Genomic DNA, 72,089 nt, shown 5'->3' on the forward strand with positions numbered 1-72,089 from the left:
GAAGATAGGTTGATTTCAATTCTAAGTACAGAAAACCTGAATTTGACAGGTATATGTACAGAAGAATTGTCATTGACTTTTATCTTTCTTTGTGGCTGAGTGGTATGGTCACTGGCATACAGATATCCTGGACGAGGGTTCAAATCCCCGCCAGTTCGATGTTATAGTCTTTGGGCGATTCCGCCTGGGGCTCTGATCCCGAGGTCGTTAAGAGAATCCAGACTTTAATGTATTAATATATATGGCTTATTGGAAATATGAGAGAAATACGTTTAAATGTGCAAAAATTTATCATTAATCGAATGTCAAGTCCCAAACCTACCAATTAGCTACGATGGTGAAGATGGGTTGATTTCAATTCTAAGTACAGAAAAACTGAATTTGACAGGTATATGTACAGAAGAATTGTCCTTGACTTTTATCTTTCTTCGTGGCTGAGTGGTATGGTCACTGCATACAGATATCCTGGACGAGGGTTCAAATCCCCGCCAGTTCGATATCATAGTCTTTGGGCGATTCCGCCTGGGACTCTGATCCCGATGTCGTTAGGAGAATCCAGACTTCAATGTATTAATATATATGGCTTATTTTAATTATGAAAAAAACATGTTTAAATGTGCAAAAATTTATCATTAATCGAATGTCAAGTCCCAAACCTACCAAGTAGCTACGATGGTGAAGATAGGTTGATTTCAATTCTAAGTATAGAAAATCAGAATTTGACAGGTATATGTACAGAAGAATTGTCGTTGACCTTTATCTTTCTTCGTGGCTGAGTGGTATGGTCACTGGCATACAGATATCCTGGACGAGGTTTCAAATCCCCGCCGGTTCGATATTTTAGTCTTTGGGCGATTCCGCCTGGCGATCTGATCCGAGGTTGTTAAGAGAATCCACACTTTAATGTAATAATATATATAGCTTATTTGAAATATGGAAGAAACACGTTCAAATGTGCAAATATTTATCATTAATCGAATGTCAAGTCCCAAACCTACCAATTAGCTACGATGGTGAAGATAGGTTGATTTCAATTCTAAGTACAGAAAACCTGAATTTGACAGGTATATGTACAGAAGAATTGTCATTGACTTTTATCTTTCTTCGTGGCTGAGTGGTATGGTCATTGGCATACAGATATCCTGGACGAGGGTTCAAATCCCTGCCAGTTCGATATTATAGTCTTTGGGCGATTCCGCCTGGGGCTCTGATCCCGAGGTCGTTAAGAGAATCCAGACTTTAATGTATTAATATATATGGCTTATTGGAAATATGAGAGAAATACGTTTAAATGTGCAAAAATTTATCATTAATCGAATGTCAAGTCCCAAACCTACCAATTAGCTACGATGGTGAAGATGGGTTGATTTCAATTATAAGTACAGAAAACCTGAATTTGACAGGTATATGTACAGAAGAATTGTCCTTGACTTTTATCTTTCTTCGTGGCTGAGTGGTATGGTCACTGGCATACAGATATCCTGGACGAGGGTTCAAATCCCCGCCAGTTCGATATCATAGTCTTTGGGCGATTCCGCCTGGGGCTCTGATCCCGAGGTCGTTAAGAGAATCCAGACTTCAATGTATTAATATATATGGCTTATTTTAATTATGAAAAAAACATGTTTAAATGTGCAAAAATTTATCATTAATCGAATGTCAAGTCCCAAACCTACCAAGTAGCTACGATGGTGAAGATGGGTTGATTTCAATTCTAAGTACAGAAAATCAGAATTTGACAGGTATATGTACAGAAGAATTGTCGTTGACCTTTTTCTTTCTTCGTGGCTGAGTGGTATGGTCACTGGCATACAGATATCCTGGACGAGGTTTCAAATCCCTGCCGGTTCGATATTTTAGTCTTTGGGCGATTCCGCCTGGCGATCTGATCCGAGGTTGTTAAGAGAATCCAGACTTTATTGTATTAATATATATAGCTTATTTGAAATATGGAAGAAACACGTTCAAATGTGCAAAAATTTATCATTAATCGAATGTCAAGTCCCAAACCTACCAATTAGCTACGATGGTGAAGATAGGTTGATTTCAATTCTAAGTACAGAAAACCTGAATTTGACAGGTATATGTACAGAAGAATTGTCATTGACTTTTATCTTTCTTCTAGGCTGAGTGGTATGGTCATTGGCATACAGATATCCTGGACGAGGGTTCAAATCCCTGCCAGTTCGATATTATAGTCTTTGGGCGATTCCGCCTGGGGCTCTGATCCCGAGGTCGTTAAGAGAATCCAGACTTTAATGTATTAATATATATGGCTTATTTGAAATATGAAAGAAACACGTTTCAATGAGCAAAAATTTATCATTAATCGAATGTCAAGTCCCGAAACCACCAATTAGCTGCGATGGTGAAGATGGGTTGATTTCAATTCAAAGTACAGGAAACCTGAATTAGACAGGTATATGTACAGAAGAATTGTCATTGACTTTTATCTTTCTTCGTGGCTGAGTGGTATGGTCACTGGCATACAGATATCCTGGATGAGGGTTCAAATCCCCGCCAGTTCTATATTATAGTCTTTGAGCGATTCCGCCTGGGGCTCTGATCCCGAGGTCGTTAGGAGAATCCAGACTTTAATGTATTAATATATATGGCTCATTTGAAATATGAAAGAAACACGTTTAAATGTGCAAAAATTTATCATTAATCGAATGTCAACTCCCAAACCTACCAATTAGCTACGATGGTGAAGATGGGTTGATTTCAATTCTAAGTACAGAAAACCTGAATTTGACAGGTATATGTGCAGAAGAATTTTCATTGACTTTTATCTTTCTTCTAGGCTGAGTGGTATGGTCACTGGCATACAGATATCCTGGACGAGGGTTCAAATCCCCGCCAGTTCGATATTATAATCTTTGGGCGATTCCGCCAGGGGATCTGATCCCAATGTTGTTAAGAGAATCCAGACTTTAATGTATTAATATATATGGCTTATTCGAAATATGAAAGAAACACTTATAAATGTGCAAAAATTTATCATAAATCGAATGTCAAGTCCTAAACCTACCAATTAGCTACGATGGTGAAGATGGGTTGATTTCAATTCTGAGTACATAAAACCTGAATTTGACAGGTATATGTACAGAAGAATTGTCATTGACTTTTATCTTTCTTTGTGACTGAGTGGTATGGTCACTGGCATACTGATATCCTGGACGAGTGTTCGAATCCCCGCCGGTTCGATATTATAGTCTTTGGGCGATTCCGACTTTGGCTCTGATCCCTAGGTCGTTAAGATAATCCAGACTTTAATGTATTAATATATATGGCTTATTTGAAATATGAAAGAAACACGTTTAAATGTGCAAAAATTTATCATTAATCGAATGTCAAGTCCCAAAAAAACAATTAGCTACAATGGTGAAGATAGGTTGATTTCAATTCTAAGTACAGAAAACCTGAATTTGACAGGTATAGGCTATGTACAGAAGAATTGTCATTGACTTTTATCTTTCTTCGTGGCTGAGTGGTATGGTCACTGGCATACAGATATGCTGGACGAGGGTTAAAATCCCTGCCAGTTCGATATTATAGTCTTTGGGCGATTCCGCCTGGGGCTCTGATCCCGAGGTCGTTAAGAGAATCCAGACTTTAATGTATTAATATATATGGCTTATTCGAAATATGAAAGAAACACGTTTGAATGTGGAAAAATTTATCATTAATCGAATGTCAAGAACCAAACCTACCAATTAGCTACGATGGTGAAGATGGGTTGATTTCAATTCCAAGTACAGAAAACCTGAATTTGACAGGTATATGTACAGAAGAATTGTCATTGACTTTTATCTTTCTTCGTGGCTGAGTGGTATGGTCACTGACATACAGATATCCTGAACGAGGGTTCAAATCCCCGCCGGTTCGATATTATAGTGTTTGGGCGATTCCGCCTGGGGCTCTGATCCCGAGGTCGTTAAGAGAATCCAGACTTTAATGTAATAATATATATAGCTGATTTGAAATATGAAAGAAACACGTTTAAATATGCAAAAATTTATCATTAATCGAATGTCAAGTCCCAAACCTAACAATTAGCTACGATGGTGAAGATGGGTTGATTTCAATTCTAAGTACAGAAAACCTGAATTTGACAGGTATATGTACAGAAGAATTGTCATTGACTTTTATCTTTCTTCTAGGCTGAGTGGTATGGTCACTGGCGTACAGATATTCTAGACGAGGGTTCAAATCCCCGCTGGTTCGATATTATAGTCTTTGGGTGATTCCGCCTGGGGCTCTGATCCCGAGGTCGTTAAGATACTCCAGATTTTAATGTATTAATATATATGGCTTATTTGAAATATGAAAGAAACACGTTTAGATGTGCAAAAATTTATCATTAATCGAATGTCAAGCCCCAAACCTACCAATTAGCTACGATGGTGAAGATGGGTTGATTTCAATTCCAAGTACAGAAAACCTGAATTTGACAGGTATATGTACAGAAGAATTGTCATTGACTTTTATCTTTCTTCGTGGCTTAGTGGTATGGTCACTGGCATACAGATATCCTGGACGAGGGTTCAAATCCCCGCCAGTTCGATATTATAGTCTTTGGGCGATTCCGCCTGGGGATCTGATCCCGATGTTGTTGAGAGAATCCAGACTTTAATGTATTAATATATATGGCTTATTTGAAATATGAAAGAAACACTTATAAATGTGCAAAAATTTATCAATAATCGAATGTCAAGTCCTAAACCTACCAATTAGCTACGATGGTGAAGATGGGTTGATTTCAATTCTAAGTACAGAAAACCTGAATTTGAGAGGTATATGTACAGAATTTTCATTGACTTTTATCTTTCTTCGTGACTGAGTGGTATGGTCACTGGCATACAGATATCCTGGACGAGGTTTCAAATACCCGCCAGTTCGATATTATAGTCTTTGGGCGATTCCGACTTTGGCTCTGATCCATAGGTCGTTAAGATAATCCAGACTTTAATGTTTTGATATATATGGCTTATTTGAAATATGAAAGAAACACGTTTAAATGTGCAAAAATTTATCATTAATCGAATGTCAAGTCCCAAACCTACCAATTAGCAACGATGGTGAAGATGGGTTGATTTCAATTCTAAGTACAGAAAACCTGAATTTAACAGGTATATGTACAAAAGAATTGTCATTGACTTTTATCTTTCTTCGTGGCTGAGTGGTATGGTCACTGGCATACAGATATGCTGGACGAGGGTTCAAATCCCTGCCAGTTCGATATTATAGTCTTTGGGCGATTCCGCCTGGGGCTCTGATCCCGAGGTCGTTAAGAGAATCCAGACTTTAATGTATTAATATATATGGCTTATTCGAAATATGAAAGAAACACGTTTGAATGTGGAAAAATTTATCATTAATCGAATGTCAAGAACCAAACCTACCAATTAGCTACGATGGTGAAGATGGGTTGATTTCAATTCTAAGTACAGAAAACCTGAATTTAACAGGTATATGTACAAAAGAATTGTCATTGACTTTTATCTTTCTTCGTGGCTGAGTGGTATGGTCACTGGCATACAGATATCCTGGACGAGGGTTCGAATCACCGCCGGTTCGATATTATAGTCTTTGGGCGATTCCACCTGGGGCTCTGATCCCGAGGTCGTTAAGAGAATCCTGATTTTAATGTATTAATATATATGGCTTATTTGAAATATGAAAGAAACACGTTTAAATGTGCAAAAATTTATCATTAATCGAATGTCAAGTCCCAAACCTACCAATTAGCAACGATGGTGAAGATGGGTTGATTTCAATTCCAAGTACAGAAAACCTGAATTTGACAGGTATATGTACAGAAGAATTGTCATTGACTTTTATCTTTCTTCGTGGCTGAGTGGTATGGTCACTAGCATACAGATATCCTGGACAATGGTTCAAATCCACGCCGGTTCGATATTATAGTCTTTGGGCGATTCCGCCTGGGGCTCTGATCCCGAGGTCGTTAAGAGAATCCAGACTTTAATGTATTAATTTATATGGCTTATTCGAAATATGAAAGAAACACGTTTAAATGTTCAAAAATTTATCATTAATCGAAAATCAAGTCCCAAACCTACCAATTAGCTACGATGGTGAAGATAGGTTGATTTCAATTCTAAGTACAGAAAACCTGAATTTGACAGGTATATGTACAGAAGAATTGTCATTGACTTTTATCTTTCTTCGTGGCTGAGTGGTATGGTCACTGGCATACAGATATCCTGGACGAGGGTTCAAATCCCCGCCAGCTCGATATTATAGTCTTTGGGCGCTCCGCCTGGGGCTCTGATCCCGAGGTCATTAAGAGAATCCTGACTTTAATGTAATAATATATATAGCTTATTTGAAATATGAAAGAAACACGTTTAAATGTGCAAAAATTTATCATTAATCGAATGTCAAGTCCCAAACCTAACAATTAGCTACGATGGTGAAGATAGGTTGATTTCAATTCTAAGTACAGAAAACCTGAATTTGACAGGTATATGTACAGAAGAATTGTCATTGACTTTTATCTTTCTTTGTGGCTGAGTGGTATGGTCACTGGCATACAGATATCCTGGACGAGGGTTCAAATCCCCGCCAGTTCGATGTTATAGTCTTTGGGCGATTCCGCCTGGGGCTCTGATCCCGAGGTCGTTAAGAGAATCCAGACTTTAATGTATTAATATATATGGCTTATTGGAAATATGAGAGAAATACGTTTAAATGTGCAAAAATATATCATTAATCGAATGTCAAGTCCCAAACCTACCAATTAGCTTTGATGGTGAAGATGGGTTGATTTCAATTCTAAGTACAGAAAAACTGAATTTGACAGGTATATGTACAGAAGAATTGTCCTTGACTTTTATCTTTCTTCGTGGCTGAGTGGTATGGTCACTGCATACAGATATCCTGGACGAGGGTTCAAATCCCCGCCAGTTCGATATCATAGTCTTTGGGCGATTCCGCCTGGGACTCTGATCCCGAGGTCGTTAGGAGAATCCAGACTTCAATGTATTAATATATATGGCTTATTTTAATTATGAAAAAAACATGTTTAAATGTGCAAAAATTTATCATTAATCGAATGTCAAGTCCCAAACCTACCAAGTAGCTACGATGGTGAAGATGGGTTGATTTCAATTCTAAGTACAGATAATCAGAATTTGACAGGTATATGTACAGAAGAATTGTCGTTGACCTTTATCTTTCTTCGTGGCTGAGTGGTATGGTCACTGGCATACAGATATCCTGGACGAGGTTTCAAATCCCCGCCGGTTCGATATTATAGTCTTTGGGCGATTCCGCCTGGCGATCTGATCCGAGGTTGTTAAGAGAATCCAGACTTTAATGTAATAATATATATAGCTTATTTGAAATATGGAAGAAACACGTTCAAATGTGCAAATATTTATCATTAATCGAATGTCAAGTCCCAAACCTACCAATTAGCTACGATGGTGAAGATAGGTTGATTTCAATTCTAAGTACAGAAAACCTGCATTTGACAGGTATATGTACAGAAGAATTGTCATTGACTTTTATCTTTCTTCGTGGCTGAGTGGTATGGTCATTGGCATACAGATATCCTGGACGAGGGTTCAAATCCCTGCCAGTTCGATATTATAGTCTTTGGGCGATTCCGCCTGGGGCTCTGATCCCGAGGTCGTTAAGAGAATCCAGACTTTAATGTATTAATATATATGGCTTATTGGAAATATGAGAGAAATACGTTTAAATGTGCAAAAATTTATCATTAATCGAATGTCAAGTCCCAAACCTACCAATTAGCTACGATGGTGAAGATGGGTTGATTTCAATTCTAAGTACAGAAAACCTGAATTTAACAGGTATATGTACAGAAGAATTGTCATTGACTTTTATCTTTCTTCGTGGCTGAGTGGTATGGTCACTGGCATACAGATATCCTGGACGAGGGTTCGAATCCCCGCCGGTTCGATATTATAGTCTTTGTGCGATTCCACCTGGGGCTCTGATCCCGAGGTCGTTAAGGGAATCCAGATTTTAATGTATTAATATATATGGCTTATTTAAAATATGAAAGAAACACGTTTAAATGTGCAAAAATTTATCATTAATCGAATGTCAACTCCCAAACCTACCAATTAGCTACGATGGTGAAGATGGGTTGATTTCAATTCCAAGTACAGAAAACCTGAATTTGACAGGTATATGTACAGAAGAATTGTCATTGACTTTTATCTTTCTTCGTGGCTGAGTGGTATGGTCACTAGCACACAGATATCCTGGACTATGGTTCAAATCCACGCCGGTTCGATATTATAGTCTTTGGGCGATTCCGCCTGGGGCTCTGATCCCGAGGTCGTTAAGAGAATCCAGACTTTAATGTAATAATATATATAGCTTATTTGAAATATGAAAGAAACACGTTCAAATGTGCAAAAATTTATCATTAATCGAATGTCAAGTCCCAAACATACCAATTAGCTACGATGGTGAAGATAGGTTGATTTCAATTCTAAGTACAGAAAACCTGAATTTGACAGGTATATGTACAGAAGATTTGTCATTGACTTTTATCTTTCTTCGTGGCTGAGTGGTATGGTCACTGGCATACAGATATCCTGGACGAGGGTTCAAATCCCTGCCAGTTCGATATTATAGTCTTTGGGCGATTCCGCCTAGGGCTCTGATCCCGAGGTCGTTAAGAGAATCCAGACTTTTATGTATTAATTTATATGGCTTATTCGAAATATGAAAGAAACACGTTTAAATTGGCAAAAATTTATCATTAATCGAAAGTCAAGTCCCAAACCTACCAATTAGCTACGATGGTGAAGATAGGTTGATTTCAATTCTAAGTACAGAAAACCTGAATTTGACAGGTATATGTACAGAAGAATTGTCATTGACTTTTATCTTTCTTCGTGGCTGAGTGGTATGGTCACTGGCATACAGATATCCTGGACGAGGGTTCAAATCCCCGCCGGTTCGATATTATAGTCTTTGGGCGATTCCGCCTGGGGCTCTGATCCCGAGGTCGTTAAGAGAATCCTGACTTTAATGTAATAATATATATTGCTTATTTGAAATATGAAAGAAACACGTTTAAATGTGCAAAAATTTATCATTAATCGAATGTCAAGTTCCAAACCTAACAATTAGCTACGATGGTGAAGATAGGTTGATTTCAATTCTAAGTACAGAAAACCTGAATTTGACAGGTATATGTACAGAAGAATTGTCATTGACTTTTATCTTTCTTTGTGGCTGAGTGGTATGGTCACTGGCATACAGATATCCTGGACGAGGGTTCAAATCCCCGCCAGTTCGATGTTATAGTCTTTGGGCGATTCCGCCTGGGGCTCTGATCCCGAGGTCGTTAAGAGAATCCAGACTTTAATGTATTAATATATATGGCTTATTGGAAATATGAGAGAAATACGTTTAAATGTGCAAAAATTTATCATTAATCGAATGTCAAGTCCCAAACCTACCAATTAGCTACGATGGTGAAGATGGGTTGATTTCAATTCTAAGTACAGAAAAACTGAATTTGACAGGTATATGTACAGAAGAATTGTCCTTGACTTTTATCTTTCTTCGTGGCTGAGTGGTATGGTCACTGCATACAGATATCCTGGACGAGGGTTCAAATCCCCGCCAGTTCGATATCATAGTCTTTGGGCGATTCCGCCTGGGACTCTGATCCCGAGGTCGTTAGGAGAATCCAGACTTCAATGTATTAATATATATGGCTTATTTTAATTATGAAAAAAACATGTTTAAATGTGCAAAAATTTATCATTAATCGAATGTCAAGTCCCAAACCTACCAAGTAGCTACGATGGTGAAGATAGGTTGATTTCAATTCTAAGTATAGAAAATCAGAATTTGACAGGTATATGTACAGAAGAATTGTCGTTGACCTTTATCTTTCTTCGTGGCTGAGTGGTATGGTCACTGGCATACAGATATCCTGGACGAGGTTTCAAATCCCCGCCGGTTCGATATTTTAGTCTTTGGGCGATTCCGCCTGGCGATCTGATCCGAGGTTGTTAAGAGAATCCACACTTTAATGTAATAATATATATAGCTTATTTGAAATATGGAAGAAACACGTTCAAATGTGCAAATATTTATCATTAATCGAATGTCAAGTCCCAAACCTACCAATTAGCTACGATGGTGAAGATAGGTTGATTTCAATTCTAAGTACAGAAAACCTGAATTTGACAGGTATATGTACAGAAGAATTGTCATTGACTTTTATCTTTCTTCGTGGCTGAGTGGTATGGTCATTGGCATACAGATATCCTGGACGAGGGTTCAAATCCCTGCCAGTTCGATATTATAGTCTTTGGGCGATTCCGCCTGGGGCTCTGATCCCGAGGTCGTTAAGAGAATCCAGACTTTAATGTATTAATATATATGGCTTATTGGAAATATGAGAGAAATACGTTTAAATGTGCAAAAATTTATCATTAATCGAATGTCAAGTCCCAAACCTACCAATTAGCTACGATGGTGAAGATGGGTTGATTTCAATTATAAGTACAGAAAACCTGAATTTGACAGGTATATGTACAGAAGAATTGTCCTTGACTTTTATCTTTCTTCGTGGCTGAGTGGTATGGTCACTGGCATACAGATATCCTGGACGAGGGTTCAAATCCCCGCCAGTTCGATATCATAGTCTTTGGGCGATTCCGCCTGGGGCTCTGATCCCGAGGTCGTTAAGAGAATCCAGACTTCAATGTATTAATATATATGGCTTATTTTAATTATGAAAAAAACATGTTTAAATGTGCAAAAATTTATCATTAATCGAATGTCAAGTCCCAAACCTACCAAGTAGCTACGATGGTGAAGATGGGTTGATTTCAATTCTAAGTACAGAAAATCAGAATTTGACAGGTATATGTACAGAAGAATTGTCGTTGACCTTTTTCTTTCTTCGTGGCTGAGTGGTATGGTCACTGGCATACAGATATCCTGGACGAGGTTTCAAATCCCTGCCGGTTCGATATTTTAGTCTTTGGGCGATTCCGCCTGGCGATCTGATCCGAGGTTGTTAAGAGAATCCAGACTTTATTGTATTAATATATATAGCTTATTTGAAATATGGAAGAAACACGTTCAAATGTGCAAAAATTTATCATTAATCGAATGTCAAGTCCCAAACCTACCAATTAGCTACGATGGTGAAGATAGGTTGATTTCAATTCTAAGTACAGAAAACCTGAATTTGACAGGTATATGTACAGAAGAATTGTCATTGACTTTTATCTTTCTTCTAGGCTGAGTGGTATGGTCATTGGCATACAGATATCCTGGACGAGGGTTCAAATCCCTGCCAGTTCGATATTATAGTCTTTGGGCGATTCCGCCTGGGGCTCTGATCCCGAGGTCGTTAAGAGAATCCAGACTTTAATGTATTAATATATATGGCTTATTTGAAATATGAAAGAAACACGTTTCAATGAGCAAAAATTTATCATTAATCGAATGTCAAGTCCCGAAACCACCAATTAGCTGCGATGGTGAAGATGGGTTGATTTCAATTCAAAGTACAGGAAACCTGAATTAGACAGGTATATGTACAGAAGAATTGTCATTGACTTTTATCTTTCTTCGTGGCTGAGTGGTATGGTCACTGGCATACAGATATCCTGGATGAGGGTTCAAATCCCCGCCAGTTCTATATTATAGTCTTTGAGCGATTCCGCCTGGGGCTCTGATCCCGAGGTCGTTAGGAGAATCCAGACTTTAATGTATTAATATATATGGCTCATTTGAAATATGAAAGAAACACGTTTAAATGTGCAAAAATTTATCATTAATCGAATGTCAACTCCCAAACCTACCAATTAGCTACGATGGTGAAGATGGGTTGATTTCAATTCTAAGTACAGAAAACCTGAATTTGACAGGTATATGTGCAGAAGAATTTTCATTGACTTTTATCTTTCTTCTAGGCTGAGTGGTATGGTCACTGGCATACAGATATCCTGGACGAGGGTTCAAATCCCCGCCAGTTCGATATTATAATCTTTGGGCGATTCCGCCAGGGGATCTGATCCCAATGTTGTTAAGAGAATCCAGACTTTAATGTATTAATATATATGGCTTATTCGAAATATGAAAGAAACACTTATAAATGTGCAAAAATTTATCATAAATCGAATGTCAAGTCCTAAACCTACCAATTAGCTACGATGGTGAAGATGGGTTGATTTCAATTCTGAGTACATAAAACCTGAATTTGACAGGTATATGTACAGAAGAATTGTCATTGACTTTTATCTTTCTTTGTGACTGAGTGGTATGGTCACTGGCATACTGATATCCTGGACGAGTGTTCGAATCCCCGCCGGTTCGATATTATAGTCTTTGGGCGATTCCGACTTTGGCTCTGATCCCTAGGTCGTTAAGATAATCCAGACTTTAATGTATTAATATATATGGCTTATTTGAAATATGAAAGAAACACGTTTAAATGTGCAAAAATTTATCATTAATCGAATGTCAAGTCCCAAAAAAACAATTAGCTACAATGGTGAAGATAGGTTGATTTCAATTCTAAGTACAGAAAACCTGAATTTGACAGGTATAGGCTATGTACAGAAGAATTGTCATTGACTTTTATCTTTCTTCGTGGCTGAGTGGTATGGTCACTGGCATACAGATATGCTGGACGAGGGTTAAAATCCCTGCCAGTTCGATATTATAGTCTTTGGGCGATTCCGCCTGGGGCTCTGATCCCGAGGTCGTTAAGAGAATCCAGACTTTAATGTATTAATATATATGGCTTATTCGAAATATGAAAGAAACACGTTTGAATGTGGAAAAATTTATCATTAATCGAATGTCAAGAACCAAACCTACCAATTAGCTACGATGGTGAAGATGGGTTGATTTCAATTCCAAGTACAGAAAACCTGAATTTGACAGGTATATGTACAGAAGAATTGTCATTGACTTTTATCTTTCTTCGTGGCTGAGTGGTATGGTCACTGACATACAGATATCCTGAACGAGGGTTCAAATCCCCGCCGGTTCGATATTATAGTGTTTGGGCGATTCCGCCTGGGGCTCTGATCCCGAGGTCGTTAAGAGAATCCAGACTTTAATGTAATAATATATATAGCTGATTTGAAATATGAAAGAAACACGTTTAAATATGCAAAAATTTATCATTAATCGAATGTCAAGTCCCAAACCTAACAATTAGCTACGATGGTGAAGATGGGTTGATTTCAATTCTAAGTACAGAAAACCTGAATTTGACAGGTATATGTACAGAAGAATTGTCATTGACTTTTATCTTTCTTCTAGGCTGAGTGGTATGGTCACTGGCGTACAGATATTCTAGACGAGGGTTCAAATCCCCGCTGGTTCGATATTATAGTCTTTGGGTGATTCCGCCTGGGGCTCTGATCCCGAGGTCGTTAAGATACTCCAGATTTTAATGTATTAATATATATGGCTTATTTGAAATATGAAAGAAACACGTTTAGATGTGCAAAAATTTATCATTAATCGAATGTCAAGCCCCAAACCTACCAATTAGCTACGATGGTGAAGATGGGTTGATTTCAATTCCAAGTACAGAAAACCTGAATTTGACAGGTATATGTACAGAAGAATTGTCATTGACTTTTATCTTTCTTCGTGGCTTAGTGGTATGGTCACTGGCATACAGATATCCTGGACGAGGGTTCAAATCCCCGCCAGTTCGATATTATAGTCTTTGGGCGATTCCGCCTGGGGATCTGATCCCGATGTTGTTGAGAGAATCCAGACTTTAATGTATTAATATATATGGCTTATTTGAAATATGAAAGAAACACTTATAAATGTGCAAAAATTTATCAATAATCGAATGTCAAGTCCTAAACCTACCAATTAGCTACGATGGTGAAGATGGGTTGATTTCAATTCTAAGTACAGAAAACCTGAATTTGAGAGGTATATGTACAGAATTTTCATTGACTTTTATCTTTCTTCGTGACTGAGTGGTATGGTCACTGGCATACAGATATCCTGGACGAGGTTTCAAATACCCGCCAGTTCGATATTATAGTCTTTGGGCGATTCCGACTTTGGCTCTGATCCATAGGTCGTTAAGATAATCCAGACTTTAATGTTTTGATATATATGGCTTATTTGAAATATGAAAGAAACACGTTTAAATGTGCAAAAATTTATCATTAATCGAATGTCAAGTCCCAAACCTACCAATTAGCAACGATGGTGAAGATGGGTTGATTTCAATTCTAAGTACAGAAAACCTGAATTTAACAGGTATATGTACAAAAGAATTGTCATTGACTTTTATCTTTCTTCGTGGCTGAGTGGTATGGTCATTGGCATACAGATATGCTGGACGAGGGTTCAAATCCCTGCCAGTTCGATATTATAGTCTTTGGGCGATTCCGCCTGGGGCTCTGATCCCGAGGTCGTTAAGAGAATCCAGACTTTAATGTATTAATATATATGGCTTATTCGAAATATGAAAGAAACACGTTTGAATGTGGAAAAATTTATCATTAATCGAATGTCAAGAACCAAACCTACCAATTAGCTACGATGGTGAAGATGGGTTGATTTCAATTCCAAGTACAGAAAACCTGAATTTGACAGGTATATGTACAGAAGAATTGTCATTGACTTTTATCTTTCTTCGTGGCTGAGTGGTATGGTCACTGACATACAGATATCCTGAACGAGGGTTCAAATCCCCGCCGGTTCGATATTATAGTGTTTGGGCGATTCCGCCTGGGGCTCTGATCCCGAGGTCGTTAAGAGAATCCAGACTTTAATGTAATAATATATATAGCTGATTTGAAATATGAAAGAAACACGTTTAAATATGCAAAAATTTATCATTAATCGAATGTCAAGTCCCAAACCTAACAATTAGCTACGATGGTGAAGATGGGTTGATTTCAATTCTAAGTACAGAAAACCTGAATTTGACAGGTATATGTACAGAAGAATTGTCATTGACTTTTATCTTTCTTCTAGGCTGAGTGGTATGGTCACTGGCGTACAGATATTCTAGACGAGGGTTCAAATCCCCGCTGGTTCGATATTATAGTCTTTGGGTGATTCCGCCTGGGGCTCTGATCCCGAGGTCGTTAAGATACTCCAGATTTTAATGTATTAATATATATGGCTTATTTGAAATATGAAAGAAACACGTTTAAATGTGCAAAAATTTATCATTAATCGAATGTCAAGCCCCAAACCTACCAATTAGCTACGATGGTGAAGATGGGTTGATTTCAATTCCAAGTACAGAAAACCTGAATTTGACAGGTATATGTACAGAAGAATTGTCATTGACTTTTATCTTTCTTCTAGGCTGAGTGGTATGGTCACTGGCATACAGATATCCTGGACGAGGCTTCAAATCCCCGCCAGTTCGATATTATAGTCTTTGGGCGATTCCGCCTGGGGATCTGATCCCGATGTTGTTGAGAGAATCCAGACTTTAATGTATTAATATATATGGCTTATTTGAAATATGAAAGAAACACTTATAAATGTGCAAAAATTTATCAATAATCGAATGTCAAGTCCTAAACCTACCAATTAGCTACGATGGTGAAGATGGGTTGATTTCAATTCTAAGTACAGAAAACCTGAATTTGAGAGGTATATGTACAGAATTTTCATTGACTTTTATCTTTCTTCGTGACTGAGTGGTATGGTCACTGGCATACAGATATCCTGGACGAGGTTTCAAATACCCGCCAGTTCGATATTATAGTCTTTGGGCGATTCCGACTTTGGCTCTGATCCATAGGTCGTTAAGATAATCCAGACTTTAATGTATTGATATATATGGCTTATTTGAAATATGAAAGAAACACGTTTAAATGTGCAAAAATTTATCATTAATCGAATGTCAAGTCCCAAACCTACCAATTAGCTACGATGGTGAAGATGGGTTGATTTCAATTCTAAGTACAGAAAACCTGAATTTAACAGGTATATGTACAAAAGAATTGTCATTGACTTTTATCTTTCTTCGTGGCTGAGTGGTATGGTCACTGGCATACAGATATCCTGGACGAGGGTTCGAATCACCGCCGGTTCGATATTATAGTCTTTGGGCGATTCCACCTGGGGCTCTGATCCCGAGGTCGTTAAGAGAATCCTGATTTTAATGTATTAATATATATGGCTTATTTGAAATATGAAAGAAACACGTTTAAATGTGCAAAAATTTATCATTAATCGAATGTCAAGTCCCAAACCTACCAATTAGCAACGATGGTGAAGATGGGTTGATTTCAATTCCAAGTACAGAAAACCTGAATTTGACAGGTATATGTACAGAAGAATTGTCATTGACTTTTATCTTTCTTCGTGGCTGAGTGGTATGGTCACTAGCATACAGATATCCTGGACAATGGTTCAAATCCACGCCGGTTCGATATTATAGTCTTTGGGCGATTCCGCCTGGGGCTCTGATCCCGAGGTCGTTAAGAGAATCCAGACTTTAATGTATTAATTTATATGGCTTATTCGAAATATGAAAGAAACACGTTTAAATGTGCAAAAATTTATCATTAATCGAATGTCAAGTCCCAAACCTAACAATTAGCTACGATGGTGAAGATAGGTTGATTTCAATTCTAAGTACAGAAAACCTGAATTTGACAGGTATATGTACAGAAGAATTGTCATTGACTTTTATCTTTCTTTGTGGCTGAGTGGTATGGTCACTGGCATACAGATATCCTGGACGAGGGTTCAAATCCCCGCCAGTTCGATGTTATAGTCTTTGGGCGATTCCGCCTGGGCTCTGATCCCGAGGTCGTTAAGAGAATCCAGACTTTAATGTATTAATATATATGGCTTATTGGAAATATGAGAGAAATACGTTTAAATGTGCAAAAATTTATCATTAATCGAATGTCAAGTCCCAAACCTACCAATTAGCTTTGATGGTGAAGATGGGTTGATTTCAATTCTAAGTACAGAAAAACTGAATTTGACAGGTATATGTACAGAAGAATTGTCCTTGACTTTTATCTTTCTTCGTGGCTGAGTGGTATGGTCACTGCATACAGATATCCTGGACGAGGGTTCAAATCCCCGCCAGTTCGATATCATAGTCTTTGGGCGATTCCGCCTGGGACTCTGATCCCGAGGTCGTTAGGAGAATCCAGACTTCAATGTATTAATATATATGGCTTATTTTAATTATGAAAAAAACATGTTTAAATGTGCAAAAATTTATCATTAATCGAATGTCAAGTCCCAAACCTACCAAGTAGCTACGATGGTGAAGATGGGTTGATTTCAATTCTAAGTACAGAAAATCAGAATTTGACAGGTATATGTACAGAAGAATTGTCGTTGACCTTTATCTTTCTTCGTGGCTGAGTGGTATGGTCACTGGCATACAGATATCCTGGACGAGGTTTCAAATCCCCGCCGGTTCGATATTATAGTCTTTGGGCGATTCCGCCTGGCGATCTGATCCGAGGTTGTTAAGAGAATCCAGACTTTAATGTAATAATATATATAGCTTATTTGAAATATGGAAGAAACACGTTCAAATGTGCAAATATTTATCATTAATCGAATGTCAAGTCCCAAACCTACCAATTAGCTACGATGGTGAAGATAGGTTGATTTCAATTCTAAGTACAGAAAACCTGAATTTGACAGGTATATGTACAGAAGAATTGTCATTGACTTTTATCTTTCTTCGTGGCTGAGTGGTATGGTCATTGGCATACAGATATCCTGGACGAGGGTTCAAATCCCTGCCAGTTCGATATTATAGTCTTTGGGCGATTCCGCCTGGGGCTCTGATCCCGAGGTCGTTAAGAGAATCCAGACTTTAATGTATTAATATATATGGCTTATTGGAAATATGAGAGAAATACGTTTAAATGTGCAAAAATTTATCATTAATCGAATGTCAAGTCCCAAACCTACCAATTAGCTACGATGGTGAAGATGGGTTGATTTCAATTATAAGTACAGTAAACCTGAATTTGACAGGTATATGTACAGAAGAATTGTCCTTGACTTTTATCTTTCTTCGTGGCTGAGTGGTATGGTCACTGGCATACAGATATCCTGGACGAGGGTTCAAATCCCCGCCAGTTCGATATCATAGTCTTTGGGCGATTCCGCCTGGGGCTCTGATCCCGAGGTCGTTAAGAGAATCCAGACTTCAATGTATTAATATATATGGCTTATTTTAATTATGAAAAAAACATGTTTAAATGTGCAAAAATTTATCATTAATCGAATGTCAAGTCCCAAACCTACCAAGTAGCTACGATGGTGAAGATGGGTTGATTTCATTTCTAAGTACAGAAAATCAGAATTTGACAGGTATATGTGCAGAAGAATTTTCATTGACTTTTATCTTTCTTCGTGGCTGAGTGGTATGGTCACTGGCATACAGATATCCTGGACGAGGGTTCAAATCCCCGCCAGTTCGATATTATAATCTTTGGGCGATTCCGCCAGGGGATCTGATCCCAATGTTGTTAAGAGAATCCAGACTTTAATGTATTAATATATATGGCTTATTCGAAATATGAAAGAAACACTTATAAATGTGCAAAAATTTATCATAAATCGAATGTCAAGTCCTAAACCTACCAATTAGCTACGATGGTGAAGATGGGTTGATTTCAATTCTAAGTACATAAAACCTGAATTTGACAGGTATATGTACAGAAGAATTGTCATTGACTTTTATCTTTCTTTGTGACTGAGTGGTATGGTCACTGGCATACTGATATCACGGACGAGTGTTCGAATCCCCGCTGGTTCGATATTATAGTCTTTGGGCGATTCCGACTTTGGCTCTGATCCCTAGGTCGTTAAGATAATCCAGACTTTAATGTATTAATATATATGGCTTATTTGAAATATGTAAGAAACACGTTTAAATGTGCAAAAATTTATCATTAATCGAATGTCAAGTCCCAAACCTAACAATTAGCTACAATGGTGAAGATAGGTTGATTTCAATTCTAATTACAGAAAACCTGAATTTGACAGGTATAGGCTATGTACAGAAGAATTGTCATTGACTTTTATCTTTCTTCGTGGCTGAGTGGTATGGTCACTGGCATACAGATATGCTGGACGAGGGTTCAAATCCCTGCCAGTTCGATATTATAGTCTTTGGGCGATTCCGCCTGGGGCTCTGATCCCGAGGTCGTTAAGAGAATCCAGACTTTAATGTATTAATATATATGGCTTATTCGAAATATGAAAGAAACACGTTTGAATGTGGAAAAATTTATCATTAATCGAATGTCAAGAACCAAACCTACCAATTAGCTACGATGGTGAAGATGGGTTGATTTCAATTCCAAGTACAGAAAACCTGAATTTGACAGGTATATGTACAGAAGAATTGTCATTGACTTTTATCTTTCTTCGTGGCTGAGTGGTATGGTCACTGACATACAGATATCCTGAACGAGGGTTCAAATCCCTGCCGGTTTGATATTATAGTGTTTGGGCGATTCCGCCTGGGGCTCTGATCCCGAGGTCGTTAAGAGAATCCAGACTTTAATGTAATAATATATATAGCTGATTTGAAATATGAAAGAAACACGTTAAAATATGCAAAAATTTATCATTAATCGAATGTCAAGTCCCAAACCTAACAATTAGCTACGATGGTGAAGATGGGTTGATTTCAATTCTAAGTACAGAAAACCTGAATTTGACAGGTATATGTACAGAAGAATTGTCATTGACTTTTATCTTTCTTCTAGGCTGAGTGGTATGGTCACTGGCGTACAGATATTCTAGACGAGGGTTCAAATCCCCGCTGGTTCGATATTATAGTCTTTGGGTGATTCCGCCTGGGGCTCTGATCCCGAGGTCGTTAAGATAATCCAGATTTTAATGTATTAATATATATGGCTTATTTGAAATATGAAAGAAACACGTTTAAATGTGCAAAAATTTATCATTAATCGAATGTCAAGCCCCAAACCTACCAATTAGCTACGATGGTGAAGATGGGTTGATTTCAATTCCAAGTACAGAAAACCTGAATTTGACAGGTATATGTACAGAAGAATTGTCATTGACTTTTATCTTTCTTCTAGGCTGAGTGGTATGGTCACTGGCATACAGATATCCTGGACGAGGGTTCAAATCCCCGCCAGTTCGATATTATAGTCTTTGGGCGATTCCGCCTGGGGATCTGATCCCGATGTTGTTGAGAGAATCCAGACTTTAATGTATTAATATATATGGCTTATTTGAAATATGAAAGAAACACTTATAAATGTGCAAAAATTTATCATAAATCGAATGTAAAGTCCTAAACCTACCAATTAGCTACGATGGTGAAGATGGGTTGATTTCAATTCTAAGTACAGAAAACCTGAATTTGAGAGGTATATGTACAGAATTTTCATTGACTTTTATCTTTCTTCGTGACTGAGTGGTATGGTCACTGGCATACAGATATCCTGGACGAGGTTTCAAATACCCGCCGGTTCGATATTATAGTCTTTGGGCGATTCCGACTTTGGCTCTGATCCATAGGTCGATAAGATAATCCAGACTTTAATGTATTGATATATATGGCTTATTTGAAATATGAAAGAAACACGTTTAAATGTGCAAAAATTTATCATTAATCGAATGTCAAGTCCCAAACCTACCAATTAGCTACGATGGTGAAGATGGGTTGATTTCAATTCTAAGTACAGAAAACCTGAATTTAACAGGTATATGTACAAAAGAATTGTCATTGACTTTTATCTTTCTTCGTGGCTGAGTGGTATGGTCACTGGCATACAGATATCCTGGACGAGGGTTCGAATCACCGCCGGTTCGATATTATAGTCTTTGGGCGATTCCACCTGGGGCTCTGATCCCGAGGTCGTTAAGAGAATCCTGATTTTAATGTATTAATATATATGGCTTATTTGAAATATGAAAGAAACACGTTTAAATGTGCAAAAATTTATCATTAATCGAATGTCAAGTCCCAAACCTACCAATTAGCAATGATGGTGAAGATGGGTTGATTTCAATTCCAAGTACAGAAAACCTGAATTTGACAGGTATATGTACAGAAGAATTGTCATTGACTTTTATCTTTCTTCGTGGCTGAGTGGTATGGTCACTAGCATACAGATATCCTGGACAATGGTTCAAATCCACGCCGGTTCGATATTATAGTCTTTGGGCGATTCCGCCTGGGGCTCTGATCCCGAGGTCGTTAAGAGAATCCAGACTTTAATGTATTAATTTATATGGCTTATTCGAAATATGAAAGAAACACGTTTAAATGTTCAAAAATTTATCATTAATCGAAAATCAAGTCCCAAACCTACCAATTAGCTACGATGGTGAAGATAGGTTGATTTCAATTCTAAGTACAGAAAACCTGAATTTGACAGGTATATGTACAGAAGAATTGTCATTGACTTTTATCTTTCTTCTAGGCTGAGTGGTATGGTCACTGGCATACAGATATCCTGGACGAGGGTTCAAATCCCCGCCGGCTCGATATTATAGTCTTTGGGCGCTCCGCCTGGGGCTCTGATCCCGAGGTCATTAAGAGAATCCTGACTTTAATGTAATAATATATATAGCTTATTTGAAATATGAAAGAAACACGTTTAAATGTGCAAAAATTTATCATTAATCGAATGTCAAGTCCCAAACCTAACAATTAGCTACGATGGTGAAGATAGGTTGATTTCAATTCTAAGTACAGAAAACCTGAATTTGACAGGTATATGTACAGAAGAATTGTCATTGACTTTTATCTTTCTTTGTGGCTGAGTGGTATGGTCACTGGCATACAGATATCCTGGACGAGGGTTCAAATCCCTGCCAGTTCGATGTTATAGTCTTTGGGCGATTCCGCCTGGGGCTCTGATCCCGAGGTCGTTAGGAGAATCCAGACTTTAATGTATTAATATATATGGCTCATTTGAAATATGAAAGAAACACGTTTAAATGTGCAAAAATTTATCATTAATCGAATGTCAAGTCCTAAACCTACCAATTAGCTACGATGGTGAAGATGGGTTGATTTCAATTCTAAGTACAGAAAACCTGAATTTGACAGGTATATGTACAGAAGAATTGTCATTGACTTTTATCTTTCTTCTAGGCTGAGTGGTATGGTCACTGGCATACAGATATCCTGGACGAGGGTTCAAATCCCCTCTAGTTCGATATTATAGTCTTTGGGCGATTCCGCCTGGGGATCTGATCCCGATGTTGTTAAGAGAATCCAGACTTTAATGTATTAATATATATGGCTTATTTGAAATATGAAAGAAACACTTATAAATGTGCAAAAATTTATCATAAATCGAATGTCAAGTCCTAAACCTACCAATTAGCTACGATGGTGAAGATGGGTTGATTTCAATTCTAAGTACAGAAAACCTGAATTTGAGAGGTATATGTACAGAATTGTCATTGACTTTTATCTTTCTTCGTGACTGAGTGGTATGGTCACTGGCATACAGATATCCTGGACGAGGGTTCAAATCCCCGCCGGTTTGATATTATAGTCTTTGGGCGATTCCGACTTTGGCTCTGATCCCGAGGTCGTTAAGGTAATCCAGACATTAATGTATTAATATATATGGCTTATTTGAAATATGAAAGAAACACGTTTAAATGTGCAAAAATTTATCATTAATCGAATGTCAAGTCCCAAACCTACCAATTAGCTACGATGGTGAAGATGGGTTGATTTCAATTCTAAGTACAGAAAACCTGAATTTAACAGGTATATGTACAGAAGAATTGTCATTGACTTTTATCTTTCTTCGTGGCTGAGTGGTATGGTCACTGGCATACAGATATCCTGGACGAGGGTTCGAATCCCCGCCGGTTCGATATTATAGTCTTTGGGCGATTCCACCTGGGGCTCTGATCCCGAGGTCGTTAAGAGAATCCAGATTTTAATGTATTAATATATATGGCTTATTTAAAATATGAAAGAAACACGTTTAAATATGCAAAAATTTATCATTAATCGAATGTCAACTCCCAAACCTACCAATTAGCTACGATGGTGAAGATGGGTTGATTTCAATTCCAAGTACAGAAAACCTGAATTTGACAGGTATATGTACAGAAGAATTGTCATTGACTTTTATCTTTCTTCGTGGCTGAGTGGTATGGTCACTAGCACACAGATATCCTGGACGATGGTTCAAATCCACGCCGGTTCGATATTATAGTCTTTGGGCGATTCCGCTTGGGGCTCTGATCCCGATGTCGTTAAGAGAATCCAGACTTTAACCCTCGATAGGTACGATGGGTCGTTCGCGACCCCGAGCGTCAAAAAAAAACAGGTTTTTCTCACGTGACTCACCCCCGTGACTGAATTTGTGGGTGATCGACCTGCAGGAGGTGTCTCCCCTACACGCTCTAGTAGTGTCCAGATGTGCATTGCTGTAGCTGTACTCCTTCCCCGATTTCTGAGACGCGTCGGAGTCGAGCGCGACCGAGTTTACCCTTCTAAGGTAGTTTGCATAATTATCAAAGTTATTACGTATTATGAAATTGTCGTAGAATGGTGCAACTTGTATAGGTTATCAGTTGTGGAAAGTCTTGGTGGATTGTTTGGCTACAATGTGCATGATTTTTTTTTTAGTTAAAATGTCGTTCATCACCACGAGGACCATTTTACCGCGAGTGCCCCTTTTTCATTTTTTTTCATTTTTTTGCCAAGTCATTTTTCCGTAAGATATTGCCAAATAGTGTCGTAAAACTTTTGCTTGTTTAGTGTTGGAAAGTGTGTCTAGATGATCTGGCTACCCATGCATGACTTTGTTTTTGTCAGATACGTCGTAGTTATTGGTATATTGGGTATTTAACTGCGGTTACCAATTTCTGTTTTTTTCAATATTTGTAAAAATTACTACGTAGTAAGGAATTGCCGTATATTATTCATTTTTTTTTTCATGTTTATGTGTTAGAAAGTGTGCCTTGATGGTTGGGCTAACACGTGCATGTCTTTTTTTTTATCTGAGATGCCGTATATTAGAATGTCGGGCATTTTACCGCGAGTACCCCTTTTTCATTTTTTTTCATTTTTTTGCCAAGTCATTTTTCCGTAAGATATTGCGAAATAGTGTCGTAAAACTTTTGCTTTTTTAGTGTTGGAAAGTGTTTCTAGATGATCTGGCTACCCATGCGGGATTTTGTTTTTGTCAGATACGACGTAGTTATTGGTATATTGGGTATTTAACTGCGGTTGCCAATTTCTGTTTTTTTTTCAATATTTGTAAAAATTTACTACGTAGTAAGGAATTGCCGTATATTATTGATTTTTTTTTCATGTTTATGTGTTAGAAAGTGTGCCTTGATGGTTTGGCTAACACGTGCATGTCTTTTTTTTTTATCTGAGATGCCGTATTTTAGAATGTTGGGCATTTTTCCGCGAGTGCCCCTTTTTATTTGTTTTTCATTTTTTTGCTTAGTCATGTTACCGTAGGGAATTGGCAAGTAGTGTCGCAAAACTTATATTTTTATAGTGTTGGAAAGTGTTTCTAGATGATCTGGCAACCCATGCCTATTTTATTTTTAGCCAGATATGGCGTATATATAAGTATGTGTTCGATTTTCCTGTGATTGCCATTTTTTCGTTTTTTCCCATTTCTTTCAAAATTACTACGTACTAAGGAACTATCACAGAGTAATGATTCATTTATATGTTTATTTGTCGGAAAATGTGCCTTGATGGTTTGCCTAGCACGTGGCTGAAATTTTTTTTTTCTGAAATGCCGTATATTAGAATGGCCATTTTTCCACGAGTGCCCCTTTTTATTTGTTTTGCATTTTTTCGCTTAGTCATGTTACCGTAAGGAATTGGCAAGTAGTGTCGCAAAACTTATATTTTTATAGTGTTGGAAAGTGTTTCTAGATGATCTGGCTACCCATGCCTATCTTTTTTTTAGCCAGATATGGCGTATATATAGGTATGTGTTCGATTTTCCGGTGATTGCCATTTTTTCGTTTTTTCCCAATTCTTTCAAAATTGCTACGTACTAAGGAACTATCACAGAGTAATGATTCCTCTAGATGTTTATTTGTCGAAAAATTTTGTTTACTTTTTTTTGATTGAATATCATCAAATTTTTTTAGCTAAAATATTATATTGTTTTACATTTTTTTTTCGATTTTATTTCCCTTCAAAAAATTTTTTTTGGGTCAGAATTTCAATTTTATAGTCGTAAAATAATCGAAAATTATCCAGCAACCCACCATACAATTTTTATGCATATCCAATAATAATTAGATTAGTAAATAACACCTTGAAATTGACATACCCTTCCTACATTTCAAGTGGCAGATTAGGGAGTCTGAGTCAGTGTGGTTGGCGGCCATTTTGTGGACATATCCGAAGCGTAAGCTGCCCTATCTATATATATTCTTGTTCCCTATAGAATTTGTGATATTTTGGTATATTTTTACCTGCATAAATATCATATTATATATTAAATATATGTATTTTTTTACGAAATTTCTAAGTACTCAAAAAATTACCTTTAGATATGGCCCCTGATATAAATGTAATTTACAAAATAATGAAGATTTTTTTACATATTTCTATTTTAGGATAACATATGTTTATTCCCTAAAAAAATTAGCCACTTCCTATTTCATTTGGGTACCCAAAAAAATTCATGAAATTTGGACAAATTTTTTTGGCCAAAAAAAGTTACTCTTTTTTTCTCATTTCAGATCTTCACCTCCATGGGTCTGACTTCATCCAAAATACATCAAGATGTGTCCTAAACATTCAAGAATCAATTCCTAAAAGGATTTGTGTATATATGTATAAACTTTTTTTTATGAATTTTTATGTCAGGTCTTTTTTTTTAACTTAATTTTTTAAAATATTTATAATAAATAGTTTTTCTGCAGATGAGTAGTATTTATCTTTACAGTTGTTTTAAGCATTCATTGAAGTTTTTTTTGGCAAAAGAAAAAAGGAGGTTACTGCAAAAACTTATTTTTCAAGAATTTTTTTTGGCGTCGGGGTCGTTCGCGTCCGAGTATACCCTTAAAGGGGTGTCCGAGGAGCGTACCTATCCAGGGTTAATGTAATAATATATATGGCTTATTTGAAATATGAAAAAAACACTTATAAATGTGCAAAAATTTATCATAAATCGAATGTCAAGTCCTAAACCTACCAATTAGCTACGATGGTGAAGATGGGTTGATTTCAATTCTAAGTACAGACAACCTGAATTTGAGAGGTATATGTACAGAATTTTCATTGACTTTTATCTTTCTTCGTGACTGAGTGGTATGGTCACTGGCATACAGATATCCTGGACGAGGGTTCAAATCCCCGCCGGTTCGATATTATAGTCTTTGGGCGATTCCGACTTTGGCTCTGATCCCGAGGTCGTTAAGATAATCCAGACTTTAATGTATTGATATATATGGCTTATTTGAAATATGAAAGAAACACGTTTAAATGTGCAAAAATTTATCATTAATCGAATGTCAAGTCCCAAACCTACCAATTAGCTACGAGGGTGAAGATGGGTTGATTTCAATTCTAAGTACAGAAAACCTGAATTTAACAGGTATATGTACAAAAGAATTGTCATTGACTTTTATCTTTCTTCGTGGCTGAGTGGTATGGTCACTGGCATACAGATATCCTGGACAAGGGCTCGAATCACCGCCGGTTCGATATTATAGTCTTTGGGCGATTCCACCTGGGGCTCTGATCCCGAGGTCGTTAAGAGAATCCTGATTTTAATGTATTAATATATATGGCTTATTTGAAATATGAAAGAAACACGTTTAAATGTGCAAAAATTTATCATTAATCGAATGTCAAGTCCCAAACCTACCAATTAGCAACGATGGTGAAGATGGGTTGATTTCAATTCCAAGTACAGAAAACCTGAATTTGAAAGGTATATGTACAGAAGAATTGTCATTGACTTTTATCTTTCTTCGTTGCTGAGTGGTATGGTCACTAGCATACAGATATCCTGGCCAATGGTTCAAATCCACGCCGGTTCGTTATTATAGTCTTTGGGCGATTCCGCCTGGGGCTCTGATCCCGAGGTCGTTAAGAGAATCCAGACTTTAATGTATTAATTTATATGGCTTATTCGAAATATGAAAGAAACACGTTTGAATGTTCAAAAATTTATCATAAATCGAATGTCAAGTCCTAAACCTACCAATTAGCTACGATGGTGAAGATGGGTTGATTTCAATTCTAAGTACAGAAAACCTGAATTTGAGAGGTATATGTACAGAATTTTCATTGACTTTTATCTTTCTTCGTGACTGAGTGGTATGGTCACTGGCATACAGATATCCTGGACGAGGTTTCAAATACCCGCCGGTTCCATATTATAGTCTTTGGGCGATTCCGACTATGGCTCTGATCCATAGGTCGTTAAGATAATCCAGACTTTAATGTATTGATATATATGGCTTATTTGAAATATGAAAGAAACACGTTTAAATGTGCAAAAATTTATCATTAATCGAATGTCAAGTCCCAAACCTACCAATTAGCTACGATGGTGAAGATGGGTTGATTTCAATTCTAAGTACAGAAAACCTGAATTTAACAGGTATATGTACAAAAGAATTGTCATTGACTTTTATCTTTCTTCGTGGCTGAGTGGTATGGTCACTGGCATACAGATATCCTGGACGAGGGTTCGAATCACCGCCGGTTCGATATTATAGTCTTTGGGCGATTCCACCTGGGGCTCTGATCCCGAGGTCGTTAAGAGAATCCTGATTTTAATTTATTAATATATATGGCTTATTTGAAATATGAAAGAAACACGTTTAACCCTGGATAGGTACGGTCCTCGGACACCCCTTTAAGGGTATACTCGGACGCGAACGACCCCGACGCCAAAAAAAATTCTTGAAAAATCAGTTTTTGCAGTAACCTCCTTTTTTCTTTTGCCAAAAAAAACTTCAATGAATGCTTAAAACAACTGTAAAGATAAATACTACTCATCTGCAGAAAAACTATTTATTATAAATATTTTAAAAAATTAAGTAGAAAAAAAAAAGACTTGACATAAAAATTCATAAAAAAAAAGTTTATACATATATACACAAATCCTTTTAGGAACTGATTCTTGAATGTTTAGGACACATCTTGATGTATTTTGGATGAAGTCAGACCCATGGAGGTGAAGATCTGAAATGAGAGAAAAAGGGTAACTTTTTTTGGCCAAAAAAAATTGTCCAAATTTCATGAATTTTTTTGGGTACCCAAATGAAATAGGAAGTGGCTAATTTTTTTAGGGAATAAACATATGTTATCCTAAAATAGAAATATGTAAAAAAATCTTCATTATTTTGTAAATTACATTTATATCAGGGGCCATATCTAAAGGTAATTTTTTGAGTACTTGTAAATTTCGTAAAAAAATACATATATTTAATATATAATATGATATTTATGCAGGTAAAAATACACCAAAATATCACAAATTCTATAGGGAACAAGAATATATATAGATAGGGCAGCTTACGCTTCGGATATGTCCACAAAATGGCCGCCAACCACACTGACTCAGACTCCCTAATCTGCCACTTGAAATGTAGGAAGGGTATGTCAATTTCAAGGTGTTATTTACTAATCTAATTATTATTGGATATGCATAAAAATTGTATGGTGGGTTGCTGGATAATTGTCGATTATTTTACGACTATAAAATTAAAATTCTGACCCAAAAAATTTTTTTTGAAGGGAAATAAAATCGAAAAAAAAAATGTAAAACAATATTTTAGCTAAAAAAAATTGATGATATTCAATCAAAAAAAAAGTAAACAAAATTTTCCGACAAATAAACATCTAGAGGAATCATTACTCTGTGATAGTTCCTTAGTACGTAGTAATTTTGAAAGAATTGGGAAAAAACGAAAAAATGGCAATCACCGGAAAATCGAACACATACCTATATATACGCCATATCTGGCTAAAAAAAAGATAGGCATGGGTAGCCAGATCATCTAGAAACACTTTCCAACACTATAAAAATATAAGTTTTGCGACACTACTTGCCAATTCCTTACGGTAACATGACTAAGCAAAAAAATGCAAAACAAATAAAAAGGGGCACTCGTGGAAAAATGGCCATTCTAATATACGGCATTTCAGAAAAAAAAAATTTCAGCCACGTGCTAGGCAAACCATCAAGGCATATTTTCCGACAAATAAACATATAAATGAAATATTACTCTGTGATAGTTCCTTAGTACGTAGTAATTTTGAAAGAAATGGGAAAAAACGAAAAAATGGCAATCACAGGAAAATCGAACACATACTTATATATACGCCATATCTGGCTAAAAAAAAAATAGGCATGGGTAGCCAGATCATCTAGAAACACTTTCCAACACTATAAAAATATAAGTTTTGCGACACTAATTGCCAATTCCTTACGGTAACATGACTAAGCAAAAAAATGCAAAAAAAATAAAAAGGGGCTCTCATGGAAAAATGCCCAACATTCTAATATACGGCATCTCAGATAAAAAAAAAAGACATGCACGTGTTAGCCCAACCATCAAGGCACACTTTCTAACACATAAACATGAAAAAAAAATCAATAATATACGGCAATTCCTTACTACGTAGTAAATTTTTACAAATATTGAAAAAAAAACAGAAATTGGCAACCGCAGTTAAATACCCAATATACCAATAACTACGTCGTATCTGACAAAAACAAAATCACGCATGGGTAGCCAGATCATCTAGACACACTTTCCAACATTAAAAAAGCAAAAGTTTTACGACACTATTTCGCAATATCTTACGGAAAAATGACTTGGCAAAAAAATTAAAAAAAATTAAAAAGGGACACTCGCGGTAAAATGCCCGACATTCTAATATACGACATCTCAGATAAAAAAAAAGACATGCACGTGTTAGCCCAACCATCAAGGCACACTTTCTAACACATAAACATGAAAAAAAAATGAATAATATACGGCAATTCCTTACTACGTAGTAATTTTTACAAATATTGAAAAAAAAACAGAAATTGGTAACCGCAGTTAAATACCCAATATACCAATAACTACGTCGTATCTGACAAAAACAAAGTCATGCATGGGTAGCCAGATCATCTAGACACACTTTCCAACACTAAACAAGCAAAAGTTTTACGACACTATTTGGCAATATCTTACGGAAAAATGACTTGGCAAAAAAATGAAAAAAAATGAAAAAGGGGCACTCGCGGTAAAATGGTCCTCGTGGTGATGAATGACATTTTAACTAAAAAAAAAAACATGCACATGGTAGCCAAACAATCCACCAAGACTTTCCACAACTGATAACCTATACAAGTTGCACCATTCTACGACAATTTCATAATACGTAATAACTTTGATAATTATGCAAACTACCTCAGAAGGGTAAACTCGGACGCGAACGACCCCGACGCGTCTCAGAAATCGGGGAAGGAGTACAGCTACAGCAATGCACATCTGGACACTACTAGAGCGTGTAGGGGAGACACCTCCTGCAGGTCGATCACCCACAAATTCAGTCACAGGGGTGAGTCACGTGAGAAAAACCTGTTTTTTTTTGACGCTCGGGGTCGCAAACGACCCACCGTACCTATCCAGGGTTAAATGTGCAAAAATTTATCATTAATCGAATGTCAAGTCCCAAACCTACCAATTAGCAACGATGGTGAAGATGGGTTGATTTCAATTCCAAGTACAGAAAACCTGAATTTGACAGGTATATGTACAGAAGAATTGTCATTGACTTTTATCTTTCTTCGTGGCTGAGTGGTATGGTCACTAGCATACAGATATCCTGGACAATGGTTCAAATCCACGCCGGTTTGATATTATAGTCTTTGGGCGATTCCGCCTGGGGCTCTGATCCCGAGGTCGTTAAGAGAATCCAGACTTTAATGTATTAATTTATATGGCTTATTCGAAATATGAAAGAAACACGTTTAAATGTTCAAAAATTTATCATTACTCGAAAATCAAGTCCCAAACCTACCAATTAGCTACGATGGTGAAGATAGGTTGATTTCAATTCTAAGTACAGAAAACCTGAATTTGACAGGTATATGTACAGAAGAATTGTCATTGACTTTTATCTTTCTTCGTGGCTGAGTGGTATGGTCACTGGCATACAGATATCCTGGACGAGGGTTCAAATCCCCGCCGGCTCGATATTATAGTCTTTGGGCGCTCCGCCTGGGGCTCTGATCCCGAGGTCATTAAGAGAATCCTGACTTTAATGTAATAATATATATAGCTTATTTGAAATATGAAAGAAACACGTTTAAATGTGCAAAAATTTATCATTAATCGAATGTCAAGTCCCAAACCTAACAATTAGCTACGATGGTGAAGATAGGTTGATTTCAATTCTAAGTACAGAAAACCTGAATTTGACAGGTATATGTACAGAAGAATTGTCATTGACTTTTATCTTTCTTTGTGGCTGAGTGGTATGGTCACTGGCATACAGATATCCTGGACGAGGGTTCAAATCCCTGCCAGTTCGATGTTATAGTCTTTGGGCGATTCCGCCTGGGGCTCTGATCCCGAGGTCGTTAGGAGAATCCAGACTTTAATGTATTAATATATATGGCTCATTTGAAATATGAAAGAAACACGTTTAAATGTGCAAAAATTTATCATTAATCGAATGTCAAGTCCTAAACCTACCAATTAGCTACGATGGTGAAGATGGGTTGATTTCAATTCTAAGTACAGAAAACCTGAATTTGACAGGTATATGTACAGAAGAATTGTCATTGACTTTTATCTTTCTTCTAGGCTGAGTGGTATGGTCACTGGCGTACAGATATCCTGGACGAGGGTTCAAATCCCCTCTAGTTCGATATTATAGTCTTTGGGCGATTCCGCCTGGGGATCTGATCCCGATGTTGTTAAGAGAATCCAGACTTTAATGTATTAATATATATGGCTTATTTGAAATATGAAAGAAACACTTATAAATGTGCAAAAATTTATCATAAATCGAATGTCAAGTCCTAAACCTACCAATTAGCTACGATGGTGAAGATGGGTTGATTTCAATTCTAAGTACAGAAAACCTGAATTTGAGAGGTATATGTACAGAATTGTCATTGACTTTTATCTTTCTTCGTGACTGAGTGGTATGGTCACTGGCATACAGATATCCTGGACGAGGGTTCAAATCCCCGCCGGTTTGATATTATAGTCTTTGGGCGATTCCGACTTTGGCTCTGATCCCGAGGTCGTTAAGGTAATCCAGACATTAATGTATTAATATATATGGCTTATTTGAAATATGAAAGAAACACGTTCAAATGTGCAAAAATTTATCATTAATCGAATGTCAAGTCCCAAACCTACCAATTAGCTACGATGGTGAAGATGGGTTGATTTCAATTCTAAGTACAGAAAACCTGAATTTAACAGGTATATGTACAGAAGAATTGTCATTGACTTTTATCTTTCTTCGTGGCTGAGTGGTATGGTCACTGGCATACAGATATCCTGGACGAGGGTTCGAATCACCGCCGGTTCGATATTATAGTCTTTGGGCGATTCCACCTGGGGCTCTGATCCCGAGGTCGTTAAGAGAATCCAGATTTTAATGTATTAATATATATGGCTTATTTAAAATATGAAAGAAACACGTTTAAATATGCAAAAATTTATCATTAATCGAATGTCAACTCCCAAACCTACCAATTAGCTACGATGGTGAAGATGGGTTGATTTCAATTCCAAGTACAGAAAACCTGAATTTGACAGGTATATGTACAGAAGAATTGTCATTGACTTTTATCTTTCTTCGTGGCTGAGTGGTATGGTCACTAGCACACAGATATCCTGGACGATGGTTCAAATCCACGCCGGTTCGATATTATAGTCTTTGGGCGATTCCGCTTGGGGCTCTGATCCCGATGTCGTTAAGAGAATCCAGACTTTAACCCTGGATAGGTACGATGGGTCGTTCGCGACCCCGAGCGTCAAAAAAAAACAGGTTTTTCTCACGTGACTCACCCCCGTGACTGAATTTGTGGGTGATCGACCTGCAGGAGGTGTCTCCCCTACACGCTCTAGTAGTGTCCAGATGTGCATTGCTGTAGCTGTACTCCTTCCCCGATTTCTGAGACGCGTCGGAGTCGAGCGCGACCGAGTTTACCCTTCTAAGGTAGTTTGCATAATTATCAAAGTTATTACGTATTATGAAATTGTCGTAGAATGGTGCAACTTGTATAGGTTATCAGTTGTGGAAAGTCTTGGTGGATTGTTTGGCTACCATGTGCATGTTTTTTTTTTTAGTTAAAATGTCGTTCATCACCACGAGGACCATTTTACCGCGAGTGCCCCTTTTTCATTTTTTTTCATTTTTTTGCCAAGTCATTTTTCCGTAAGATATTGCCAAATAGTGTCGTAAAACTTTTGCTTGTTTAGTGTTGGAAAGTGTGTCTAGATGATCTGGCTACCCATGCATGACTTTGTTTTTGTCAGATACGTCGTAGTTATTGGTATATTGGGTATTTAACTGCGGTTACCAATTTCTGTTTTTTTTCAATATTTGTAAAAATTACTACGTAGTAAGGAATTGCCGTATATTATTCATTTTTTTTTTCATGTTTATGTGTTAGAAAGTGTGCCTTGATGGTTGGGCTAACACGTGCATGTCTTTTTTTTTATCTGAGATGCCGTATATTAGAATGTCGGGCATTTTACCGCGAGTACCCCTTTTTCATTTTTTTTCATTTTTTTGCCAAGTCATTTTTCCGTAAGATATTGCGAAATAGTGTCGTAAAACTTTTGCTTTTTTAGTGTTGGAAACTGTTTCTAGATGATCTGGCTACCCATGCGTGATTTTGTTTTTGTCAGATACGACGTAGTTATTGGTATATTGGGTATTTAACTGCGGTTGCCAATTTCTGTTTTTTTTTCAATATTTGTAAAAATTTACTACGTAGTAAGGAATTGCCGTATATTATTGATTTTTTTTTTCATGTTTATGTGTTAGAAAGTGTGCCTTGATGGTTTGGCTAACACGTGCATGTCTTTTTTTTTATCTGAGATGCCGTATTTTAGAATGTTGGGCATTTTTCCGCGAGTGCCCCTTTTTATTTGTTTTGCATTTTTTTGCTTAGTCATGTTACCGTAGGGAATTGGCAAGTAGTGTCGCAAAACTTATATTTTTATAGTGTTGGAAAGTGTTTCTAGATGATCTGGCAACCCATGCCTATTTTTTTTAGCCAGATATGGCGTATATATAAGTATGTGTTCGATTTTCCTGTGATTGCCATTTTTTCGTTTTTTCCCATTTCTTTCAAAATTACTACGTACTAAGGAACTATCACAGAGTAATGATTCATTTATATGTTTATTTGTCGGAAAATATGCCTTGATGGTTTGCCTAGCACGTGGCTGAAATTTTTTTTTTCTGAAATGCCGTATATTAGAATGGCCATTTTTCCACGAGTGCCCCTTTTTATTTGTTTTGCATTTTTTCGCTTAGTCATGTTACCGTAAGGAATTGGCAAGTAGTGTCGCAAAACTTATATTTTTATAGTGTTGGAAAGTGTTTCTAGATGATCTGGCTACCCATGCCTATCTTTTTTTTAGCCAGATATGGCGTATATATAGGTATGTGTTCGATTTTCCGGTGATTGCCATTTTTTCGTTTTTTCCCAATTCTTTCAAAATTGCTACGTACTAAGGAACTATCACAGAGTAATGATTCCTCTAGATGTTTATTTGTCGAAAAATTTTGTTTACTTTTTTTTGATTGAATATCATCAAATTTTTTTAGCTAAAATATTATATTGTTTTACATTTTTTTTTTCGATTTTATTTCCCTTCAAAAAATTTTTTTTGGGTCAAAATTTCAATTTTATAGTCGTAAAATAATCGAAAATTATCCAGCAACCCACCATACAATTTTTATGCATATCCAATAATAATTAGATTAGTAAATAACACCTTGAAATTGACATACCCTTCCTACATTTCAAGTGGCAGATTAGGGAGTCTGAGTCAGTGTGGTTGGCGGCCATTTTGTGGACATATCCGAAGCGTAAGCTGCCCTATCTATATATATTCTTGTTCCCTATAGAATTTGTGATATTTTGGTATATTTTTACCTGCATAAATATAATATTATATATTAAATATATGTATTTTTTCACGAAATTTCTAAGTACTCAAAAAATTACCTTTAGATATGGCCCCTGATATAAATGTAATTTACAAAATAATGAAGATTTTTTTACATATTTCTATTTTAGGATAACATATGTTTATTCCCTAAAAAAATTAGCCACTTCCTATTTCATTTGGGTACCCAAAAAAATTCATGAAATTTGGACAAATTTTTTTGGCCAAAAAAAGTTACTCTTTTTTTCTCATTTCAGATCTTCACCTCCATGGGTCTGACTTCATCCAAAATACATCAAGATGTGTCCTAAACATTCAAGAATCAATTCCTAAAAGGATTTGTGTATATATGTATAAACTTTTTTTTATGAATTTTTATGTCAGGTCTTTTATTTTCTACTTAATTTTTTAAAATATTTATAATAAATAGTTTTTCTGCAGATGAGTAGTATTTATCTTTACAGTTGTTTTAAGCATTCATTGAAGTTTTTTTTTGGCAAAAGAAAAAAGGAGGTTACTGCAAAAACTTATTTTTCAAGAATTTTTTTTGGCGTCGGGGTCGTTCGCGTCCGAGTATACCCTTAAAGGGGTGTCCGAGGAGCGTACCTATCCAGGGTTAATGTAATAATATATATGGCTTATTTGAAATATGAAAAAAACACTTATAAATGTGCAAAAATTTATCATAAATCGAATGTCAAGTCCTAAACCTACCAATTAGCTACGATGGTGAAGATGGGTTGATTTCAATTCTAAGTACAGACAACCTGAATTTGAGAGGTATATGTACAGAATTTTCATTGACTTTTATCTTTCTTCGTGACTGAGTGGTATGGTCACTGGCATACAGATATCCTGGACGAGGGTTTAAATCCCCGCCGGTTCGATATTATAGTCTTTGGGCGATTCCGACTTTGGCTCTGATCCCGAGGTCGTTAAGATAATCCAGACTTTAATGTATTGATATATATGGCTTATTTGAAATATGAAAGAAACACGTTTAAATGTGCAAAAATTTATCATTAATCGAATGTCAAGTCCCAAACCTACCAATTAGCTACGATGGTGAAGATGGGTTGATTTCAATTCTAAGTACAGAAAACCTGAATTTAACAGGTATATGTACAAAAGAATTGTCATTGACTTATATCTTTCTTCGTGGCTGAGTGGTATGGTCACTGGCATACAGATATCCTGGACAAGGGTTCGAATCACCGCCGGTTCGATATTATAGTCTTTGGGCGATTCCACCTGGGGCTCTGATCCCGAGGTCGTTAAGAGAATCCAGATTTTAATGTATTAATATATATGGCTTATTTGAAATATGAAAGAAACACGTTTAAATGTGCAAAAATTTATCATTAATCGAATGTCAAGTCCCAAACCTACCAATTAGCAACGATGGTGAAGATGGGTTGATTTCAATTCCAAGTACAGAAAACCTGAATTTGACAGGTATATGTACAGAAGAATTGTCATTGACTTTTATCTTTCTTCGTTGCTGAGTGGTATGGTCACTAGCATACAGATATCCTGGCCAATGGTTCAAATCCACGCCGGTTCGTTATTATAGTCTTTGGGCGATTCCGCCTGGGGCTCTGATCCCGAGGTCGTTAAGAGAATCCAGACTTTAATGTATTAATTTATATGGCTTATTCGAAATATGAAAGAAACACGTTTGAATGTTCAAAAATTTATCATTAATCGAAAGTCAAGTCCCAAACCTACCAATTAGCTACGATGGTGAAGATAGGTTGATTTCAATTCTAAGTACAGAAAACCTGAATTTGACAGGTATATGTACAGAAGAATTGTCATTGACTTTTATCTTTCTTCGTGGCTGAGTGGTATGGTCACTGGCATACAGATATCCTGAACGAGGGTTCAAATCCCCGCCGGCTCGATATTATAGTCTTTGGGCGCTCCGCCTGGGGCTCTGATCCCGAGGTCATTAAGAGAATCCTGACTTTAATGTAATAATATATATAGCTTATTTGAAATATGAAAGAAACACGTTTAAATGTGCAAAAATTTATCATTAATCGAATGTCAACTCCCAAACCTAACAATTAGCTACGATGGTGAAGATAGGTTGATTCCAATTCTAAGTACAGAAAACCTGAATTTCACAGGTATATGTACAGAAGAATTGTCATTGACTTTTATCTTTCTTTGTGGCTGAGTGGTATGGTCACTGGCATACAGATATCCTGGACGAGGGTTCAAATCCCTGCCAGTTCGATGTTATAGTCTTTGGGCGATTCCGCCTGGGGCTCTGATCCCGAGGTCGTTAGGAGAATCCAGACTTTAATGTATTAATATATATGGCTCATTTGAAATATGAAAGAAACACGTTTAAATGTGCAAAAATTTATCATTAATCGAATGTCAAGTCCTAAACCTACCAATTAGCTACGATGGTGAAGATGGGTTGATTTCAATTCTAAGTACAGAAAACCTGAATTTGACAGTTATATGTACAGAAGAATTGTCATTGACTTTTATCTTTCTTCTAGGCTGAGTGGTATGGTCACTTGCATACAGATATCCTGGACGAGGGTTCAAATCCCCTCCAGTTCGATATTATAGTCTTTGGGCGATTCCGCCTGGGGATCTGATCCCGATATTGTTAAGAGAATCCAGACTTTAATGTATTAATATATATGGCTTATTTGAAATATGAAAGAAACACTTATAAATGTGCAAAAATTTATCATAAATCGAATGTCAAGTCCTAAACCTACCAATTAGCTACGATGGTGAAGATGGGTTGATTTCAATTCTAAGTACAGAAAACCTGAATTTGAGAGGTATATGTACAGAATTGTCATTGACTTTTATCATTCTTCGTGACTGAGTGGTATGGTCACTGGCATACAGATATCCTGGACGAGGGTTCAAATCCCCGCCGGTTTGATATTATAGTCTTTGGGCGATTCCGACTTTGGCTCTGATCCCGAGGTCGTTAAGATAATCCAGACATTAATGTATTAATATATATGGCTTATTTGAAATATGAAAGAAACACGTTTAAATGTGCAAAAATTTATCATTAATCGAATGTCAACTCCCAAACCTAACAATTAGCTACGATGGTGAAGATAGGTTGATTCCAATTCTAAGTACAGAAAACCTGAATTTCACAGGTATATGTACAGAAGAATTGTTATTGACTTTTATCTTTCTTCGTGGCTGAGTGGTATGGTCACTGGCATACAGATATCCTGGACGAGGGTTCGAATCCCCGCCGGTTCGATATTATAGTCTTTGGGCGATTCCACCTGGGGCTCTGATCCCGAGGTCGTTAAGAGAATCCAGATTTTAATGTATTAATATATATGGCTTATTTAAAATATGAAAGAAACACGTTTAAATATGCAAAAATTTATCATTAATCGAATGTCAACTCCCAAACCTACCAATTAGCTACGATGGTGAAGATGGGTTGATTTCAATTCCAAGTACAGAAAACCTGAATTTGACAGGTATATGTACAGAAGAATTGTCATTGACTTTTATCTTTCTTCGTGGCTGAGTGGTATGGTCACTAGCACACAGATATCCTGGACGATGGTTCAAATCCACGCCGGTTCGATATTATAGTCTTTGGGCGATTCCGCTTTGGGCTCTGATCCCGAGGTCGTTAAGAGAATCCAGACTTTAATGTAATAATATATATAGCTTATTTGAAATATGAAAGAAACACGTTCAAATGTGCAAAAATTTATCATTAATCGAACGTCAAGTCCCAAACCTACCAATTAGCTACGATGGTGAAGATGGGTTGATTTCAATTCTAAGTACAGAAAACCTGAATTTGACAGGTATATGTACAGAAGATTTGTCATTGACTTTTATCTTTCTTCGTGGCTGAGTGGTATGGTCACTGGCATACAGATATGCTGGACGAAGGTTCAAATACCTGCCAGTTCGATATTATAGTCTTTGGGCGATTCCGCCTAGGGCTCTGATCCCGAGGTCGTTAAGAGAATCCAGACTTTTATGTATTAATTTATATGGCTTATTCGAAATATGAAAGAAACACGTTTAAATGTGCAAAAATTTATCATTAATCGAAAGTCAAGTCCCAAACCTACCAATTAGCTACGATGGTGAATATAGGTTGATTTCAATTCTAAGTACAGAAAACCTGAATTTGATAGGTATATGTACAGAAGAATTGTCATTGACTTTTATCTTTCTTCGTGGCTGAGTGGTATGGTCACTAGCACACAGATATCCTGGACGATGGTTCAAATCCCACGCCGGTTCGATATTATAGTCTTTGGGCGATTCCCCCTGGGGCTCTGATCCCGAGGTCGTTAAGAGAATCCAGACTTTAATGTAATAATATATATAGCTTATTTGAAATATGAAAGAAACACGTTCAAATGTGCAAAAATTTATCAGTAATCGAATGTCAAGTCCCAAACCTACCAATTAGCTACGATGGTGAAGATAGGTTGATTTCAATTTTAAGTACAGAAAACCTGAATTAGACAAGTATATGTACAGAAGAATTGTCATTGACTTTTATCTTTCTTCGTGGCTGAGTGGTATGGTCACTGGCATACAGATATGCTGGACGAGGGTTCAAATCCCTGCCAGTTCGATATTATAGTCTTTGGGCGATTCCGCCTGGGGCTCTGATCCCGAGGTCGTTAAGAGAATCCAGACTTTAATGTATTAATATATATGGCTTATTCGAAATATGAAAGAAACACGTTTAAATGTGAAAAAATTTATCATTAATCGAATGTCAAGTCCCAAACCTACCAATTAGCTACGATGGTGAAGATGGGTTGATTTCAATTCCAAGTACAGAAAACCTGAATTTGACAGGTATATGTACAGAAGAATTGTCATTGACTTTTATCTTTCTTCGTGGATGAGTGGTATGGTCACTGCCATACAGATATCCTGAACGAGGGTTCAAATCCCCGCCGGTTCGATATTATAGTCTTTGGGCGATTCCGCCTGGGGCTCTGATCCCGAGGTCGTTAAGAGAATCCAGACTTTAATGTAATAATATATATAGCTGATTTGAAATATGAAAGTAACACGTTTAAATGTGCAAAAATTTATCATTAATCGAATGTCAAGTCCCAAACCTAACAATTAGCTACGATCGTGGAGATAGGTTGATTTCAATTCTAAGTACAGAAAAGCTGAATTTGACAGGTATATGTACAGAAGAATTGTCATTGACTTTTATCTTTCTTCTAGGCTGAGTGGTATGGTCACTGGCATACAGATATGCTGGACGAGGGTTCAATTCCCTGCCAGTTCGATATTATAGTCTTTGGGCGATTCCGCCTGGGGCTCTGATCCCGAGGTCGTTAAGAGAATCCAGACTTTAATGTATTAATATATATGGCTTATTCGAAATATGAAAGAAACACGTTTAAATGTGAAAAAATTTATCATTAATCGAATGTCAAGCCCCAAACATACCAATTAGCTACGATGGTGAAGATGGGTTGATTTCAATTCTAAGTACAGAAAACCTGAATTTTACAGGTATATGTACAGAAGAATTGTCATTGACTTTTATCTTTCTTCGTGGCTGAGTGGTATGGTCACTGGCATACAGATATTCTGGACGAGAGTTCAAATAACGCTGGTTCGATATTATAGTCTTTGGGTGATTCCGCCTGGGGCTCTGATCCCGAGGTCGTTAAGAGAATCCAGATTTAAATGTATTAATATATATGGCTTATTTGAAATATGAAAGAAACACGTTTAAATGTGCAAAAATTTATCATTATTCGAATGTCAAGCCCCAAACCTACCAATTAGCTACGATGGTGAAGATGGGTTGATTTCAATTCCAAGTACAGAAAACCTGAATTTGACAGGTATATGTACAGAAGAATTGTCATTGACTTTTATCTTTCTTCTAGGCTGAGTGGTATGGTCACTGGCATACAGATATCCTGGACGAGGGTTCAAATCCCCGCCAGTTCGATATTATAGTCTTTGGGCGATTCCGCCTGGGGATCTGATCCCGATGTTGTTAAGAGAATCCAGACTTTAATGTATTAATATATATGGCTTATTTGAAATATGAAAGAAACACTTATAAATGTGCAAAAATTTATCATAAATCGAATGTCAAGTCCTAAACCTACCAATTAGCTACGATGGTGAAGATGGGTTGATTTCCATTCTAAGTACAGAAAACCTGAATTTGAGAGGTATATGTACAGAATTGTCATTGACTTTTATCTTTCTTCGTGACTGAGTGGTATGGTCACTTGCATACAGATATCCTGGACAAGGGTTCAAATCCCCGCCGGTTCGATATTATAGTCTTTGGGCGATTCCGGCTTTGGCTCTGATCCCGAGGTCGTTAAGATAATCCAGACATTAATGTATTAATATATATGGCTTATTTGAAATATGAAAGAAACACGTTTAAATGTGCAAAAATTTATCATTAATCGAATGTCAAGTCCCAAACCTACCAATTAGCTACGATGGTGAAGATGGGTTGATTTCAATTCTAAGTACAGAAAACCTGAATTTAACAGGTATATGTACAGAAGAATTGTCATTGACTTTTATCTTTCTTCGTGGCTGAGTGGTATGGTCACTGGCATACAGATATCCTGGACGAGGTTTCAAATCCCCGCCGGTTCGATATTATAGTCTTTGGGCGATTCCGCCTGGCGATCTGATCCCGAGGTCGTTAAGAGAATCCAGACATTAATGTATTAATATATATGGCTTATTTGAAATATGAAAGAAACACGTTTAAATGAGCAAAAATTTATCATTAATCGAATGTCAAGTCCCGAATCTACCAATTAGCTACGATGGTGAAGATAGGTTGATTTCAATTCTAAGTACAGAAAACCTGAATTTGACAGGTATATGTACAGAAGAATTGTCATTGACTTTTATCTTTCTTCGTGGCTGAGTGGTATGGTCACTGGCATACAGATATCCTGAACGAGGGTTCAAATCCACGCCGGTTCGTTATTATAGTCTTTGGGCGATTCCGCCTGGGGCTCTGATCCCGAGGTCGTTAAGAGAATCCAGACTTTAATGTATTAATTTATATGGCTTATTCGAAATATGAAAGAAACACGTTTGAATGTTCAAAAATTTATCATTAATCGAAAGTCAAGTCCCAAACCTACCAATTAGCTACGATGGTGAAGATAGGTTGATTTCAATTCTAAGTACAGAAAACCTGAATTTGACAGGTATATGTACAGAAGAATTGTCATTGACTTTTATCTTTCTTCGTGGCTGAGTGGTATGGTCACTGGCATACAGATATCCTGAACGAGGGTTCAAATCCCCGCCGGCTCGATATTATAGTCTTTGGGCGCTCCGCCTGGGGCTCTGATCCCGAGGTCATTAAGAGAATCCTGACTTTAATGTAATAATATATATAGCTTATTTGAAATATGAAAGAAACACGTTTAAATGTGCAAAAATTTATCATTAATCGAATGTCAACTCCCAAACCTAACAATTAGCTACGATGGTGAAGATAGGTTGATTCCAATTCTAAGTACAGAAAACCTGAATTTCACAGGTATATGTACAGAAGAATTGTCATTGACTTTTATCTTTCTTTGTGGCTGAGTGGTATGGTCACTGGCATACAGATATCCTGGACGAGGGTTCAAATCCCTGCCAGTTCGATGTTATAGTCTTTGGGCGATTCCGCCTGGGGCTCTGATCCCGAGGTCGTTAGGAGAATCCAGACTTTAATGTATTAATATATATGGCTCATTTGAAATATGAAAGAAACACGTTTAAATGTGCAAAAATTTATCATTAATCGAATGTCAAGTCCTAAACCTACCAATTAGCTACGATGGTGAAGATGGGTTGATTTCAATTCTAAGTACAGAAAACCTGAATTTGACAGTTATATGTACAGAAGAATTGTCATTGACTATTATCTTTCTTCTAGGCTGAGTGGTATGGTCACTTGCATACAGATATCCTGGACGAGGGTTCAAATCCCCTCCAGTTCGATATTATAGTCTTTGGGCGATTCCGCCTGGGGATCTGATCCCGATATTGTTAAGAGAATCCAGACTTTAATGTATTAATATATATGGCTTATTTGAAATATGAAAGAAACACTTATAAATGTGCAAAAATTTATCATAAATCGAATGTCAAGTCCTAAACCTACCAATTAGCTACGATGGTGAAGATGGGTTGATTTCAATTCTAAGTACAGAAAACCTGAATTTGAGAGGTATATGTACAGAATTGTCATTGACTTTTATCATTCTTCGTGACTGAGTGGTATGGTCACTGGCATACAGATATCCTGGACGAGGGTTCAAATCCCCGCCGGTTTGATATTATAGTCTTTGGGCGATTCCGACTTTGGCTCTGATCCCGAGGTCGTTAAGATAATCCAGACATTAATGTATTAATATATATGGCTTATTTGAAATATGAAAGAAACACGTTTAAATGTGCAAAAATTTATCATTAATCGAATGTCAACTCCCAAACCTAACAATTAGCTACGATGGTGAAGATAGGTTGATTCCAATTCTAAGTACAGAAAACCTGAATTTCACAGGTATATGTACAGAAGAATTGTCATTGACTTTTATCTTTCTTCGTGGCTGAGTGGTATGGTCACTGGCATACAGATATCCTGGACGAGGGTTCAAATCCCCGCCGGTTCGATATTATAGTCTTTGGGCGATTCCGCCTGGGGCTCTGATCCCGAGGTCGTTAAGAGAATCCAGATTTTAATGTATTAATATATATGGCTTATTTAAATATGAAAGAAACACGTTTAAATATGCAAAAATTTATCATTAATCGAATGTCAAGTCCCAAACCTACCAATTAGCTACGATGGTGAAGATGGGTTGATTTCAATTCTAAGTACAGAAAACCTGAATTTGACAGGTATATGTACAGAAGAATTGTCATTGACTTTTATCTTTCTTCGTGGCTGAGTGGTATGGTCACTGGCATACAGATATCCTGGACGAGGGTTCAAATCCACGCCGGTTCGATATTATAGTCTTTGGGCGATTCCGCCTGGGCTCTGATCCCGAGGTCGTTAAGAGAATCCAGACTTTAATGTAATAATATATATAGCTTATTTGAAATATGAAAGAAACACGTTCAAATGTGCAAAAATTTATCATTAATCGAATGTCAAGTCCCAAACCTACCAATTAGCTACGATGGTGAAGATAGGTTGATTTCAATTCTAAGTACAGAAAACCTGAATTTGACAGGTATATGTACAGAAGAATTGTCATTGACTTTTATCTTTCTTCGTGGCTGAGTGGTATGGTCACTGGCATACAGATATCTGGACGAGGGTTCAAATCCTGCCAGTTCGATATTATAGTCTTTGGGCGATTCCGCCTGGGGCTCTGATCCCGAGGTCGTTAAGAGAATCCAGACTTTAATGTATTAATATTATATGGCTTATTTGAAATATGAAAGAAACACGTTTAAATGTGCAAAAATTTATCATTAATCGAATGTCAAGTCCTAAACCTACCAATTAGCTACGATGGTGAAGATAGGTTGATTTCAATTCTAAGTACAGAAAACCTGAATTTGACAGGTATATGTACAGAAGAATTGTCATTGACTTTTATCTTTCTTCGTGGCTGAGTGGTATGGTCACTAGCATACAGATATCCTGGACGAGGGTTCAAATCCCACGCCGGTTCGATATTATAGTCTTTGGGCGATTCCGCCTGGGGCTCTGATCCCGAGGTCGTTAAGAGAATCCAGACTTTAATGTATTAATATATATGGCTTATTTGAAATATGAAAGAAACACGTTAAATGTGCAAAAATTTATCAGTAATCGAATGTCAAGTCCCAAACCTACCAATTAGCTACGATGGTGAAGATAGGTTGATTTCAATTTTAAGTACAGAAAACCTGAATTAGACAAGTATATGTACAGAAGAATTGTCATTGACTTTTATCTTTCTTCGTGGCTGAGTGGTATGGTCACTGGCATACAGATATGCTGGACGAGGGTTCAAATCCCTGCCAGTTCGATATTATAGTCTTTGGGCGATTCCGCCTGGGGCTCTGATCCCGAGGTCGTTAAGAGAATCCAGACTTTAATGTATTAATATATATGGCTTATTCGAAATATGAAAGAAACACGTTTAAATGTGAAAAAATTTATCATTAATCGAATGTCAAGTCCCAAACCTACCAATTAGCTACGATGGTGAAGATGGGTTGATTTCAATTCCAAGTACAGAAAACCTGAATTTGACAGGTATATGTACAGAAGAATTGTCATTGACTTTTATCTTTCTTCGTGGATGAGTGGTATGGTCACTGCCATACAGATATCCTGAACGAGGGTTCAAATCCCCGCCGGTTCGATATTATAGTCTTTGGGCGATTCCGCCTGGGGCTCTGATCCCGAGGTCGTTAAGAGAATCCAGACTTTAATGTAATAATATATATAGCTGATTTGAAATATGAAAGTAACACGTTTAAATGTGCAAAAATTTATCATTAATCGAATGTCAAGTCCCAAACCTACCAATTAGCTACGATGGTGAAGATGGGTTGATTTCAATTCCAAGTACAGAAAACCTGAATTTGACAGGTATATGTACAGAAGAATTGTCATTGACTTTTATCTTTCTTCGTGGCTGAGTGGTATGGTCACTGGCATACAGATATCCTGAACGAGGGTTCAAATCCACGCCGGTTCGTTATTATAGTCTTTGGGCGATTCCGCCTGGGGCTCTGATCCCGAGGTCGTTAAGAGAATCCAGACTTTAATGTATTAATTTATATGGCTTATTCGAAATATGAAAGAAACACGTTTGAATGTTCAAAAATTTATCATTAATCGAAAGTCAAGTCCCAAACCTACCAATTAGCTACGATGGTGAAGATAGGTTGATTTCAATTCTAAGTACAGAAAACCTGAATTTGACAGGTATATGTACAGAAGAATTGTCATTGACTTTTATCTTTCTTCGTGGCTGAGTGGTATGGTCACTGGCATACAGATATCCTGAACGAGGGTTCAAATCCCCGCCGGCTCGATATTATAGTCTTTGGGCGCTCCGCCTGGGGCTCTGATCCCGAGGTCATTAAGAGAATCCTGACTTTAATGTAATAATATATATAGCTTATTTGAAATATGAAAGAAACACGTTTAAATGTGCAAAAATTTATCATTAATCGAATGTCAACTCCCAAACCTAACAATTAGCTACGATGGTGAAGATAGGTTGATTCCAATTCTAAGTACAGAAAACCTGAATTTCACAGGTATATGTACAGAAGAATTGTCATTGACTTTTATCTTTCTTTGTGGCTGAGTGGTATGGTCACTGGCATACAGATATCCTGGACGAGGGTTCAAATCCCGCCAGTTCGATGTTATAGTCTTTGGGCGATTCCGCCTGGGGCTCTGATCCCGAGGTCGTTAGGAGAATCCAGACTTTAATGTATTAATATATATGGCTCATTTGAAATATGAAAGAAACACGTTTAAATGTGCAAAAATTTATCATTAATCGAATGTCAAGTCCTAAACCTACCAATTAGCTACGATGGTGAAGATGGGTTGATTTCAATTCTAAGTACAGAAAACCTGAATTTGACAGTTATATGTACAGAAGAATTGTCATTGACTTTTATCTTTCTTCTAGGCTGAGTGGTATGGTCACTTGCATACAGATATCCTGGACGAGGGTTCAAATCCCCTCCAGTTCGATATTATAGTCTTTGGGCGATTCCGCCTGGGGATCTGATCCCGATATTGTTAAGAGAATCCAGACTTTAATGTATTAATATATATGGCTTATTTGAAATATGAAAGAAACACTTATAAATGTGCAAAAATTTATCAGTAATCGAATGTCAAGTCCCAAACCTACCAATTAGCTACGATGGTGAAGATAGGTTGATTTCAATTTTAAGTACAGAAAACCTGAATTAGACAAGTATATGTACAGAAGAATTGTCATTGACTTTTATCTTTCTTCGTGGCTGAGTGGTATGGTCACTGGCATACAGATATGCTGGACGAGGGTTCAAATCCCTGCCAGTTCGATATTATAGTCTTTGGGCGATTCCGCCTGGGGCTCTGATCCCGAGGTCGTTAAGAGAATCCAGACTTTAATGTATTAATATATATGGCTTATTCGAAATATGAAAGAAACACGTTTAAATGTGAAAAAATTTATCATTAATCGAATGTCAAGTCCCAAACCTACCAATTAGCTACGATGGTGAAGATGGGTTGATTTCAATTCCAAGTACAGAAAACCTGAATTTGACAGGTATATGTACAGAAGAATTGTCATTGACTTTTATCTTTCTTCGTGGATGAGTGGTATGGTCACTGCCATACAGATATCCTGAACGAGGGTTCAAATCCCCGCCGGTTCGATATTATAGTCTTTGGGCGATTCCGCCTGGGGCTCTGATCCCGAGGTCGTTAAGAGAATCCAGACTTTAATGTAATAATATATATAGCTGATTTGAAATATGAAAGTAACACGTTTAAATGTGCAAAAATTTATCATTAATCGAATGTCAAGTCCCAAACCTACCAATTAGCTACGATGGTGAAGATGGGTTGATTTCAATTCCAAGTACAGAAAACCTGAATTTGACAGGTATATGTACAGAAGAATTGTCATTGACTTTTATCTTTCTTCGTGGCTGAGTGGTATGGTCACTGGCATACAGATATCCTGAACGAGGGTTCAAATCCACGCCGGTTCGTTATTATAGTCTTTGGGCGATTCCGCCTGGGGCTCTGATCCCGAGGTCGTTAAGAGAATCCAGACTTTAATGTATTAATTTATATGGCTTATTCGAAATATGAAAGAAACACGTTTGAATGTTCAAAAATTTATCATTAATCGAAAGTCAAGTCCCAAACCTACCAATTAGCTACGATGGTGAAGATAGGTTGATTTCAATTCTAAGTACAGAAAACCTGAATTTGACAGGTATATGTACAGAAGAATTGTCATTGACTTTTATCTTTCTTCGTGGCTGAGTGGTATGGTCACTGGCATACAGATATCCTGAACGAGGGTTCAAATCCCCGCCGGCTCGATATTATAGTCTTTGGGCGCTCCGCCTGGGGCTCTGATCCCGAGGTCATTAAGAGAATCCTGACTTTAATGTAATAATATATATAGCTTATTTGAAATATGAAAGAAACACGTTTAAATGTGCAAAAATTTATCATTAATCGAATGTCAACTCCCAAACCTAACAATTAGCTACGATGGTGAAGATAGGTTGATTCCAATTCTAAGTACAGAAAACCTGAATTTCACAGGTATATGTACAGAAGAATTGTCATTGACTTTTATCTTTCTTTGTGGCTGAGTGGTATGGTCACTGGCATACAGATATCCTGGACGAGGGTTCAAATCCCTGCCAGTTCGATGTTATAGTCTTTGGGCGATTCCGCCTGGGGCTCTGATCCCGAGGTCGTTAGGAGAATCCAGACTTTAATGTATTAATATATATGGCTCATTTGAAATATGAAAGAAACACGTTTAAATGTGCAAAAATTTATCATTAATCGAATGTCAAGTCCTAAACCTACCAATTAGCTACGATGGTGAAGATGGGTTGATTTCAATTCTAAGTACAGAAAACCTGAATTTGACAGTTATATGTACAGAAGAATTGTCATTGACTTTTATCTTTCTTCTAGGCTGAGTGGTATGGTCACTTGCATACAGATATCCTGGACGAGGGTTCAAATCCCCTCCAGTTCGATATTATAGTCTTTGGGCGATTCCGCCTGGGGATCTGATCCCGATATTGTTAAGAGAATCCAGACTTTAATGTATTAATATATATGGCTTATTTGAAATATGAAAGAAACACTTATAAATGTGCAAAAATTTATCATAATCGAATGTCAAGTCCCAAACCTACCAATTAGCTACGATGGTGAAGATGGGTTGATTTCAATTCTAAGTACAGAAAACCTGAATTTGAGAGGTATATGTACAGAAGAATTGTCATTGACTTTTATCTTTCTTCGTGACTGAGTGGTATGGTCACTGGCATACAGATATCCTGGACGAGGGTTCAAATCCCCGCCGGTTCGATATTATAGTCTTTGGGCGATTCCGCCTGGGGCTCTGATCCCGAGGTCGTTAAGAGAATCCAGACTTTAATGTATTAATATATATGGCTTATTTGAAATATGAAAGAAACACGTTTAAATGTGCAAAAATTTATCATTAATCGAATGTCAAGTCCCAAACCTAACAATTAGCTACGATGGTGAAGATAGGTTGATTTCAATTCTAAGTACAGAAAACCTGAATTTGACAGGTATATGTACAGAAGAATTGTCATTGACTTTTATCTTTCTTCGTGGCTGAGTGGTATGGTCACTGGCATACAGATATCCTGGACGAGGGTTCAATCCCCGCCGGTTCGATATTATAGTCTTTGGGCGATTCCGCCTGGGGCTCTGATCCCGAGGTCGTTAAGAGAATCCAGACTTTAATGTATTAATATATATGGCTTATTTAAATATGAAAGAAACACGTTTAAATATGCAAAAATTTATCATTAATCGAATGTCAACTCCCAAACCTACCAATTAGCTACGATGGTGAAGATGGGTTGATTTCAATTCCAAGTACAGAAAACCTGAATTTGACAGGTATATGTACAGAAGAATTGTCATTGACTTTTATCTTTCTTCGTGGCTGAGTGGTATGGTCACTGGCATACAGATATCCTGGACGAGGTTCAAATCCACGCCGGTTCGATATTATAGTCTTTGGGCGATTCCGCCTGGGGCTCTGATCCCGAGGTCGTTAAGAGAATCCAGACTTTAATGTATTAATATATATGGCTTATTTGAAATATGAAAGAAACACGTTTAAATGTGCAAAAATTTATCATTAATCGAATGTCAAGTCCCAAACCTACCAATTAGCTACGATGGTGAAGATAGGTTGATTTCAATTCTAAGTACAGAAAACCTGAATTTGACAGGTATATGTACAGAAGAATTGTCATTGACTTTTATCTTTCTTCGTGGCTGAGTGGTATGGTCACTGGCATACAGATATCCTGGACGAGGGTTCAAATCCCCGCCAGTTCGATATTATAGTCTTTGGGCGATTCCGCCTGGGCTCTGATCCCGAGGTCGTTAAGAGAATCCAGACTTTAATGTATTAATATTATATGGCTTATTTGAAATATGAAAGAAACACGTTTAAATGTGCAAAAATTTATCATTAATCGAATGTCAAGTCCCAAACCTACCAATTAGCTACGATGGTGAAGATAGGTTGATTTCCAATTCTAAGTACAGAAAACCTGAATTTGATAGGTATATGTACAGAAGAATTGTCATTGACTTTTATCTTTCTTCGTGGCTGAGTGGTATGGTCACTGCATACAGATATCCTGGACGATGGTTCAAATCCCACGCCGGTTCGATATTATAGTCTTTGGGCGATTCCCCCTGGGGCTCTGATCCCGAGGTCGTTAAGAGAATCCAGACTTTAATGTATTAATATATATGGCTTATTTGAAATATGAAAGAAACACGTTTAAATGTGCAAAAATTTATCATTAATCGAATGTCAAGTCCCAAACCTACCAATTAGCTACGATGGTGAAGATGGGTTGATTTCAATTCTAAGTACAGAAAACCTGAATTAGACAGTATATGTACAGAAGAATTGTCATTGACTTTTATCTTTCTTCGTGGCTGAGTGGTATGGTCACTGGCATACAGATATCCTGGACGAGGGTTCAAATCCCTGCCAGTTCGATATTATAGTCTTTGGGCGATTCCGCCTGGGGGCTCTGATCCCGAGGTCGTTAAGAGAATCCAGACTTTAATGTATTAATATATATGGCTTATTTGAAATATGAAAGAAACACGTTTAAATGTGCAAAAATTTATCATTAATCGAATGTCAAGTCCCAAACCTACCAATTAGCTACGATGGTGAAGATGGGTTGATTTCAATTCTAAGTACAGAAAACCTGAATTTGACAGGTATATGTACAGAAGAATTGTCATTGACTTTTATCTTTCTTCGTGGATGAGTGGTATGGTCACTGGCATACAGATATCCTGAACGAGGGTTCAAATCCCCGCCGGTTCGATATTATAGTCTTTGGGCGATTCCGCCTGGGGCTCTGATCCCGAGGTCGTTAAGAGAATCCAGACTTTAATGTATTAATATATATGGCTGATTTGAAATATGAAAGAAACACGTTTAAATGTGCAAAAATTTATCATTAATCGAATGTCAAGTCCCAAACCTAACAATTAGCTACGATGGTGAAGATAGGTTGATTTCAATTCTAAGTACAGAAAACCTGAATTTGACAGGTATATGTACAGAAGAATTGTCATTGACTTTTATCTTTCTTCTAGGCTGAGTGGTATGGTCACTGGCATACAGATATCCTGGACGAGGGTTCAATCCCCGCCAGTTCGATATTATAGTCTTTGGGCGATTCCGCCTGGGGCTCTGATCCCGAGGTCGTTAAGAGAATCCAGACTTTAATGTATTAATATATATGGCTTATTCGAAATATGAAAGAAACACGTTTAAATGTGCAAAAATTTATCATTAATCGAATGTCAAGCCCCAAACCTACCAATTAGCTACGATGGTGAAGATGGGTTGATTTCAATTCTAAGTACAGAAAACCTGAATTTGACAGGTATATGTACAGAAGAATTGTCATTGACTTTTATCTTTCTTCGTGGCTGAGTGGTATGGTCACTGGCATACAGATATCCTGGACGAGGGTTCAAATAACGCTGGTTCGATATTATAGTCTTTGGGCGATTCCGCCTGGGGCTCTGATCCCGAGGTCGTTAAGAGAATCCAGACTTTAATGTATTAATATATATGGCTTATTTGAAATATGAAAGAAACACGTTTAAATGTGCAAAAATTTATCATTAATCGAATGTCAAGCCCCAAACCTACCAATTAGCTACGATGGTGAAGATGGGTTGATTTCAATTCTAAGTACAGAAAACCTGAATTTGACAGGTATATGTACAGAAGAATTGTCATTGACTTTTATCTTTCTTCTAGGCTGAGTGGTATGGTCACTGGCATACAGATATCCTGGACGAGGGTTCAAATCCCCGCCAGTTCGATATTATAGTCTTTGGGCGATTCCGCCTGGGGATCTGATCCCGATGTTGTTAAGAGAATCCAGACTTTAATGTATTAATATATATGGCTTATTTGAAATATGAAAGAAACACTTATAAATGTGCAAAAATTTATCATAAATCGAATGTCAAGTCCTAAACCTACCAATTAGCTACGATGGTGAAGATGGGTTGATTTCAATTCTAAGTACAGAAAACCTGAATTTGAGAGGTATATGTACAGAATTGTCATTGACTTTTATCTTTCTTCGTGACTGAGTGGTATGGTCACTGGCATACAGATATCCTGGACGAAGGTTCAAATCCCCGCCGGTTCGATATTATAGTCTTTGGGCGATTCCGACTTTGGCTCTGATCCCGAGGTCGTTAAGATAATCCAGACATTAATGTATTAATATATATGGCTTATTTGAAATATGAAAGAAACACGTTTAAATGTGCAAAAATTTATCATTAATCGAATGTCAAGTCCCAAACCTACCAATTAGCTACGATGGTGAAGATGGGTTGATTTCAATTCTAAGTACAGAAAACCTGAATTTAACAGGTATATGTACAGAAGAATTGTCATTGACTTTTATCTTTCTTCGTGGCTGAGTGGTATGGTCACTGGCATACAGATATCCTGGACGAGGGTTCAAATCCCCGCCGGTTCGATATTATAGTCTTTGGGCGATTCCGCCTGGCTCTGATCCCGAGGTCGTTAAGAGAATCCAGACATTAATGTATTAATATATATGGCTTATTTGAAATATGAAAGAAACACGTTTAAATGAGCAAAAATTTATCATTAATCGAATGTCAAGTCCCAAACCTACCAATTAGCTACGATGGTGAAGATGGGTTGATTTCAATTCTAAGTACAGAAAACCTGAATTTGACAGGTATATGTACAGAAGAATTGTCATTGACTTTTATCTTTCTTCGTGGCTGAGTGGTATGGTCACTGGCATACAGATATCCTGGACGAGGGTTCAAATCCCTGCCAGTTCGATATTATAGTCTTTGGGCGATTCCGCCTGGGGCTCTGATCCCGAGGTCGTTAAGAGAATCCAGACTTTAATGTATTAATATATATGGCTTATTTGAAATATGAAAGAAACACGTTTAAATGTGCAAAAATTTATCATTAATCGAATGTCAAGTCCCAAACCTACCAATTAGCTACGATGGTGAAGATGGGTTGATTTCAATTCTAAGTACAGAAAACCTGAATTTGACAGGTATATGTACAGAAGAATTGTCATTGACTTTTATCTTTCTTCTAGGCTGAGTGGTATGGTCACTGGCATACAGATATCTGGACGAGGGTTCAAATCCCCGCCAGTTCGATATTATAGTCTTTGGGCATTCCGCCTGGGGCTCTGATCCCGAGGTCGTTAAGAGAATCCAGACTTTAATGTATTAATATATATGGCTTATTTGAAATATGAAAGAAACACGTTTAAATGTGCAAAAATTTATCATTAAATCGAATGTCAAGTCCTAAACCTACCAATTAGCTACGATGGTGAAGATGGGTTGATTTCAATTCTAAGTACAGAAAACCTGAATTTGACAGGTATATGTACAGAAGAATTGTCATTGACTTTTATCTTTCTTCGTGGCTGAGTGGTATGGTCACTGGCATACAGATATCCTGGACGAGGGTTCAAATCCCCGCCGGTTCGATATTATAGTCTTTGGGCGATTCCGCCTGGCTCTGATCCCGAGGTCGTTAAGAGAATCCAGACTTTAATGTATTAATATATATGGCTTATTTGAAATATGAAAGAAACACGTTTAAATGTGCAAAAATTTATCATTAATCGAATGTCAAGTCCCAAACCTACCAATTAGCTACGATGGTGAAGATGGTTGATTTCAATTCTAAGTACAGAAAACCTGAATTTGAACAGGTATATGTACAGAAGAATTGTCATTGACTTTTATCTTTCTTCGTGGCTGAGTGGTATGGTCACTGGCATACAGATATCTGGACGAGGGTTCAAATCCCCGCCGGTTCGATATTATAGTCTTTGGGCGATTCCGCCAGGGGCTCTGATCCCGAGGTCGTTAAGAGAATCCAGACTTTAATGTATTAATATATATGGCTTATTTGAAATATGAAAGAAACACGTTTAAATGTGCAAAAATTTATCATTAATCGAATGTCAAGTCCCAAACCTACCAATTAGCTACGATGGTGAAGATGGGTTGATTTCAATTCTAAGTACAGAAAACCTGAATTTGATAGGTATATGTACAGAAGAATTGTCATTGACTTTTATCTTTCTTCGTGGCTGAGTGGTATGGTCACTGCACACAGATATCCTGGACGATGGTTCAAATCCCCGCCGGTTCGATATTATAGTCTTTGGGCGATTCCCCCTGGGGCTCTGATCCCGAGGTCGTTAAGAGAATCCAGACTTTAATGTAATAATATATATAGCTTATTTGAAATATGAAAGAAACACGTTTAAATGTGAAAAAATTTATCATTAATCGAATGTCAAGTCCCAAACCTACCAATTAGCTACGATGGTGAAGATGGGTTGATTTCAATTCTAAGTACAGAAAACCTGAATTTGACAGGTATATGTACAGAAGAATTGTCATTGACTTTTATCTTTCTTCGTGGCTGAGTGGTATGGTCACTGGCATACAGATATCCTGAACGAGGGTTCAAATCCCCGCCGGTTCGATATTATAGTCTTTGGGCGATTCCGCCTGGGGCTCTGATCCCGAGGTCGTTAAGAGAATCCAGACTTTAATGTATTAATATATATGGCTTATTTGAAATATGAAAGAAACACGTTTAAATGTGCAAAAATTTATCATTAATCGAATGTCAAGTCCCAAACCTACCAATTAGCTACGATCGTGAAGATAGGTTGATTTCAATTCTAAGTACAGAAAACCTGAATTTGACAGGTATATGTACAGAAGAATTGTCATTGACTTTTATCTTTCTTCTAGGCTGAGTGGTATGGTCACTGGCATACAGATATCTGGACGAGGGTTCAAATCCCTGCCAGTTCGATATTATAGTCTTTGGGCGATTCCGCCTGGGGCTCTGATCCCGAGGTCGTTAAGAGAATCCAGACTTTAATGCATTAATATATATGGCTTATTTGAAATATGAAAGAAACACGTTTAAATGTGCAAAAAATTTATCATTAATCGAATGTCAAGCCCCAAACCTACCAATTAGCTACGATGGTGAAGATGGGTTGATTTCAATTCTAAGTACAGAAAACCTGAATTTTACAGGTATATGTACAGAAGAATTGTCATTGACTTTTATCTTTCTTCGTGGCTGAGTGGTATGGTCACTGGCATACAGATATTCTGGACGAGGGTTCAAATCCCCGCTGGTTCGATATTATAGTCTTTGGGTGATTCCGCCTGGGGCTCTGATCCCGAGGTCGTTAAGAGAATCCAGATTTAAATGTATTAATATATATAGCTTATTTGAAATATGAAAGAAACACGTTTAAATGTGCAAAAATTTATCATTATCGAATGTCAAGTCCCCAAACCTACCAATTAGCTACGATGGTGAAGATGGGTTGATTTCAATTCTAAGTACAGAAAACCTGAATTTGACAGGTATATGTACAGAAGAATTGTCATTGACTTTTATCTTTCTTCTAGGCTGAGTGGTATGGTCACTGGCATACAGATATCCTGGACGAGGGTTCAAATCCCCGCCAGTTCGATATTATAGTCTTTGGGCGATTCCGCCTGGGGATCTGATCCCGATGTTGTTAAGAGAATCCAGACTTTAATGTATTAATATATATGGCTTATTTGAAATATGAAAGAAACACTTATAAATGTGCAAAAATTTATCATAAATCGAATGTCAAGTCCTAAACCTACCAATTAGCTACGATGGTGAAGATGGGTTGATTTCAATTCTAAGTACAGAAAACCTGAATTTGAGAGGTATATGTACAGAATTGTCATTGACTTTTATCTTTCTTCGTGACTGAGTGGTATGGTCACTGGCATACAGATATCCTGGACGAGGGTTCAAATCCCCGCCGGTTCGATATTATAGTCTTTGGGCGATTCCGACTTTGGCTCTGATCCCGAGGTCGTTAAGATAATCCAGACATTAATGTATTAATATATATGGCTTATTTGAAATATGAAAGAAACACGTTTAAATGTGCAAAAATTTATCATTAATCGAATGTCAAGTCCCAAACCTACCAATTAGCTACGATGGTGAAGATGGGTTGATTTCAATTCTAAGTACAGAAAACCTGAATTTAACAGGTATATGTACAGAAGAATTGTCATTGACTTTTATCTTTCTTCGTGGCTGAGTGGTATGGTCACTGGCATACAGATATCCTGGACGAGGTTTCAAATCCCCGCCGGTTCGATATTATAGTCTTTGGGCGATTCCGCCTGGGGCTCTGATCCCGAGGTCGTTAAGAGAATCCAGACTTTAATGCATTAATATATATGGCTTATTCGAAATATGAAAGAAACACGTTTAAATGTGAAAAAATTTATCATTAATCGAATGTCAAGTCCCCAAACCTACCAATTAGCTACGATGGTGAAGATGGGTTGATTTCAATTCTAAGTACAGAAAACCTGAATTTTACAGGTATATGTACAGAAGAATTGTCATTGACTTTTATCTTTCTTCGTGGCTGAGTGGTATGGTCACTGGCATACAGATATTCTGGACGAGGGTTCAAATCCCCGCTGGTTCGATATTATAGTCTTTGGGTGATTCCGCCTGGGGCTCTGATCCCGAGGTCGTTAAGAGAATCCAGATTTAAATGTATTAATATATATGGCTTATTTGAAATATGAAAGAAACACGTTTAAATGTGCAAAAATTTATCATTATTCGAATGTCAAGCCCCAAACCTACCAATTAGCAACGATTCGTGAAGATGGGTTGATTTCAATTCCAAGTACAGAAAACCCGAATTTGACAGGTATATGTACAGAAGAATTGTCATTGACTTTTATCTTTCTTCTAGGCTGAGTGGTATGGTCACTGGCATACAGATATCCTGGACGAGGGTTCAAATCCCCGCCAGTTCGATATTATAGTCTTTGGGCGATTCCGCCTGGGGATCTGATCCCGATGTTGTTAAGAGAATCCAGACTTTAATGTATTAATATATATGGCTTATTTGAAATATGAAAGAAACACTTATAAATGTGCAAAAATTTATCATAAATCGAATGTCAAGTCCTAAACCTACCAATTAGCTACGATGGTGAAGATGGGTTGATTTTAATTCTAAGTACAGAAAACCTGAATTTGAGAGGTATATGTACAGAATTGTCATTGACTTTTATCTTTCTTCGTGACTGAGTGGTATGGTCACTGGCATACAGATATCCTGGACGAGGGTTCAAATCCCCGCCGGTTCGATATTATAGTCTTTGGGCGATTCCGACTTTGGCTCTGATCCCGAGGTCGTTAAGATAATCCAGACATTAATGTATTAATATATATGGCTTATTTGAAATATGAAAGAAACACGTTTAAATGTGCAAAAATTTATCATTAATCGAATGTCAAGTCCCAAACCTACCAATTAGCTACGATGGTGAAGATGGGTTGATTTCAATTCTAAGTACAGAAAACCTGAATTTAACAGGTATATGTACAGAAGAATTGTCATTGACTTTTATCTTTCTTCGTGGCTGAGTGGTATGGTCACTGGCATACAGATATCCTGGACGAGGTTTCAAATCCCCGCCAGTTCGATATTATAGTCTTTGGGCGATTCCGCCAGGGGATCTGATCCCGATGTTGTTAAGAGAATCCAGACTTTAATGTATTAATATATATGGCTTATTTGAAATATGAAAGAAACACTTATAAATGTGCAAAAATTTATCATAAATCGACTGTCATGTCCTAAACCTACCAATTAGCTACGATGGTGAAGATGGGTTGATTTCAATTCTAAGTACAGAAAACCTGAATTTGACAGGTTCATGTACAGAAGAATTGTCATTGACTTTTATCTTTCTTCGTGACTGAGTGGTATGGTCACTGGCATACAGATATCCTGTACGAGGGTTCAAATCCCCGCCGGTTCGATATTATAGTCTTTGGGCGATTCCGACTTTGGCTCTGATCCCGAGGTCGTTAAGATAATCCAGACCTTAATGTATTAATATATATGGCTTATTTGAAATATGAAAGAAACACGTTTAAATGTGCAAAAATTTATCATTAATCGAATGTCAAGTCCCAAACCTACCAATTAGCTACGATGGTGAAGATTGGTTGATTTCAATTCTAAGTACAGAAAACCTGAATTTAACCCTTTTACCCCTTAACAGGTATATATACAGAAGAATTGTCATTGACTTTTATCTTTCTTTGTGGCTGAGTGGTATGGTCACTGGCATACAGATAATCTGGACGAGGGTTAGAAACCCCGCCGGTTCCATATTATAGTCTTTGGGCGATTCCGCCAGGGGCTCTGATCCCGAGGTCGTTAAGAGAATCCAGACTTTAATGTTTTAATATATATGGCTTATTTGAAATATGAAAGAAACACGTTTAAATGTGCAAAAATTTATCATTAATCGAATGTCAAGTCCCAAACCTACCAATTAGCTACGATGGTGAAGATAGGTTGATTTCAATTCTAAGTACAGAAAACCTGAATTTGATAGGTATATGTACAGAAGAATTGTCATTGACTTTTATCTTTCTTCGTGGCTGAGTGGTATGGTCAATAGCACACAGATATCCTGGACGATGGTTCAAATCCACGCCGGTTCGATATTATAGTCTTTGGGCGATTCCCCCTGGGGCTCTGATCCCGAGGTCGTTAAGAGAATCCAGACTTTAATGTAATAATATATATAGCTTATTTGAAATATGAAAGAAACACGTTCAAATGTGCAAAAATTTATCATTAATCGAATGTCAAGTCCCAAACCTACCAATTAGCTACGATGGTGAAGATAGGTTGATTTCAATTCTAAGTACAGAAAACCTGAATTAGACAGGTATATGTACAGAAAAATTGTCATTGACTTTTATCTTTCTTCGTGGCTGAGTGGTATGGTCACTGGCATATAGATATGCTGGACGAGGGTTCAAATCCCCGCCAGTTCGATATTATAGTCTTTGGGCGATTCCGCCTGGGGATCTGATCCCGATGTTGTTAAGAGAATCCAGACTTTAATGTATTAATATATATGGCTTATTTGAAATATGAAAGAAACACTTATAAATGTGCAAAAATTTATCATAAATCGAATGTCAAGTCCTAAACCTACCAATTAGCTACGATGGTGAAGATGGGTTGATTTCAATTCTAAGTACAGAAAACCTGAATTTGAGAGGTATATGTACAGAATTGTCATTGACTTTTATCTTTCTTCGTGACTGAGTGGTATGGTCACTGGCATACAGATATCCTGGACGAGGGTTCAAATCCCCGCCGGTTCGATATTATAGTCTTTGGGCGATTCCGACTTTGGCTCTGATCCCGAGGTCGTTAAGATAATCCAGACATTAATGTATTAATATATATGGCTTATTTGAAATATGAAAGAAACACGTTTAAATGTGCAAAAATTTATCATTAATCGAATGTCAAGTCCCAAACCTACCAATTAGCTACGATGGTGAAGATGGGTTGATTTCAATTCTAAGTACAAAAACCTGAATTTAACAGGTATATGTACAGAAGAATTGTCATTGACTTTTATCTTTCTTCGTGGCTGAGTGGTATGGTCACTGGCATACAGATATCCTGGACGAGGTTTCAAATCCCCGCCGGTTCGATATTATAGTCTTTGGGCGATTCCGCCTGGCGATCTGATCCCGAGGTCGTTAAGAGAATCCAGACATTAATGTATTAATATATATGGCTTATTTGAAATATGAAAGAAACACGTTTAAATGAGCAAAAATTTATCATTAATCGAATGTCAAGTCCCGAATCTACCAATTAGCTGCGATGGTGAAGATGGGTTGATTTCAATTCTAAGTACAGAAAACCTGAATTAGACAGGTATATGTAAAGAAGAATTGTCATTGACTTTTATCTTTCTTCGTGGCTGAGTGGTATGGTCACTGGCATACAGATATCCTGGACTAGGGTTCAAATCCCTGCCAGTTCTATATTATAGTCTCTGAGCGATTCCGCCTGGGGCTCTGATCCCGAGGTCGTTAGGAGAATCCAGACTTTAATGTATTAATATATATGGCTCATTTGAAATATGAATGAAACACGTTTAAATGTACAAAAATTTATCATTAATCGAATGTCAAGTCCTAAACCTACCAATTAGCTACGATGGTGAAGATGGGTTGATTTCAATTCTAAGTACAGAAAACCTGAATTTGACAGGTATATGTACAGAAGAATTGTCATTGACTTTTATCTTTCTTCTAGGCTGAGTGGTATGGTCACTGGCATACAAATATCCTGGACGAGGGTTCAAATCCCCGCCAGTTCGATATTATAGTCTTTGGGCGATTCCGCCAGGGGATCTGATCCCGATGTTGTTAAGAGAATCCAGACTTTAATGTATTAATATATATGGCTTATTTGAAATATGAAAGAAACACTTATAAATGTGCAAAAATTTATCATAAATCGACTGTCATGTCCTAAACCTACCAATTAGCTACGATGGTGAAGATGGGTTGATTTCAATTCTAAGTACAGAAAACCTGAATTTGACAGGTTTATGTACAGAAGAATTGTCATTGACTTTTATCTTTCTTCGTGACTGAGTGGTATGGTCACTGGCATACAGATATCCTGTACGAGGGTTCAAATCCCCGCCGGTTCGATATTATAGTCTTTGGGCGATTCCGACTTTGGCTCTGATCCCGAGGTCGTTAAGATAATCCAGACTTTAATGTATTAATATATATGGCTTATTTGAAATATGAAAGAAACACGTTTAAATGTGCAAAAATTTATCATTAATCGAATGTCAAGTCCCAAACCTACCAATTAGCTACGATGGTGAAGATTGGTTGATTTCAATTCTAAGTACAGAAAACCTAAATTTAACCCTTTTACCCCTTAACAGGTATATATACAGAAGAATTGTCATTGACTTTTATCTTTCTTCGTGGCTGAGTGGTATGGTCACTGGCATACAGATATCCTGTACGAGGGTTCAAATCCCCGCCGGTTCGATATTATAGTCTTTGGGCGATTCCGCCTGGGGCTCTGATCCCGAGGTCGTTAAGAGAATCCAGACTTTAATGTTTTAATATTTATGGCTTTTTTGAAATATGAAAGAAACACGTTTAAATGTGCAAAAATTTATCATTAATCGAATGTCAAGTCCCAAACCTACCAATTAGCTACGATGGTGAAGATAGGTTGATTTCAATTCTAAGTACAGAAAACCTGAATTTGATGGGTATATGTACAGAAGAATTGTCATTGACTTTTATCTTTCTTCGTGGGTGAGTGGTATGGTCAATAGCACACAGATATCCTGGACGATGGTTCAAATCCACGCCGGTTCGATATTATAGTCTTTGGGCGATTCCCCCTGGGGCTCTGATCCCGAGGTCGTTAAGAGAATCCAGACTTTAATGTAATAATATATATAGCTTATTTGAAATATGAAAGAAACACGTTTAAATGTGCAAAAATTTATCATTAATCAAATGTCAAGTCCCAAACCTAACAATTAGCTACGATCGTGAAGATAGGTTGATTTCAATTCTAAGTACAGAAAACCTGAATTTGACAGGTATATGTACAGAAGAATTGTCATTGACTTTTATCTTTCTTCTAGGCTGAGTGGTATGGTCACTGGCATACAGATATGCTGGACGAGGGTTCAATTCCCTGCCAGTTCGATATTATAGTCTTTGGGCGATTCCGCCTGGGGCTCTGATCCCGAGGTCGTTAAGAGAATCCAGACTTTAATGTATTAATATATATGGCTTATTCGAAATATGAAAGAAACACTTTTAAATGTGAAAAAATTTATCATTAATCGAATGTCAAGCCCCAAACCTACCAATTAGCTACGATGGTGAAGATGGGTTGATTTCAATTCTAAGTACAGAAAACCTGAATTTTACAGGTATATGTACAGAAGAATTGTCATTGACTTTTATCTTTCTTCGTGGCTGAGTGGTATGGTCACTGGCATACAGATATTCTGGACGAGGGTTCAAATCCCCGCTGGTTCGATATTATAGTCTTTGGGTGATTCCGCCTGGGGCTCTGATCCCGAGGTCGTTAAGAGAATCCAGATTTAACTGTATTAATATATTTGGCTTATTTGAAATATGAAAGAAACACGTTTAAATGTGCAAAAATTTATCATTATTCGAATGTCAAGCCCCAAACCTACCAATTAGCTACGATGGTGAAGATGGGTTGATTTCAATTCCAAGTACAGAAAACCTGAATTTGACAGGTATATGTACAGAAGAATTGTCATTGACTTTTATCTTTCTTCTAGGCTGAGTGGTATGGTCACTGGCATACAGATATCCTGGACGAGGGTTCAAATCCCCGCCAGTTCGATATTATAGTCTTTGGGCGATTCCGCCTGGGGATCTGATCCCGATGTTGTTAAGAGAATCCAGACTTTAATGTATTAATATATATGGCTTATTCGAAATATGAAAGAAACACTTATAAATGTGCAAAAATTTATCATAAATCGAATGTCAAGTCCTAAACCTACCAATTAGCTACGATGGTGAAGATGGGTTGATTTCCATTCTAAGTACAGAAAACCTGAATTAGACAGGTATATGTACAGAATTGTCATTGACTTTTATCTTTCTTCGTGACTGAGTGGTATGGTCACTGGCATACAGATATCCTGGACGAGGGTTCAAATCCCCGCCGGTTCGATATTATAGTCTTTGGGCGATTCCGACTTTGGCTCTGATCCCGAGGTCGTTAAGATAATCCAGACATTAATGTATTAATATATATGGCTTATTTGAAATATGAAAGAAACACGTTTAAATGTGCAAAAATTTATCATTAATCGAATGTCAAGTCCCAAACCTACCAATTAGCTACGATGGTGAAGATGGGTTGATTTCAATTCTAAGTACAGAAAACCTGAATTTAAAGGGTATATGTACAGAAGAATTGTCATTGACTTTTATCTTACTTCGTGGCTGAGTGGTATGGTCACTGGCATACAGATATCCTGGACGAGGTTTCAAATCCCCGCCGGTTCGATATTATAGTCTTTGGGCGATTCCGCCTGGCGATCTGATCCCGAGGTCGTTAAGAGAATCCAGACATTAATGTATTAATATATATGGCTTATTTGAAATATGAAAGAAACACGTTTAAATGAGCAAAAATTTATCATTAATCGAATGTCAAGTCCCGAATCTACCAATTAGCTGCGATGGTGAAGATGGGTTGATTTCAATTCTAAGTACAGAAAACCTGAATTAGACAGGTATATGTAAAGAAGAATTGTCATTGACTTTTATCTTTCTTCGTGGCTGAGTGGTATGGTCACTGGCATACAGATATCCTGGACTAGGATTCAAATCCCTGCCAGTTCTACATTATAGTCTCTGAGCGATTCCGCCTGGGGCTCTGATCCCGAGGTCGTTAGGAGAATCCAGACTTTAATGTATTAATATATATGGCTCATTTGAAATATGAAAGAAACACGTTTAAATGTGCAAAAATTTATCATTAATCGAATGTCAAGTCCTAAACCAACCAATTAGCTACGATGGTGAAGATGGGTTGATTTCAATTCTAAGTACAGAAAACCTGAATTTGACAGGTATATGTACAGAAGAATTGTCATTGACTTTTATCTTTCTTCTAGGCTGAGTGGTATGGTCACTGGCATACAGATATCCTGGACGAGGGTTCAAATCCCCGCCAGTTCGATATTATAGTCTTTGGGCGATTCCGCCAGGGGATCTGATCCCGATGTTGTTAAGAGAATCCAGACTTTAATGTATTAATATGTATGGCTTATTTGAAATATGAAAGAAACACTTATAAATGTGCAAAAATTTATCATAAATCGACTGTCATGTCCTAAACCTACCAATTAGCTACGATGGTGAAGATGGGTTGATTTCAATTCTAAGTACAGAAAACCTGAATTTGACAGGTTTATGTACAGAAGAATTGTCATTGACTTTTATCTTTCTTCGTGACTGAGTGGTATGGTCACTGGCATACAGATATCCTGTACGAGGGTTCAAATCCCCGCCGGTTCGATATTATAGTCTTTGGGCGATTCCGACTTTGGCTCTGATCCCGAGGTCGTTAAGATAATCCAGACTTTAATGTATTAATATATATGGCTTTTTTGAAATATGAAAGAAACACGTTTAAATGTGCAAAAATTTATCAATAATCGAATGTCAAGTCCCAAACCTACCAATTAGCTACGATGGTGAAGATTGGTTGATTTCAATTCTAAGTACAGAAAACCTAAATTTAACCCTTTTACCCCTTAACAGGTATATATACAGAAGAATTGTCATTGACTTTTATCTTTCTTCGTGGCTGAGTGGTATGGTCACTGGCATACAGATATCCTGTACGAGGGTTCAAATCCCCGCCGGTTCGATATTATAGTCTTTGGGCGATTCCGCCTGGGGCTCTGATCCCGAGGTCGTTAAGAGAATCCAGACTTTAATGTTTTAATATTTATGGCTTTTTTGAAATATGAAAGAAACACGTTTAAATGTGCAAAAATTTATCATTAATCGAATGTCAAGTCCCAAACCTACCAATTAGCTACGATGGTGAAGATAGGTTGATTTCAATTCTAAGTACAGAAAACCTGAATTTGATAGGTATATGTACAGAAGAATTGTCATTGACTTTTATCTTTCTTCGTGGGTGAGTGGTATGGTCAATAGCACACAGATATCCTGGACGATGGTTCAAATCCACGCCGGTTCGATATTATAGTCTTTGGGCGATTCCCCCTGGGGCTCTGATCCCGAGGTCGTTAAGAGAATCCAGACTTTAATGTAATAATATATATAGCTTATTTGAAATATGAAAGAAACACGTTTAAATGTGCAAAAATTTATCATTAATCAAATGTCAAGTCCCAAACCTAACAATTAGCTACGATCGTGAAGATAGGTTGATTTCAATTCTAAGTACAGAAAACCTGAATTTGACAGGTATATGTACAGAAGAATTGTCATTGACTTTTATCTTTCTTCTAGGCTGAGTGGTATGGTCACTGGCATACAGATATGCTGGACGAGGGTTCAATTCCCTGCCAGTTCGATATTATAGTCTTTGGGCGATTCCGCCTGGGGCTCTGATCCCGAGGTCGTTAAGAGAATCCAGACTTTAATGTATTAATATATATGGCTTATTCGAAATATGAAAGAAACACGTTTAAATGTGAAAAAATTTATCATTAATCGAATGTCAAGCCCCAAACCTACCAATTAGCTACGATGGTGAAGATGGGTTGATTTCAATTCTAAGTACAGAAAACCTGAATTTTACAGGTATATGTACAGAAGAATTGTCATTGACTTTTATCTTTCTTCGTGGCTGAGTGGTATGGTCACTGGCATACAGATATTCTGGACGAGGGTTCAAATCCCCGCTGGTTCGATATTATAGTCTTTGGGTGATTCCGCCTGGGGCTCTGATCCCGAGGTCGTTAAGAGAATCCAGATTTAACTGTATTAATATATATGGCTTATTTGAAATATGAAAGAAACACGTTTAAATGTGCAAAAATTTATCATTATTCGAATGTCAAGCCCCAAACCTACCAATTAGCTACGATGGTGAAGATGGGTTGATTTCAATTCCAAGTACAGAAAACCTGAATTTGACAGGTATATGTACAGAAGAATTGTCATTGACTTTTATCTTTCTTCTAGGCTGAGTGGTATGGTCACTGGCATACAGATATCCTGGACGAGGGTTCAAATCCCCGCCAGTTCGATATTATAGTCTTTGGGCGATTCCGCCTGGGGATCTGATCCCGATGTTGTTAAGAGAATCCAGACTTTAATGTATTAATATATATGGCTTATTCGAAATATGAAAGAAACACTTATAAATGTGCAAAAATTTATCATAAATCGAATGTCAAGTCCTAAACCTACCAATTAGCTACGATGGTGAAGATGGGTTGATTTCCATTCTAAGTACAGAAAACCTGAATTAGACAGGTATATGTACAGAATTGTCATTGACTTTTATCTTTCTTCGTGACTGAGTGGTATGGTCACTGGCATACAGATATCCTGGACGAGGGTTCAAATCCCCGCCGGTTCGATATTATAGTCTTTGGGCGATTCCGTCTTTGGCTCTGATCCCGAGGTCGTTAAGATAATCCAGACATTAATGTATTAATATATATGGCTTATTTGAAATATGACAGAAACACGTTTAAATGTGCAAAAATTTATCATTAATCGAATGTCAAGTCCCAAACCTACCAATTAGCTACGATGGTGAAGATGGGTTGATTTCAATTCTAAGTACAGAAAACCTGAATTTAACAGGTATATGTACAGAAGAATTGTCATTGACTTTTATCTTTCTTCGTGACTGAGTGGTATGGTCACTGGCATACAGATATCCTGGACGAGGGTTCAAATCCCCGCCGGTTCGATATTATAGTCTTTGGGCGATTCCGTCTTTGGCTCTGATCCCGAGGTCGTTAAGATAATCCAGACATTAATGTATTAATATATATGGCTTATTTGAAATATGACAGAAACACGTTTAAATGTGCAAAAATTTATCATTAATCGAATGTCAAGTCCCAAACCTACCAATTAGCTACGATGGTGAAGATGGGTTGATTTCAATTCTAAGTACAGAAAACCTGAATTTAACAGGTATATGTACAGAAGAATTGTCATTGACTTTTATCTTACTTCGTGGCTGAGTGGTATGGTCACTGGCATACAGATATCCTGGACGAGGTTTCAAATCCCCGCCGGTTCGATATTATAGTCTTTGGGCGATTCCGCCTGGCGATCTGATCCCGAGGTCGTTAAGAGAATCCAGACATTAATGTATTAATATATATGGCTTATTTGAAATATGAAAGAAACACGTTTAAATGAGCAAAAATTTATCATTAATCGAATGTCAAGTCCCGAATCTACCAATTAGCTGCGATGGTGAAGATGGGTTGATTTCAATTCTAAGTACAGAAAACCTGAATTAGACAGGTATATGTAAAGAAGAATTGTCATTGACTTTTATATTTCTTCGTGGCTGAGTGGTATGGTCACTGGCATACAGATATCCTGGACTAGGATTCAAATCCCTGCCAGTTCTACATTATAGTCTCTGAGCGATTCCGCCTGGGGCTCTGATCCCGAGGTCGTTAGGAGAATCCAGACTTTAATGTATTAATATATATGGCTCATTTGAAATATGAAAGAAACACGTTTAAATGTGCAAAAATTTATCATTAATCGAATGTCAAGTCCTAAACCAACCAATTAGCTACGATGGTGAAGATGGGTTGATTTCAATTCTAAGTACAGAAAACCTGAATTTGACAGGTATATGTACAGAAGAATTGTCATTGACTTTTATCTTTCTTCTAGGCTGAGTGGTATGGTCACTGGCATACAGATATCCTGGACGAGGGTTCAAATCCCCGCCAGTTCGATATTATAGTCTTTGGGCGATTCCGCCAGGGGATCTGATCCCGATGTTGTTAAGAGAATCCAGACTTTAATGTATTAATATATATGGCTTATTTGAAATATGAAAGAAACACTTATAAATGTGCAAAAATTTATCATAAATCGACTGTCATGTCCTAAACCTACCAATTAGCTACGATGGTGAAGATGGGTTGATTTCAATTCTAAGTACAGAAAACCTGAATTTGACAGGTATATGTACAGAAGAATTGTCATTGACTTTTATCTTTCTTCGTGACTTAGTGGTATGGTCACTGGCATACAGATATCCTGTACGAGGGTTCAAATCCCCGCCGGTTCGATATTATAGTCTTTGGGCGATTCCGACTTTGGCTCTGATCCCGAGGTCGTTAAGATAATCCAGACTTTAATGTATTAATATATATGGCTTATTTGAAATATGAAAGAAACACGTTTAAATGTGCAAAAATTTATCATTAATCGAATGTCAAGTCCCAAACCTACCAATTAGCTACGATGGTGAAGATTGGTTGATTTCAATTCTAAGTACAGAAAACCTAAATTTAACCCTTTTACCCCTTAACAGGTATATATACAGAAGAATTGTCATTGACTTTTATCTTTCTTCGTGGCTGAGTGGTATGGTCACTGGCATACAGATAATCTGGACGAGGGTTAGAAACCCCGCCGGTTCGATATTATAGTCTTTGGGCGATTCCGCCTGGGGCTCTGATCCCGAGGTCGTTAAGAGAATCCAGACTTTAATGTTTTAATATATATGGCTTATTCGAAATATGAAAGAAACACGTTTAAATGTGAAAAAATTTATCATTAATCGAATGTCAAGTCCCAAACCTACCAATTAGCTACGATGGTGAAGATGGGTTGATTTCAATTCCAAGTACAGAAAATCTGAATTTGACAGGTATATGTACAGAAGAATTGTCATTGACTTTTATCTTTCTTCGTGGCTGAGTGGTATGGTCACTGCCATACAGATATCCTGAACGAGGGTTCAAATCCCCGCCGGTTCGATATTATAGTCTTTGGGCGATTCCGCCTGGGGCTCTGATCCCAAGGTCGTTGAGAGAATCCAGACTTTAATGTAATAATATATATAGCTGATTTGAAATATGATAGAAACACGTTTAAATGTGCAAAAATTTATCATTAATCGAATGTCAAGTCCCAAACCTAACAATTAGCTACGATGGTGAAGATAGGTTGATTTCAATTCTAAGTACAGAAAACCTGAATTTGACAGGTATATGTACAGAAGAATTGTCATTGACTTTTATCTTTCTTCGTGGCTGAGTGGTATGGTCACTGGCATACAGATATGCTGGACGAGGGTTCGATTCCCTGCCAGTTCGATATTATAGTCTTTGGGCGATTCCGCCTGGGGCTCTGATCCCTAGGTCGTTAAGAGAATCCAGACTTTAATGTATTAATATATATGGCTTATTCGAAATATGAAAGAAACACGTTTAAATGTGAAAAAAATTATCATTAATCGAATGTCAAGTCCCAAACCTACCAATTAGCTACGATGGTGAAGATGGGTTGATTTCAATTCTAAGTACAGAAAACCTGAATTTTACAGGTATATGTACAGAAGAATTGTCATTGACTTTTATCTTTCTTCGTGGCTGAGTGGTATGGTCACTGGCATACAGATATTCTGGACGAGGGTTCAAATCCCCGCTGGTTCGATATTATAGTCTTTGGGTGATTCCGCCTGGGGCTCTGATCCTGAGGTCGTTAAGAGAATCCAGATTTTAATGTATTAATATATATGGCTTATTTGAAATATGAAAGAAACACGTTTAAATGTGCAAAAATTTATCATTAATCGAATGTCAAGCCCCAAACCTACCAATTAGCTACGATGGTGAAGATGGGTTGATTTCAATTCCAAGTACAGAAAACCTGAATTTGACAGGTATATGTACATAAGAATTGTCATTGACTTTTATCTTTCTTCTAGGCTGAGTGGTATGGTCACTGGCATACAGATATCCTGGACGAGGGTTCAAATCCCCGCCAGTTCGATATTATAGTCTTCGGGCGATTCCGCCTGGGGATCTGATCCCGATGTTGTTAAGAGAATCCAGACTTTAATGTATTAATATATATGGCTTATTTGAAATATGAAAGAAACACTTATAAATGTGCAAAAATTTATCATAGATCGAATGTCAAGTCCTAAACCTACCAATTAGCTACGATGGTGAAGATGGGTTGATATCAATTCTAAGTACAGAAAACCTGAATTTGAGAGGTATATGTACAGAATTGTCATTGACTTTTATCTTTCTTCGTGACTGAGTGGTATGGTCACTGGTATACAGATATCCTGGACGAGGGTTCAAATCCCCGCCGGTTCGATATTATAGTCTTTGGGCGATTCCGACTTTGGCTCTGATCCCGAGGTCGTTAAGATAATCCAGACATTAATGTATTAATATATATGGCTTATTTGAAATATGAAAGAAACACGTTTAAATGTGCAAAAATTTATCATTAATCGAATGTCAAGTCCCAAACCTACCAATTAGCTACGATGGTGAAGATGGGTTGATTTCAATTCTAAGTACAGAAAACCTGAATTTAACAGGTATATGTACAGAAGAATTTTCATTGACTTTTATCTTTCTTCGTGGCTGAGTGGTATGGTCACTGGCATACAGATATCCTGGACGAGGGTTCGAATCCCCGCCGGTTCGATATTATAGTCTTTGGGCGATTCCACCTGGGGCTCTGATCCCGAGGTCGTTAAGAGAATCCAGATTTTAATGTATTAATATATATGGCTTATTTAAAATATGAAAGAAACACGTTTAAATGTGCAAAAATTTATCATTAATCGAATGTCAACTCCCAAAGCTACCAATTAGCTACGATGGTGAAGATGGGTTGATTTCAATTCCAAGTACAGAAAACCTGAATTTGACAGGTATATGTACAGAAGAATTGTCATTGACTTTTATCTTTCTTCGTGGCTGAGTGGTATGGTCACTAGCACACAGATATCCTGGACGATGGTTCAAATCCACGCCGGTTCGATATTATAGTCTTTGGGCGATTCCGCCTGGGGCTCTGATCCCGAGGTCGTTAAGAGAATCCAGACTTTAATGTAATAATATATATAGCTTATTTGAAATATGAAAGAAACACGTTCAAATGTGCAAAAATTTATCATTAATCGAAAGTCAAGTCCCAAACCTACCAATTAGCTACGATGGTGAAGATAGTTTGATTTCAATTCTAAGTACAGAAAACCTGAATTAGACAGGTATATGTACAGAAGAATTGTCATTGACTTTTATCTTTCTTCGTGGCTGAGTGGTATGGTCACTGGCATACAGATATGCTGGACGAGGGTTCAAATCCCTGCCAGGTCGATATTATAGTCTTTGGGCGATTCCGCCTGGGGCTCTGATCCCGAGGTCGTTAAGAGAATCCAGACTTTAATGTATTAATATATATGGCTTATTCGAAATATGAAAGAAACACGTTTAAATGTACAAAAATTTATCATTAATCGAATGTCAAGTCCCAAACCTACCAATTAGCTACGATGGTGAAGATGGGTTGATTTCAATTCCAAGTACAGAAAACCTGAATATGACAGGTATATGTACAGAAGAATTGTCATTGACTTTTATCTTTCTTCGTGGCTGAGTGGTATGGTCACTGCCATACAGATATCCTGAACGAGGGTTCAAATCCCCGCCGGTTCGATATTATAGTCTTTGGGCGATTCCGCCTTGGGCTCTGATCCCGAGGTCGTTAAGAGAATCCAGACTTTAATGTATTAATATATATGGCTTATTCGAAATATGAAAGAAACACGTTTAACCCTGGATAAGTACGATGGGTCGTTTGCGACCCCGAGCGTCAAAAAAAACAGGTTTTTCTCACGTGACTCACCCCCGTGACTGAATTTGTGGGTGATCGACCTGCAGGAGGTGTCTCGCCTACACGCTCTAGTAGTGTCCAGATGTGCATTGCTGTAGCTGTACTCCTTCCCCGATTTCTGAGACGCGTCGGGGTCGAGCGCGACCGAGTTTACCCTTCTAAGGTAGTTTGCATAATTATCAAAGTTATTAAGTATTATGAAATTGTCGTAGAATGGTGCAACTTGTATAGGTTATCAGTTGTGGAAAGTCTTGGTGGATTGTTTGGCTACCATGTGCATGA

The sequence above is a fragment of the Palaemon carinicauda genome, chromosome 9 (assembly GCF_036898095.1).
Source record: "Palaemon carinicauda isolate YSFRI2023 chromosome 9, ASM3689809v2, whole genome shotgun sequence".
Lineage (NCBI taxonomy): Eukaryota > Metazoa > Arthropoda > Malacostraca > Decapoda > Palaemonidae > Palaemon > Palaemon carinicauda.